Below are 65,987 nucleotides of genomic sequence, written 5' to 3'. Positions count from 1 at the left end.
TAGGTAAGTTAGTGCAGCAAATTTTAAAGGATAGTCAACTTTTGGGGGAGTCACAACATTCACCTCTCTTTAACTAGTGCTTTTGGCATCAAATCAAATGTTAGCTTTAGTTTAGTAAGTTAGACATTCAGGCAGCCTAAAACCTCTCCATGTGGTACTAGCCGAGCAAAGAACTAACATGTACACAATGAGCAGATTGACTTTTATGTGATTATGGGGGAAATCAAGCTCATGACTATATCAGGGCATATTGCAGTTATTGCTGCTATTTTAACCAACCATCCTAAGCTACGTGACTTGCTCCACAGCAGTTGTGATGTTTTACGACACACTTATGCTTATCTGGGCTCTATATATTTTGGTCAAATCAAAAGTGAATCTAGAAACTGAGACCAATTGCCATTTGTTAAAATTAACTATGCCATCAAAAAGATACTGAAATAATCCTGTAGGTGTCATATATAAAATTTGCCAAAAGCATACCTGGAATAGCTTGGCGCTTCTGCCCGCAGTGGAACAAGCAGGAGGTTCGGCATTCAAATGCCGGACTTCCTGTCAGTGGAACGCATGTGCGTTCCACTGACAGGAAATCCGGCATTTGAATTCCGAACTTCTTGCTTTCGGTGGAACGCACATGCGTTCCACTGCGGGCAGAAGCGCCAAGCTATTCCAGGTATTGAGGAATCGATTGTTGCTTGGGTATCGGGCGGCTGCGCCCCCCCTGGGCTTCCGCCCGGGGCGGTCGCACCGCCGTCGTTACGGCTCTGCCTAAGTCAGTGCTTTTCAATTCAAATGCACATGTGTGAATCTGGAAAACCGTCTAGCTCATATAAAATGTGCCCAAGACTGGCCAGACAGCTATCACCCTGCTGCTCCGGTGATATTGTGTCAATTTTTTATTTATTTTTTTTGCTGCTGTGAGCGCAATTGAGAATATCTTATGGTTGCATAAGATAATGTCTTGCTGTTCATCTTAGAATTGCCCCTAATGGTTCTCTTCAACATAGACTATTTCCTTATATCCCAAACACCCCACAGAGCAGAGCAAGTTGGCCGTAGTGTTGACCGAGCTCTGTTTATAAATGATAAATTTCACTAAATGTACAAATACAGTAAAGAAAGTTGTGTGTGTAATGGTGAAGCAAATGTTGACCTTGAAGACTCCACTTTACACCTATCAGGACCAGAATTTTGGACATGCCATCTAAATGCAGGATTTCTGACAATAGTTCTTCAAAAAGGGCTGTTTTGTTTGAAAATTTGCTTTGTGCAAAAGTTTGCCACAATTTTGCTCAACTCTTATTCTCATCTCATTAATGAAGGACCTTGAATTGTAACAAGTAGTGATAGAAACCGTCTGCTTGTCTGACTGAAAATAAATAAATTAGGAGGGGTACCTATGACAGCTTCAGGAAACTGAGGTTCCAACTGTCCAAAATATACATTTATTAATAACTAAATAACTGGGGCACTTATTTTAGCATGTATTCATTGGAAGCACAATGTCTTATTTATTATTGAGTAAACCTTTTAAGAGTATATAAAATTTGCCAAAAGCATACCTGGAATAACTTGGCGCTTATGCCCTCAGTGGAACAAGCAGGAAGTCCGGCATTCAAATGCCGGACTTCCTGTCAGTGGAACGCATGTGCGTTCCACTGACAGGAAGTCCGGCATTTGAATGCCGAACTTCCTGCTTTCGGTTCCACTGCGGGCAGAAGCGCCAAGTTATTCCAAGTATTGAGGAATCGATTGTTGCTTGGGTATCGGGCGGCTGCTCCCCCTTGGGCTTCCGCCCGGGGCGGTCGCACCGGCCGCACCGCCGTCATTACGGCTCTGCCCCCAGCCCACTGTACTTATCTATGCTTCTGATGCTGCTCACATCCATAAGGGTGGGAACTTCCTGCAGAGTGAGCAGGGAAGCTGTTTGTCTCACGAGATTACAAATTCTTGTGAGACTTAGGGGCATATTCAATTAGGGTTCCGGTTCGCCGGATCGCGCCGGAACGGGCTGCGAACTTAATCCACGTTACCGCAATAACGCCGATTTTCGTTCGCAGCCCATAGGGTTGCGTACGAAAATCCGCGTTATTGCGGTACCGTAATAACGGCAATAACGCACACTTTTCGTGGTAACGCGCGTTACCGCGAACCGGAACCCTAATTGAATATGCCCCTTAGAGCTCCTCGGCTTGCTCTACAGTCTGTGTCCTGTCCGGGAACTGGGAGCAGCTATCAGTTCCCTTCCCCTAAACAGAGCTGGATTAAGGCTCAGGGTATTTAAGACATCAAAGCCCCTATTATGTAACATGGTTATCATTTTAGACAAATATACAGGCTCTACTGTTAGAAGCAGACAGATTTGCCTTCACAAGCAGTACTTTGTGAAGCAGAACATACCCTCTCAACTGTCCTTGCAGTCGGACCAAATCCTGACTAAGTGAGACAGTCACCCAAATTCAGGACTGTCCCACCAGATTCAGGACAGTTGGCAGACTGTCCTGCTCTCTCCTACCTGTCTTGGTCACTTTCACCACTTGTAGCAGTTGGTTTCTTTAGCTCAGTTCATTCTTGTCTTGATCCTGGAATATTGGATGCCCTATTTTGAAAACAAAATGGGTACATGAAATTTAGAAAACTCCAACCAGCCCTGGTGTTAAAACAATAACACTCACGTTTTATAATTAGGCCTCCCTCCAGTCCCCACGATAATAAAATTCACATTTAATAAGTAGACCTATTTCCCTCCAACCAGCTCCAACATTAAATTAACAGTATACCCATTTACTCAAAACATATTTCCCTCCCTCCAAACAGTCCCAGCAATAAATTAAATAGCACTACATTTTAATAAATATAGCAATTTTCCACAACCATCCCCGGCAATAAATAATTCATATTGACATTTAATAAATAGCCCTCCTCCCCAAAATCCGCCCCATATTCAACTGATAGCCGAAAACCACCCGAGCATTAAATTAAATTAAAGGTTCCTTCACCTCACCATAAATAATTAGCCCCCACATACACTCCACCATTAAATAGCCTACCTCCCACACTATATTAAGATCCTCCTTTCCCTCACATATTATATTAAAATACTGCTCGCACACACACATGCTACATTTAAAATACGCACACTATAAGCCACATAGACACACTAGTAGCCACACAGGCACACTGTTAGCCACACAGACACACTGTACTATTAGCCACACAGACACACTATACTATTAGCCACACAGACACACTGTTCTATTAGCCACACCGACACACTGTACTATTAGCCACACAGACACACTATACTATTAGCCACACAGACACACTGTTCTATTAGCCACACAGACACACTGCACTATTAGCCACACAGACACACGCTGTACTATTAGCCACACAGACACACTATACTATTAGCCACACAGACACACTGTACTATTAGCCACACAGACACACTATACTATTAGCCACACAGACACACTGTTCTATTAGCCACACCGACACACTGTACTATTAGCCACACAGACACACTATACTATTAGCCACACAGACACACTGTTCTATTAGCCACACAGACACACTGCACTATTAGCCACACAGACACACGCTGTACTATTAGCCACACAGACACACTATACTATTAGCCACACAGACACACTGTACTATTAGCCACACAGACACACACTGTACTATTAGCCACACAGACACTATTACACACAAACAGACACTTGCCTGTTACATCCGAGCAGCAGCTCCTCCTTCCTGCGTGCTGGTCAGCGAACGGAGAGTCAGTGACTGCCGCCTATGCAAATAATCACATGGGGCGGCACCATCGGCCCAATAAATCAGGGTCCCAGTTTTTTACAAGGTTGCCTCAATTTGATGTTCCGTGTAGACTGTCACAACTATATGCGTACCTGCTGTTGTTGGCGCAACTCAGAGGAAGGTGGGGAATCTAAGGTGACCCTGGTATTCACCAGGGACCCCCGCAAGGAAGTATGGACTCCACTGCATGGACATGCAGCGAGATACGAGAGGTGTCAGACAGGCCGGGTCGGTAACGTTCTGATGGTATGAGGTACACAAGGATATCCGAAAGACTGGTGAGACAAGCCGGGTTGATAGCGTACAAGTAGCACAGTACAAGGGAGAATCCAAATAGAGGTGGTCAAAACGGTCCGGGTTAAGAGGTCACAAGCAGCACGGGGATAGTCAGGAACAATGCAGAAAACTGGAATACACACTAACACGCTGGAGACAGGAAGACCTGATACTCTGGCACTGGTAGGAGGGCTAGAGGAAGTTTAAATACAGGAGTGCTCCAATCAACATCAGCGCTGCAGCGCTGTCATATTCAGTGCCGGGAATCCACTATAGTGTCCCGTTGCCTAGCAACGGGGCGCACTGTCTTGCAGAGGTCGGGCAGCCCAGAATCCGGAAGTTATGCGTCTGGTGGCTAAGCAACCAGACGCGCTGGGCGGAAGGACAGGCGGCCGTGCGGGACGGCGCCTGACATAGACAACCAGACTTGATCCCCATCTTTCAATAGACAAGGACCACGATGATGATCAGCGAGAGATTTGGTCTTGCAGGAAGCTTGACGTAATGCGGAGTATACCTTTTTCCTGATGGACCTTAGCTGAGATGTAAAGGTAGGAGTCCCGGAATCACCAGCAGAAATGACAGAGGAAAAAGAGTTTGCTTTCGGATGGAACCCGAGGTTACAGAAGAAAGGAGAAGTACGGGTTGCAGAATGGCAAGAATCATTATGCGCAAACTCCGCCCAAGGTCAAAGAGAGTATAAGTTGTCATGAAACTTGGATACATATATGTGCAAGAATTGCTCCAGAGATTGATTGGTTCTTTCTATCTGATCATTAGATTGTGGGTGGTAAGCAGAAGACAGGCTGAATTTGATCCCGAGTGAATTGCAAAAGGATCTCCAAAACTGGGCTATAAACTGGGACCCTCGGTCCGAGACGATGTCTTCTGGGAGACCATGAAGACGGAAAATGTTTGAAATGAATAATGTAGCCAAGATTCTAGCATCAGCTAGCTTGGGTAATGGTACAAAGTGGTCCATTTTTCTGAAACGATCAACAACCACCCAGATGGTGTTATGACCAGAGGACCATGGAAGATCGACTATAAAGTCCATCAAGAGATGTGTCAAAGGTTTACCTGGAGTAGGTAAAGGTACCAATTGATCAGGGGGACAGTTCCTAGAGGATTTATTTTTAGCACATTCCGAGCAGGCGTAGACATAATTCACAACATCCGAAGATAAAGTGGGCCACCAAATCCAGTGAGATAATGCTTTGATGGTTCTATGGATTCCTGGATGTCCTCCCGATCGATTGTCATGGCATTCAATGAGGACTGATTTTCTGAGATGAACCGGAACTAACAATTTATTGGCAGGAGTCTGAGCTGGAGCAATTTTTTGGAACTGGCGGAGTGTAGCCCCAAGATCTTGAGTTAGAGCGACATGAATGGAGGAAGAGGGAATAATACGTTGCGGGTCAGGAGGCTGAGGATGGTATGCCATGAAACTTCTGGACAAAGAATCAGCTTTGGTGTTTTATGAACCTGGACGAAAAGTAACCAGGGGGACGGTTCCTAGAGGATTTATTTTTAGCACATTCCGGGCAGGCGTAGACATAATTCCCAACATCCGAAGATAAGGTGGGCCACCAAATCCAGTGAGATAATGCTTCAATGGTTCTATGGATTCCTGGATGTCCTCCCGATCGATTGTCATGGCATTCAATGAGGACTGATTTTCTGAGATGAACCGGAACGAACAATTTAGTGGCAGGAGTCTGAGCTGGAGCAATTTTTTGGAACTTGCGGAGTATAGCCCCAAGATCTTGAGTTAGAGCGACATGAATGGAGGAAGAGGGAATAATACATTGCGGGTCAGGAGGCTGACGATGGTATGCCATGAAACTTCTGGACAAAGAATCAGCTTTGGTGTTCTATTAACCTGGCCGAAAAGTAATGATGGAATTAAACCAGGTAAAGAACAAAGTCTAGCGGGCCTGCCTGGGATTCAAGGTTTTTGCAGTTTGGATATACTGAAGGTTTTTGTGCTCAGTGAAGATTGTAATGACTTGGATTGCTCCCTCTAACCAGTGTCGCCACTCTTCAAAGGCCCACCTGATGGCCAACAGCCCTCGATTCCCGATGTTGTAGTTGATTTCAGTGGGCGAGAATTATCTGGAAAGGTATGTGCAAGGATGCAATTTTTTTACTCTGTGGATCCTTTTGAGAAAGGATGGCACCTCCCCCAACATCCGAAGCATCTACTTCAACAATAAACGGGAGTTCTGGGTTTGGGTGCCTAAGAACGGGTGCAGAGGAAAAGGCGGCTTGAGGGCTGAAAAACTCGCTATGGTGTCTAGAGACCAATTAGCTGTGTCAGCACCTTTCCGTGTGAGGGCAGTGATGGGAGCCACTAAGGAGGAGAATGACCGTATAAATCTTCGATAGTAATTGGCGAAGCCAAAGAATCTGTGAATTCCCTGAACCTTACTGGGGTCCATAGAGAAACCATATGAAGAAATAATGTACCCCAGTAAGGCCACACTGGGGACCTCAAACTCACATTTCTCCAATTTTGCATAGAGATGACGTTAGCGTGATTTTTGCAGAACCTCACAAACATGTTGGCGGTGCTGAAACAAGGATTGGGAGTAAATTAAAATGTCATCCAGACAAACCACAACTGTTTTTCCAAGGAATTCTCGTAAAACGTCATTGATGAGGTCTTGGAAGACTGCCGGAGCATTGCACAAACCGAACGGCATAACTAAATACTCATAATGTCCTGAGTGGGTGTTGAAGGCCGTCTTCCACTCGTCTCCCTCTCTTATATGTATAAGATTGTAGGCACCTCGGAGGTCAATCTTCGAGAAAATGGTGGCTGATTTAAGGTGGTCCAATAGGACGGAAATTAAAAGCAGAGGATACGTGTTCTTGACCGTGATTTTAGTAAGGCCACGATAATCTATGCAGGGTCTCAGGCTGCCATTTTTTTTGGCAACGAAACAACAACCAGCTCCTACTGGAGATTTGGAAGGGCGGATGAATCCTTTTTGCAGGTTCTCCTCCACTTATTGCTCCATAGCTTGGGTCTCAGGGATAGATAAAGAATACAGATGCCCCTTGGGCAACTTAGAACTAGGTACAAGATCAATTGCACAGTCATAATCCTGATGACGCAGGAAAGAGTCAACTTTCTTCTTACAGAACACATCACTAAAGTCCTGCTAGGGCACAGGTAACAATTCCGGACTAGGCTGAAGAACTTTGAGAGGTAGGGTCAAGCAAGTAGAAGAACACTCTGGACTCCAACGGGTGATCTCCCCATTTTCCCAATCAATCAGGAGATTATGGTCCTGGAGCCAGAATTAATGGAGCAGAGGGACAGGCGATCAGGAAGAATGAGAACTCCTCCATATGGAGGGCTCCTACAGATAACCAAACCAATGGAGTCTTAGCGAGTATTCTACCCCCAACCAGGGGGTTACCATCCAATCCGCAAACGGTAACACTTGAACCCAATTTGATGTTAGGAATCCGAATATGTATAGGATACGATCTAGGTGACCCGATTGTCCACAATACATGCAGAGAACTATTGAGCGCTGTCTGGAACGTTCTTCAGGAGGCAGACGATAAGCGCCCAACTGCACGGGCACAGAAGTATCCAGAAAGGTAGAACATGACTTCGGTGGTGAGCAAGAAGGTATAGATGACTCTCTCTCGGCTTTCCTCTCCTTGATTCTGCTATCAATATTGATAACGAGTTGCATCAAACTTTCTAGTGAGGATGATGTAGGGTATTGTACTATGGAGTCCTTGATTTGTTCCGTAAGGCCTAAGCGGAACTGACTCCGAAGCGCCGGATCATTCCACTCACTATCGGATGACCATCATTTGAATTCTGCACAATACTCCTCAGCAGTGCGCCGTCCTTGTCTCAAAGAGATGGGACTCCGCTGAGGCCACTCTGTCTGGGTCCACTCTGTCTGGGTCCACTCTGAGGCCACTCTGTCTGGGTCGTCATATAGCAAGCCTAAGACCTGGAAATTCAGTCTAAGGCAGTGGAAATTCATGGCATCTGGTGATAATAGGTTAATAAACCGTATATTTATAAAGATACATCTGTGTCAAAGTTTAATTACATATTCATATTTGTTTTATTAATTATCTTGGTATGTTCTCAATATTCACACAGACTTGTAGGTACCATCAGTTAACTATCACCTTTGCTCAAAAATGCCATGAAGGACTTCCTAATGTTCAGCTTCCCAGTACACCTATATATAAGAAATAGATCCAAGGGATCCAGATTGTATTAATCCCTATATTGGCTATCAGTAGTCTATGTCAGTATGGTTATTAAAACAATATTCACACACATATATATATATATATATCTATGTTTTAATATTTCACTGTTGTAGACCAAGGGTTATATGCTTGGGGCATAAGAATGTTTAATTTAATACAATTAATAAAGGTATGAATCAATGTATTTTAATAAAATTTTTCTAATAGGATAGGAGTGCCTTGTAAATCCATTTCTTTTTTCTCCTTATTTATCAATGATTACAAATGGGAAGAGCACCCCCTCATCCTAAATATTGATGTGATTATAGGAATGAGGAATATCCTAACCCGGTACAGATGATTTTGCTTTTTTTCATGAGTGACAAAAGGAGGTGATCTCCGAGCCTGAAAATTTCTAAAAGGAAACCTTACCATTGATTGCTGAGTTTCATGTGAAAATGGTATTTTAAGGAGTTTGGTTGTAATGGATTAGGACTGAAGGCACAGAGAGTGATTAAAAAGTGGCCTTGGGTACATTTTTAATTGGGAGCAGTCTTCATTTAGAAAGGTGGCATACGCTACAATCTACATTCTGAAATTGGAGTAATTTGCGATAGACATACCTATAGGTTCTGGGTTGAGTTAGGTCTATGTATGATGAATGCTTGACCAAAACCTAGCTCATGTCTCAAACAGACCTGGGAAGTTTGAATTCCAAGGTTAGCTCAGAGTCTAACAGATCAACCAGGTTTCAGCAGGGACTCTCGCAAGGAGGTTTGGATGGACTTAGTTGCTCTGAGTCCCGCAGGTCCTTGCCCTCTGCACTATCCCCTAGCATGGCAATCTAGTAGCTGCTGGATACGGAGTGACGATATAGTGTGGTGAAAACAGAACAGGTAAGCCATTGTCTGGTACACAAGCGCACAATGACAAAACAAAATCAGAAGACGAGTCAGGACTAGCTAGGATCAGGAACCAGGATGTACAACAGAGAATCTTGGAGTAGAATTGGAGCTAAGAAGAGAAAAGTCTAAGGTCCAGCCGAAGTCAGAAACCTGGAGCATGCTGGAGATCAGATAGAGCAGAGCACTACAGGCAGGGAGACCTTATACTCTGGCAATAAATTGTGCTCAGAGTTTAAATAGGCTAGGAAAGTTTCACTTACTCTTCCATGTGACATCAGCCGTGACATCAGCCATCTCCTGACTGCAGGTTATAAATTCCAGGAAGAGCCATGTGCCCAATGCTTAGAAGTGTGTGTGTGCTCACAGGTAAGTATTGCAAGACTAAAATTACCTTTAGTGTGAACGGAGATTTCCCGTTCTCTGGATCTGCAATGAAGTACTCCCATACGGCAGACAGGTCATGTTTCCCTAAGCAAAATAAAAATGTACTGCAGACCAACACACCAAAGTGATAACAGCAATGTATTAATTAACTCACCCAAGAGAGCAGGAGGGTGTTCTGTTTAAATACCCCAGTGTAAGGATACTTTTTTCTACAAGCTTATACAGTAATAATTTCCCCCTCTCCTTACTCAAGGTTACTGTTTCTTAACATCTATGCCAAAACCACCTATTATAAGTTAAATATTACTAGTTATAGACAATTGTCCTAGATTAGTATAAGGTTTTGCTAATGGCATAAATGATATGTTACTAAGTTCAAGATATTTTTAAATATTAAAACAGCTATTAGGTATGTTCATCTAATTCCTAGATCACTTATCTACTAATTTAGCTATTATGGCTGTTTGGGCTTACTTTGCCACACGGTCTGTTGGGAAAAGTGGAAAAGGGATGTTCTTCTTATACAGTTTATTTGGGATTCTTTCTCACTGTCAGTAACCGATTGTTACTGACCACTCCTACTGGTGTCACCTTGCCACCAGACAATCGCCGAGTGCAAATGCAAACTGCTCAATAGTGTAGGAGAATCTCGCTGCCAACAATAGGCTCCTTCACGGTACCTAGAACCGCTTACTTCTGTGTACCTGGTATAGCTGCTACAGCGCCTTTTTGCTGTAGGTTGGATGGTACCTCCTGACTGCTTATCATGGATCAGGACTGCTGGGTAGCAGGCAGAACATTGACACAGAGACACATAGTTCAACACAGGACAGCCGGGGAACGGATTAGAGTGTAAGCTCTTATCTTTTGGTCACAGGATACAGCAGCCAATAGGCATCAGGCATATTTTTCAAGCAGTGAAGTTTTTTCAAGGGCAAGGAATTTTACACATTAGTTAAAGGTACTAGTGATCATACAGAGGTACAAATGGTATAGCACTACACATGGTCAACAGGGCTCTTTTTATACAATTTTATACCTCTAACTTGACGGGAGGTAATCCAGCCTCCTGCCCCTTTAACCAGTCCAGAATGATTCATGCAGCCTGCACATGAATCAGCCTTGTTGCTACTGGCAGGGTGGTGTGTACTCACCCGCCTGTCCACAAGCTGCTAGAGAGGGGGGCTCAGCCTCCTCTTTTTCCCTGGTGCCAGGGAGTATACAACAGGAGATTTATCTTTTAAATCTTCCACCTAAAACCAGTTCCAGGGACCCTGCATCAGGGTCTGGCTCTCCCCCCTGGCCACTGCAAGCTGGCTGCTTGGTTGATCCACTCCAGGGCACATATTTACACTACTGGCGTGGCAGCACCCACACATATTAAATATATACAGTAATTTATAGAAATATTTTCTTGGCACCGTAGTTTAACCCTTTTAATGCTGCGGCGCTGGGTATTACTCTTCTGCTGCCACAGTGCATTTTAAATACACTTTTAATTTATTAACTATATAACATTAATTTTACACATACACCACCCAGCTCAGGTGATTTCATGCTTCCGGCGCCAATTATTAACCCTCCCGGCATCGGAGTCCATTTTAAGATGGCCTCTTCCCCACATGCGATGGTCAAACACTTGGGGGGGTGTCCACCTATTTGGCCTGATCCATCAAGGCACGTATCTGGCGATTTTGAGTGCACTGTACGCAAAATCAATCTGTGCATGCCCTGACCAGAACATATAGCCACGAACGCAGCAACATCTGCACCATTTTCGACCGCAAATGACACCAACAACAGACCACGAATTTGGGGACGGAATGGGGTGGGGAAGGGGCGGATGCACACAGGCAATGTACAGTAAAGGCATTCCCCTGCACATACATCCAATTTCGACAGCAGGAATTCGCTGGGGTTTTTTTCAGACAAAAAGCATGGGCCTGCTATGTCACAGCTGATGCCATGATCAAACACAGCTTCACACCTGCATCATCTATTGCAAGTTTTTTAAATAAGTCCCTGCATACACTCATCTAATTATACACTACTATACAAGATCCATGGAGGGAGATTACTATGGTGCCGTTTTGTGAATATTTTATCTCTGAGATTGATATTGTGCATTAGCTTTATTCATCAAAATATTAACACAACCTTATTCTTCTAAAGAGGAATGTTTTTTGTTTGTATTTTTCATGCACTGGATACACATGCAAATTATTTTGTGAAATGTGTGTTCATAAAATTTATACCATAGTAATGTTCCACATTACCAATGTTTGTCAGTTTTTAAAAGTTATGTGCCAGTTGTATAGTATAGCCACCAGCTTGCATACAATACTATTGTGTGTTTAATTATGTACGTTCTTCAGTTTTGTCTATGTATTCTACTATATAGCGCTATGTTTTAACATACATGATTTTGGTTTTTTTGATGATTGTCATAAAATATATTTTTAGTTTTATATTTTGTGTATTTTAGGCAGAGATATAGTAAGCCTGGCAAGGTTACTTTTTGGTGTAAGTTAATTTACATTCTTTAATGTACAAGAGGACTACAAAGCTTGCAAGACATGAGGTAATTTATTAATTTCCCCTCTTTCTCATATATAGCCTGTCATAGACATGGCACAATTGCCAGAAGAGGAGGGCAACAGGCGTTGACCCCTCTGAAATCCGCAACTGGTCCACTAACGCCGGCCCAGGGACTGTGTCTTAAGGACAGATATTAGCCCCTATGGGTTGTCAGATGCTGAAATTGTCAGTCGCTTTCGGCTTTCACCTCGTCATCATGGTCAAACTGTGAATTGTGCAGAGTGAACTAGAGCCAATGCGCAACATCCCGACAACAATGCCGCCATTGACCAAACTGTTGGACATATTGCATTTTTGGCCCACTGGGTCCTTCCAAACCACAGTGGGGGTAACGGCAAGAATGTCCCAAGCTACCTTCAGTTGTGTGCTGAAGGTTGTGCTGAGGGCGTTCTTGTCGTGGCTCAGGCAATTTATCAATCTGTACTCAATGAGGAGTCCCTTTTCCCCATAAAGCTTCAGCATGGGAATGTCCCATTGCGTGGGAATATTTCAATTTATTTGAATTGTAAGCATTTACACTCGCTAAATGTCCAGACTATATGTGGTGCCTCTCTCCTAATTTGAGACCTGGTTGCTGTATGGCCTGGGAGTATCTTCAGCCTTCAGGCAATCACGTAGCGCAGATTGTAACAGAGGCAAGGGGGTGCATGGTGATGGGTGGCTATTAGGTACTATTTTATATTTCTTCATTATTTAACAATAACCTTTTGTTGTCCTAAAGACCTTGCTATACACTCTAGTCAACAATGGTAGGTCTACCACCTTTGCACAATATTAACTTTCTTTGAAATGTGGTACATGTTATTGTGCTAGGGGTGGGAATTAGTTCATTATTTTGTACATAAAAAAAAATGCTGTCTGCTTTTCATGTAGCACACAAATAGTTGATAGCTCTATTTTTACACTGAAATTTAAAGTTGATTTACAACATGCCTTACGTCAACTTGAAATTTGTCCCCACATTTCAAATTTACCTTCTCTTTCAATGCAACACGGTTTTGCCAAGGGGCAAGTTATCTGAATTTTTCCCTTTGATTGTCTTAATTAGTCAGGCTCTAGAATCAAATGGCAAATATTTTACTATAACAATAGCACCATATCATGTTACAAGACCTCCAGAATTGTTTGTATGTTTTGTTTCTCATTACTAATATTTGTTATTTTGTCTTTCTTGTCACTCTTTAATGGAGTCAATGCATATGTTTTCCGCATCCTCACTCCTCTTTTGAACTAACACATGGAGCAGGAAGTTGCATACAACTCGGCGCATACTGCCACTATATCAATTGTGGAGCTGATATTTGGCCTTTTAATTGCGTCGACTTATCTGCTTGCACTCTTATGTATGAGCTGAGGATCGTAAGCAACATTATTGCTCTGTGTGTGGTGTTTCAAAACATCGCAATTAGGATTGGGGTTTCTTGGGAGGAAGAGGCTGAGGTTGCTGGCCAGTAGGGGGAAGACGTCGACCCAAGCCCTCCTGAAACGATGGATGATGCATTGTTTAAAGAATATGTGCCTTCTACGTACTTTGCATGTAAGAATTTGCAGATATTAGAAAAAATCTAAGAATTAAAGTAAATGTACAAGCACACCAGAGAAATATTAGTGAAACATTGCACATTGAAAAATAAAGTATAATGCCTTTCACAGGGTGGATTGACTCTCCACACATCATAGAGATCAAACTTTGACATAAGTTTACGGAATGCTGTGGAGGGGCCAGTATTATTCGATGTTAAGAGAGCGGGAGTGTGACGATTATGTACTGTTGTTATTTTTCCTTAATATTCAGGTTTGACAATGTATATTGTATGTAACCTTGTAATGTAATCTTAACGTGTGATTTGCTAAATGACATGAGTCTGAACCTATGCAAGTGTCAATAATCTTTTGAAACTAGTCAGGCCCGGGGAGATAAACATCCCGGAGGAGTTTGAAGCCCCAAATTTGTAAACCATCTAGCTACTCAAACGAGCAAAGTTGAGAACTCAGGCCCTGTGAACATTCCAGATCTCAGGACATCCATAACTCACTTCGGAATGCTCTGTGACATTTTGGGAATCAATCTAACCTAATTGAAAATGTAATTCCTAAGGTGGGAGTGAAGAGCCTGTAAGAAGGGTTTAAAATCTGCTTTAGACATTACATTGTGCATTTTCATGAGGGTGTCTATCAAGATTGAAATGTCGAATCTTTCTCAATTGTGTTCCCTCACACAGACCAAGGGCTAGATTTACTAAGCTGCGGGTTTGAAAAAGTGGGGATGTTGCCTATAGCAACCAATCAGATTCTAGCTTTCATCTATTTAGTACATTCTACAAAATTACAGCTAGAATCTGATTGGTTGCTATAGGCAACATCCCCACTTTTTCAAACCCGCAGCTTAGTAAATCTAGCCCCAAGTCTTAACTAGTAAGTAGTAAATCTGATTTTATTTCCTATTTTATTTTCTGAAACTTATTTGTGCAACTTATTGTATGTCTGGTTATTAACTTTTTTGTAACTAAGCCTTGGAAACATTTTTCAGATTAAATAAATTTAATCTAGCATGTCCTCCGTGATTCTTTGTGAATTTACGAAGCTCAGGGAGGCTCACGCTACATGTGTATGTGATTTAAGTGTCAAACATTAATAAGTGGTTTTGGTGAACGTAAGGACACCATAATAAATCCTTTGTGGTGGCAGAAAAGGTATATTCATTGCTAAGTGACTAAGATAATGCCAGTCACGGCCAGCTGTACACATTGCTGTATCTGAGACAGGCTGGGCGTTTGGGCGTTTGTGACAGGGAGAATGGTATTATTTGTCAAGTTTAGGATCAGGTAAAAAAATCAAAGTCTCCCAGTATAATTAGATTATACGCCCACTGCAGTGAAGAGCTGTCTGACTCTCAGCTAGAACAGCTAGCTGACATGCTACGGCCCTATCAGTCCTATTTTACAGGTGAATCTGGAAAACACCCTTGGTCACACACATCATGTAAACACAGGCAAGCAGACCCCCATCAGACAGCCAGCATATCGTTCTTCCCTAGAAGTGCTGGAAGCGAAGAAAATGGAAATAGACAAGATGATGCATTTAGAGGTAATTCAAAAGTTTTACAGTTCTTGGACTGCCCCAGTGGTACTGGTCCCAAAGAAATGTGGGGGCACCCGGTTCTGTGTAGACTATAGGAGGTTGAATGACGCCACAGTGTTTGATGCTTATCCTATGCCTAGGATAGATGAACTACTAGTTCATTTGCCCAGGCACGTTATGTCACCATCATAGATCTCAGTAGTGGGTACTGGCAGATCCCATTGTCACTCGAGACACGTGAGCGGTCCACATTTATCACTCCATTTGGGCTTTTTGAGTTTTTGGTTATACCCTTTGGAATGAAAAATGCCCCTGTGTCCTTCCAGCGCTTGGTCAATGACCTGCTAGAGGGCCAGGAGGGAAATGTAGTTGCCTACCTGGATGACATTGCAGTGATCAGCCAGAACTGGGAGGAGCACCTGATACATCTGAATAGTGTGTTAGGCCGAATTACTGAGGCAGGTCTGACTATCAAGCCAGAGAAGTGCTAGCTTGGTATGAGTGAAGTGCAGTACTTGGGGCACCATGTAGGGGGAGGTACCCTCCGTCCAGAGCCAGGCAAGGTAGAGACTATCACGGCGTGGCCGACCCCGACAATGAAAAAGCAGGTCATGACTTTCTTAGGTATGGCTGGGTATTAGCGAAAATTCATGCCCCATCATACCACCCTAGCCAAATCTCTGACTGACTTAATGTCACACAACCTGCATTATGGTCACAGTTCTCACCTGTTTTCCTCTTTCTGCATTCACTTGCGGAATGAATTGAGCAGGCACACACCTGGTGCCAACGTAAGCAGACTGTACGGGTACTAGTCTGACCCTACTGGTTGTGACACTTAACAAAAAAGAAATTACCACTGGTGGTTAATTGGAAAGAGGATTGTGAAAATGCATTTACAGCTCTGAAATCTGCTCTGGCTCAGTCCCCTGTGCTACAGGCCCCAGACTTCAAACGGAGGTTTATAGTACAGACCAACGTGTCTAACTATGGACTAGGAGCTGTCAGGGAGAGGAGCACCCTGTCATTTTCCCAAGTAGAAAACTACTTCCCCAGGAGGTGGCATATGCTACCATTGAACGAGAGTGCCTAGCCATCGTATGGGCACATGCAAAAGCTCTACCTGTATGGATGGGATTCACCATTATTATAGACCATATTCCTCTAAGCTGGCTAAATAGAATTTCTGGGGATAATGGTAAGCTTTTAAGATGGAGTTTAATTTTGCAGCAATATAACTTCACCATTCAGCATTGGAAGGGCTCAGAACATGGAAACACAGATGGCCTCTCACACCAAGGGGCAGAAGTGGTAAATGGGCTGGACAGACAGTGACAGGTCTCAGTTCTCCGTGCCCTATGTTTAGGGGGAGGTGTGACGTTTATGTACTACTGTTATTTTCCCTTAATATTCAGGTATGACAATGTATATTGTATGTAATCTCAACTGAAATGAGTCTGAACCTATGCATGTGTCAATAATCTTTTGAAACTAGCCAGGCCAGGGGAGATAAGCATCTCAGAGGAGTTTGAAGCCTCAAAGTTGTAAACCATCTAGCCACTCAAACGAGCAGAGGTGAGAATGTAGGCCCTGTGAACATTCCAGATCTCAGAACATCCATAATTCAATTGAGACACTTAACATTCCACAAAAAAATGTGAACCATAGATGCTAAAACAATCTAGGGTAAAGCTGAACCAAAGGCATTAATCTGGTAGGAGTAGCTGAATAGGAGATTTGGCAATTACTCATGATTATGTCCCCTAGGGGTAGGGGACTGGAGGGGAAGGGAAAGGAAGGAGCAGTTAAAAGGGAGGGGGGAAACTAAAGTAGCCCAGAACATTGGGCTAAAGTATTTACCGCAAGGGGTAATAAAAATGCTGCAAAATAGGTATCAAGGGGCAATGGCACTACCATCCATGCAGTGAGATATGAATAATAACATATTACGCATATTACAACACCATTTTACAAAATAAACAACAGTAATAGAAATCCAATCAGAATGAATTAAACATTGGCTCAACTTTGGTCCAAAAAGGGACTACTCGTGCAGGGCTTAAAAGACATTAAAGTGTTGCAGGTAAATGAAACAGACTATAAGATAAAATGCTTCAAGAGACAAGCATCAAGCATTTATAGCAGGAACACATTTTTCCTCCACATTAAAGTCAACAAAGCAGGTCAATCCACCTGTGACCGGTCCTTTTGGAGAGAGCCTCTTGTTGAGGGGCACTGTGGGTGGCAGGAATGTTCCATTCAGTAAGCAATTTGACCCCAGTATCCATTGATCAGATGACACACGTAGAGCCATCATCGTGAACAAGCAACTTGATAGGAAAACCCCAATGGTTTGGAATGTCTTTGGCTTTCAAGTCAGAGCATCACACTCCGGGTGATTGGGCTGGGCACCCGACACCCGGCAGACTTACCTGTCTCCTGAGCTCCGCTCCGTGCTGGGCGCCACCATATTGGATCCTGGTCTGCGCATGCGCAGACCCAACAGCTATGTTAATTCCTCGCCCTCTCATTGGTACATGACTTTGGCGGTCAGTTTAAAAGGCACCTCCTCACTACCTACGGTGCCTGTTCTTTGAGTCACCTCCTGGTGATAGAAGTGGCATCCCTGCGTGTCCTATTTACTCTCGTCTGCAGAGCTGACACTTGCTCCTGCATCTACCCTACACTTGTCTGCAGAGCTGACGCTCCACCTGCTACATTTACCACACCGGGGTCTGCAGAGCTGATGCTCATCTCCTGCATCTACCCTACACTTGTCTGCAGAGCTGACGCTCCACCTGCTACATTTACCACACCGTGGCCTGCAGAGCTGACGCTCACCTGCTGCATCTACTATACTCTTGTGTGCAGAGCTGACGCTCACCTCCTGCATCTAACATACTGTTGTCTGCAGAGCTGACGCTCACCTGCTGCATCTACTATACTCTTGTGTGCAGAGCTGACGCTCACCTCCTGCATCTAACATACTGTTGTCTGCAGAGCTGATGCTCCACCTGCTGTATTTATATCCTGTTGTCCGCTGAGCTGACCCTCTACAGTTGTTCTAGGCTGATTCTCGCCACTCCTGCTTTACGTGGTAACCAGCTAGACTACAGAGCTGACGCTTCATCCTGTGCACCAGTATTCTGTTACTGCAGAGTTCTCGCTCCATCTCCTGTTCCTGGGTGTCTACCTAGTGTTGGGACCGCTGACTACTCCTCCTACAATCCTTTCTCCTGTAGCCTTCCCAAAGGCATCCGTTCAGTACTCCTAGTGGGGGCCACGACCTGCGAGTCAGACGCAGCTAAGACCATACTGCTTTGCGGCGGTTCCTGGTGAACACCGTCTCCTCGTTAGACCCCGCGCCCTGGTAGAGTAGTGCAAAACTGTACGAACCCTAGGATTCGCTTCATTAACTTAATACCTTCGTGTGAACCGTGACACAGAGTTAATAGCTTGGAAAGATCTCCTCTTGGCTAAAGTGATGGCAGAGAAGTCAGGGAAAGTTGTAGTCCTCCCAGTATGTTGGTGGTCTTGACCCTTCTTGACGTTTTGCATAGCTGTTCCTTGATGTGGAAGAAATGGGTCCTGAGGAGGGTATCTCTTAGGAGGTTCCCCATAGCAGTTCAAGGCTAGGAAGGCGGTGTATCCGGTCAGTGAAAAGATCCTTCTCACAGGTAGCAGGGAGGAGTTTACGTACGAGAGCCAAAGCTTATATCTCTGCAGTAGGACACATCAGGAATATCCTGTATTTTAATGTTGTTACGTCTCGGGTGGTCCTCTAGATCCACTAGTTTGTCTTGGAGAAATGAGACCTCCATTTGAAGGATATCGTGAGCTGTGGAAATAGTTCCTCCATTTTGGTCTCAAGATGGTCTGTGTGGTCCCCTATCTCCAAAATATCAGACCTGAGCTCTCTAACCGTCACTCTCATTTCAGAGGAAAAATCAAGTTCTCACTGTGAGATGGGCTTCCGGGTCAGGAATTATGCTAGGTTCTTCGGTGGTGTGGGTTTTGGGACATTGAGCTAGAAGTAGCAGTATCATTATTTGCATTTGTCTTTAGAGGAGAGTGGCAGGTCTTCCCTAGTTACTGGATGTAGTGGTAACCGTACTGTACTTTAAATTTCTTTGGAGGCATGAGAACCGAAAAGATTGAAAACAGTAGTTTAAATTCAATGAATATGTGAGAATGGTGTATTTGATCTATGACATCATTGTATGCTTGAAATTGCAAACAATTAGCTTGAAGAATGCATAGGAGTAGAGATTTAACTGGTCTGCATGTACTGTAGGACTAAGAGCTGCAACTGTGAGTAAATCTAAAGGCAAGGAATTTCAAAGCCAAATGAAAAATTGTGTGAATAGAGCTATGCTGTATGCAAAAGAAAGTACAAGTGACAGAAAAATAGAGTGTTATAACAATGGAGGGCCACTAGATGACAGGGTAATCCCAGTCACAGTCCAATTAAAGCAATAAGCTAAACGAAACAAACATGTACATATAGTATCAGTACCAACCACATAAAGAGAGGGATGCCATTTAAACTGACAATGACTATGATTCATAAAAATTGGTCTGGACAATGTGGAGTGTGAAAGGTAATATTTAATAATTATTACATAAATTACATATATAAATCTAATTAAAAAAAATAAAAGATGATACACAATATAATCAGTAATAATAATAAAATAGAGATGTCAGCAATAATTTATAATGATGTCCAGAAAAATACGAGGTAGAACTAATTGAAAAGCAGGCCTACAGTGAGTGACCAAGCCACTATGTGGGTGTCAATAATTAAGAGTTATTAAATATGGGCTGCTTGGACTCCGAACATATTGAGCTTATAATTCCACTCTCTAATGCACAGTTCAAGATATTAATAAGGGGGGGTAAAAAGTAGAGATGGGCGGGTCCGGTTCTCCGAGAACCGAACCCACCCGAACTTTGGGTATCCGAGTACCGAGCTGAGCAGCTCGGTACTCTCCCGCCCATTCCGAATCCAAATCGAGGCCGAACGTCATTGTGACGTCGTCGGATCTCGGGGCTCGGTTCTCGCGATACTTCAACTTTATAAATACACGCCTCCACAGCAATCCATCGCCATTTGACAGAGGGAGAGAGCAGGGTGTAGTAATAGGCTAATTAGAGCAGGGACAGAGAATACAATATTGTTCTTGCAATTGCTCTAACCAAAATCGCTAGTGCAGAGAGGAGGATAGAGGTTTATTATTTTTTCTTCATATTTGGCACTCCCCAGCGCTTTTAGGGTGTCCCCCATAATTGTGCATAAATATTTCTGGCTGTCAAAAGTCATATCTGTCAGCAGTATCTACTAAATAATTTTTAGCACTCCTCAGTGCTTTTGGGGTGTCCTCCCTAATTGTGCATTAATATTTCTGGCTGTCAAAAGTCATATCTGTCAGCAGTATCTACTAAATAATTTTTAGCACTCCTCAGTGCTTTTGGGGTGTCCTCCCTAATTGTGCATTAATATTTCTGGCTGTCAAAAGTCATATCTGTCAGCAGTATCTACTAAATAATTTTTAGCACTCCTCAGTGCTTTTGGGGTGTCCTCCCTAATTGTGCATTAATATTTCTGGCTGTCAAAAGTCATATCTGTCAGCAGTATCTACTAAATAATTTTAAGCACTCCTCAGTGCTTTTGGGGTGTCCTCCCTAATTGTGCATTAATATTTCTGGCTGTCAAAAGTTATATCTGTCAGCAGTATCTACTAAATAATTTTTAGCACTCCTCAGTGCTTTTGGGGTGTCCTCCCTAATTGTGCATTAATATTTCTGGCTGTCAAAAGTCATATCTGTCAGCAGTATCTACTAAATAATTTTTAGCACTCCTCAGTGCTTTTGGGGTGTCCTCCCTAATTGTGCATTAATATTTCTGGCTGTCAAAAGTCATATCTGTCAGCAGTATCTACTAAATAATTTTTAGCACTCCTCAGTGCTTTTGGGGTGTCCTCCCTAATTGTGCATTAATATTTCTGGCTGTCAAAAGTCATAACTGTCAGCAGTATCTACTAAATAATTTTTAGCACTCCTTAGTGCTTTTGGGGTGTCCTCCTTAATTGTGCATTATTATTTCTGGCTGTCAAAAGTCATATCTGTCAGCAGTATCTACTAAATAATTTTTAGCACTCCTCAGTGCTTTTGGGGTGTCCTCCCTAATTGTGCATTAATATTTCTGGCTGTCAAAAGTCATATCTGTCAGCAGTATCTACTAAATAATTTTTAGCACTCCTCAGTGCTTTTGGGGTGTCCTCCCTAATTGTGCATTAATATTTCTGGCTGTCAAAAGTCATATCTGTCAGCAGTATCTACTAAATAATTTTTAGCACTCCCCAGTGGTTTGCGCTCAGAATGGATTCAAAGCAGTCCACATATGATCTGAATGAGCAACCAGGTTCTGTCACCAGTCCTGATGTTAGTGTTCCCAGTACGTCATCTGGCCAAGGCGATGTCAAACAACAGAGTGTTTTCAAATTAGTGCAAAAAACAAAAACCCAAAAAAAATTTACTGTATTGAAGCGAAAAAGAAGTGTAACTGAGCAAAAGTTAAGTGACGATAAAAAAAAAATTGCAAGCATGCCATTCTACACACGCAGTGGCAAAGAGAGAATGAGGCCTTCACCTTTGGCTATTAGTGGCAGATCCCAAAAAGTTACCCAGCCTACAATTGGTGCACAACTACTGTTACGCGTCAAAGCCGAGCTGCAAGATAACAGTGAGGCATTACAGGAGAATATTTGCTCTGATTCACAAATGACAACAATCCCTGTGGAGAGTCCATCCAACAGTGGGATGTCTAATCGTGAGCATTCTGCTGATGTGTGCCTTAATAGCCCGAGTGTAGCCGGTGATACCCAAATTGAGGATGCCACTTTGGAATTAGAAGAGGATGAGGGGGAGATTTGTGTAGGCGACGAGGGCGCTAATGATGATGTTGATGATTATGATGCAGACAGATACCAAATTGCCTTTCTCAATTTCTATTTATATTCTAGATTATATAACGGCTGAATAGTTTTCTATTTTACTCCTAGTGGAGAGAGGATCTGATGCAGACAGATACCAAACTGCCTTTGTCCATTTCAATTTATATTGTACAGTATATAACGGCTGAATTTATTAGTATTTTATACAAGTGGAGGGGGGCCTAGAGAGACAGAAACCAAACTGGCTTTCTCCATGTCAATTAATATTGTACAGTCTATAACGGCTGGATTTTTTTGTATTTTATACAAGTGGAGGGGGGCCTAGAGAGACAGAAACCAAACTGTCTTTCTCCATGTCAATTAATATTGTACAGTCTATAATGGCTGAATTTTTTAGTATTTTATACAAGTGGAGGGGGGCCTAGAGAGACAGAAACCAAACTGGCTTTCTCCATGTCAATTAATATTGTACAGTCTATAATGGCTGAATTTTTTGGTATTTTATACAAGTGGAGGGGGGCCTTGAGAGACAGAAACCAAACTGGCTTTTTCCATTTCTTTACATATTTAACTATAAGTGTAGGGTGTAATATACATTCAAAGACGATGGCTGCATTGCCAATATGCATAGATGGAGAGGAAGACAATCTGTTTTGTGTGTAGAATAGGCCTACCAACGAAGAATTAAACTGTTTTTTTGGATGATTTATTACCTCAACAATTAGATTACTTGTCTCTAAAACAGTTGGAGCACTAAATTGGGTTAATTTAGGCCCAAAAACATGGATTTTCCAAAAAAATAGCAAAACAAAACCAAACAAAACCAAAACCAAAACCAAAACACGCAATGGCAGTTTTGCAAAACCAAAACCAAAACCAAAACACGACGGTAATCCAGATCCAAAACCGAATCCAAAACCAAAACACGGGGGTCAGTGACCATCTCTAGTAAAAAGCAACTGTCTCACCCAAGCAGAGGTATGAGAGTTTAGAGAGAATTTCCCCGTTTTTTGTGTTCCACTCTGTGTCCATTCATGGATGGTGTGACGAAGTGTATCCTGATTTATAAATTTGTTCATTTGTGAAAAACAATCACAATTAGAGCCTCTCCTGATACCTCCATGCTGTATGCTATGCAGCTTCTGAGTAGTATGTTGCTGTCACGGTACCAATGGAGCAATTGGATCCTGGTAGTTCAACAGGGATTGGCATAACTTCAACTAAGGGCGCGGAGTCTAACAAGCGAAAGGTGTTCACCAGTGCTTCCCGCAAGGGAATATGGACTTTGCGGCTTCCACTTGCAGGTCGCGGCCCCCTAGGGAAGTTCCCAGTGAACCACGAGAGAAAGAGCATAGAGAGAGCTCACGGGAGGTACGATGTCCCTTGGAAGTGGTAGTGGTAATAATGCTGCATAGCGTCTTGAAGGTAATAGGAGAGGTAGACTGCAATGTAGCCACTTAGAAGTGGTTAGGAGGAATAGTCTGCAGCGTAGGGGTCAGGAGGCGTAGGAACGCGGCAACGTGGAGTAGGGAATACTCAGGAGCACGAGAAGACACAGGAGATGTATCCAATGCAGGAGTCAGAGACTGACTGAAAGAACCAGCACAGAGTTTAGGTCAAAGGGTATTATATAGTGTAGTGCCAATTAGGCAGCCAATAGAGGGCACAGAAAAGAGTTTGACCGTTCTACGCATGCGCAGGACCAGTAAGCGCCGAAGAGGAAGGAGAGAGACAGCGCTGGACGGACTGCAGCAGCGTGGAACCAGGTAGGTCAAAACTTAAGGATTTCAGGCGGGGACCCCGCGAGAGGCAGCGGATACACACGCCAGCTCCCGGGAGGACACAGCGGGAGTCCGGCGTGTGACAGTTGCAAGATAAGTATAATTTGAATCTGAGGTAATAAACGCTTGGTTCCAGAACCTGATTTTCCGAACAAATGTAAGGCAACATGAGGCGTTTTGTCATTCAAACTTAGGGGAAGTGACTGATTCTGGAGGCTCCAAAGAGCTGTGTTTGGAGCTTATACTTCCCAGCACTTAAGAGATAAGATGAACACACAATAAGAGTGCCAGTACAGGCGACATTTAGGGCACTGGTCAGCAGAGTGGAACCTCTGTGTAGCACCCTGAAATGAGGGCATCAAATCAAAGAAGAAAATGTTTTCCCATAGTCCGGGTAATTATGGTCTCCTGAATATAACCCCTGGGCTTATGTGTCTTTTTAAGGACGTTAGCTCCTCATGGGCGCAAGCAAACCTGATGGCAATGAAGTCCTTCCCGTGTCTGTAGGGAGGATCAAGCCATGTGGCCACATGTTATTTAAAGAGACTGAGGTGCTGCAGGGAGTACCGGGACCAAAGCTATGTAGGGTGATAGAGATATACTGCTACTGCCGCCCTGGCACTACATGGTGAGGTCCGACAGCGACAGAGGCTCCCTTCTGAATACAGGTCCTGGCTCCCATTGCAGTCTGCCGGAAGTGCAGATTCACAGGATGGTAAGTACGGCCGGATTGATGGGGGAAGCTGGGGGTATTAGGTGGCCCCACTAGAGGTACCAGGCATTGCTAGGTAGAGATTGGTGGTAGCGTTGTAACAATGCACCAGCAGGGCACAGAGCCCAGTGTCGTCCAGTGAAAGGGGAACAGCACTTACAGAGACAGAGGATTAGGGCAATAGTTGGGTCCCTCTCCAACGATGGGCAGTAGGTAGGACTGTATTTCCTCAGTGTAGCCTCCAACTGGAGGGGCCGGGTTCCTTCTCCCAGAAGGCCATAATCCTCTGGATGGAGCGGAGAAAGTCTGAGACCCAAGATATGGGTACCTACTGCAAGATGACACCTTTAGGGAGATGGTGTCGCAAGAAATTATGAACTTTGGGATGAGGAGCCCCTGAGGGAAAGGGATAATGCAGGCTGGATGAGCAGAACTCCCTTGACATACAGCCCTTCAGTATGGCTGTCAAGCCACGTCCATCTGGAAAAATAGGGCGTGTTCTGCCTACCATGTAGGCACCGCAACAACGTCCTCTTGAGATCAGCCCCTTAACATAAATCACCCTCCAATTGCTGAAACCTGGCACGCTGCCCGTATTGGCCCAACAGTTGAAGCTGGAACCAGGCATGCGTTCTTCTATCCAGGGTGATACTACCTGGCATTCTCTCTAGAAAAATATTACCACCTTTTCCAGTTCTATCTGGAAAAATAGAGCGTGTTCTGCCTACCATGTAGGCATCGCAACAACGTCCTCCAGAGACCAGCCCTCTTCGCATAAATCACTCTCCAATTGCTGAAACCTGGCCCAACCTTTGAAGCTGGAACCAGGCATGCGGCCGTCTTCCCGGGGTGATACTGCCCGGCTCTCCTGGCTTCCCCCCCCTTTCTAAGCCTTGCTCACGCTTTCCCGCCAAGCAAGGTCCTCATGACCCTATCCATGGGGAACGAAGCCCCCCACCACTATGACCTCCTGTAACCACAATCTCCTAAGCGCCTCCTGCATATTGTTAAACATATCAAGTGCAACAACTTAAAGATGCACCCCGTCACTGCTCTAAAAATCCTGCAGAATTGAACCACGATTTTTGTTTTTGCTACTGCCACGGGAGGTAATAAACTTGGCAATAACAGGTTTCACTTTATTCTCACCCTATCAATGCCTGCCCCTGACATGTCTGACCCTAAAGCTCCAATACTCAAAATACTTAAGCACATTCTCCAACTCACACAGCCAATTCTTACACTGATCTGACTCCGTTGGCCCTGACACCAAAAAATCATGCACCACTGATTTGCATCCTGTGCTTGATTCAAAAACACCACTGCAAAAATAAGATAAAGGCTTCGAAAAAATTCACATTATACTGAACAGCCCATAGGCAAACCCTTGTCTATGAAATAATACCCATCAGACTGGAAAACCCATAAGCCTAAAGCTGTCACGGTGCAGCGGAAACATTCGAAAGGCAGACTCTATGTGTAATTTTGCCATAAGGGTCCCTTTTCCATGCTCTTTGACCATTTTTACAGCCCTGACAAAGGATTGATATTTGACCGAACACTTCTCCATGTCCAGAGCATCGCTAACCGATGCCCCTGCCGGGTAAGATAAGCAGGGCTGCCAAGAGGAATTCAGGGCCCCGGTACAACAAATTCATTGGGCCCCCCCTCATAGTTTAGTATGGTAAAAAAATTGGCGGGGCAAAATTTTTCGGCGGTGTGGTCATGCATTTGGGGGCGTGGCAAATGCGCCATTGGGGCATGGCTAACACATCAAAATCACTAGGCTCTCAATTCGCCCGAGCGTCACATATGTGCAAGCACTCCTGACTTTCAGGACGTCTAGCACCAAAGTGTAGTATAGAAAAAATGCAGTGTGTACACAAAGAGTTCAGTCTTGGCCTCCACCTTACATTGGGTACAACACTCACCAAAAATTGACATTGTCCCTACTAGAATCACAACATTTCACATACTGTCCTGCTCTCTCCTACCTGTTCTTCTCACTTTCACCACCTGTTGCTGCATGTTTCTTTAGTTGCGGCTGGTCTGGATCCTGGAATCCTGGGGGCCCTATTTGGAAAAAATAGCTACATTTAGATAATTCCAAACAACCCTGGCGTTAAATCAATACCATCCACGATTAATAATTAGGCCTTCCTCCAGCTCCAATATTACAATAATGTGCCCCTTCATCATCGCCATGCCTTATGATCACACTGCGCCCTCCATGCTGCTTTTGCCCCCTTCATCTGGCTCCCCTTCATCACACTATACTATGCTGCTCCCCCCCCCCTTTTTCAATCCCACTGTGCCATGCCTCCACCCCTTTTTAACCCCACTGTGCCATGCTGCCCACCATTTTTTAACCCCACTGTGCCATGCTGACCCCTGTTTTTTAACCCCACTGTGCAATGCTGCCCCGTTTTTTAACCCCTTGTGATTTCAATCTAAAAGCCTCATCATATCTCCACCATACTGACCCCCCGTATTCTCTGTAAACTGAATGAATAAAGTTTGTGTACTTTAACATACACATTGCACTGCCTGGGAATGCCCCCATATAACAACCAGAGTACACAAACATCCTGCTCAGCTAATTATGTATAGTTTTGAACGCATCTCTTTGTGCTGCTCCCTCTCTTTTTCCTTGAGTCCCACTTAAGATAAATAAAGCTCCAGGTCCAGATGGCATACACCCAAGGGTCCTTATGGAACTAAACTCAGAAATAGCTAGACCGCTATTCTTAATTTTCAGCGATTCAATCTCATCAGGCTCAGTACCAAAGGATTGGCGAATAGCAGATGTGGTGCCATTGTTTAAAAAAGGGACGAGATCACAACCATGGAATTATAGACCTGTAAGCCTGACATTAACAGTGTGGAAACTACTGGAAGGTATATTAAGAGATAGTATTCAGGATTACTTGGTGCGCAATAAGATTATTACTGGGAATCAACATGGATTTGTGAGGGATAGGTCATGTCTAACTAATCTAATTAGTTTCTACGAGGAAGTTAGTGGGAACTTAGACCAGGGCAGCACAGTAGATGTGGTCTACTTAGATTTTGCAAATGCCTTTGATACAGTGCCACACAAGTGGTTGGTTTACAAAATAAGGAAACTGGGTCTAGGAAAAAACATTTGTACTTGGATGGAAAACTGGTTAATTAATAGGGAACAGAGAGTTGTGATAAATGGAACATTTTCTAATTGGTCAAAAGTTTTAAGTTGAGTACCTCAAGGTTCCGTGCTGGGGCCACCCCTTTTTAATATATTTATTAATGACCTTGGTGATGGTTTAGAGCAGTGATGGGCAAACTTTTTCAGGAGTGGGCCAAATAAAAAAGAAAAACTTTAGGCGGGCCAATATAATTTATTAAAAAACTCAAATATCGAAATATATAATACTAATTTTTTGAATGGGACGGGAGGGTGTTATATAGCAGTGTTACCTCTATAAGTGCAGCGATTGTACAGACACAGCACTTATTTCAGCAGGTTGTTGCAGATCCGTCTTTCTGGTGAGCCACTAACTGACAACACAGCAGCCAATCGAAATCCGCCTTAGTATATGGCCCAGCCCATCTCTTCTCACATGATTTTCAGCCATTAGGGGGCGGGCAGGTGTTTGAGTGATTGACATACGAAGTGTCCTTTTAGGAAGGAGGATGAAGTGTAATGGAAATAGCTGGGAAGGCATAAAAATGAAGGTTCTGACACACAGGGTCGGCCCTAATAATTTTATGCATATTTTAATGACATTTTTTTAAAATATTGGCGGGCCGGATAGAACCTCTAAGTGGGCCGGATCTGGCCCGCGGACCGTAGTTTGCCCTTCACTGGTTTAGAGAGTAAAGTTTCTATTTTTGCAGATGACACTAAACTCTGAAAGGTAATAAAATCAGAGCAAGATGTAGCTTCTCTACAGAGGGACTTAAATAAATTGGAAGATTGGGCGGCCAAATGGAATATGAGGTTTAACATAGATAAATGTAAGGTTATTTAGGGATCAAAAACAAGAACACAATCTATAAACTAAATGGAATTAATTTAGGAGAATCTATAATGGAAAAGGATTTAGGAGTGCTCGTAGACAGTAGACTTAGCAATAGTGCTCAATGTCAAGCTGCAGCTGCAAGGGCAATTAAATTATTGGCATGCATAAAAAGGGGCATAGATGCAATGGAAGACAGTGTAATTTTGCCACTGTATAAATCATTGGTAAGACCTCATCTTGAATATGCAGTACAGTTCTGGGCACCACTCTATAAAAAAAGATCATTTGGAACTAGAAAGGGTTCAGAGAAGGGCGACAAAATTGATAAAGTGTATAAAGTCATTAAGTTATGAGGAAAGGTTAGCCAGTTTAGGCATGTTTACTTTAGAAAAGAGGCGTCTTAGAGGAGATATGATTACTTTGTACAAATACATTAAGGGTCAATACAGAGAACTTTCATGGGAACTTTTTACCCCAAGGACTATACACAGGACACGCGGTCACCCCCTACGGTTAGAGGAGCGAAAATTTCACAACCAGCAAAGGAAGGGGTTCTTTACAGTAAGGGCAGTCAAGATATGGAATTCATTGTCAGGGAAGGTTGTGATGGCAGATTCAATAGATATGTTTAAGAAAGGGTTGGACAAATTTTTAGTGGAAAAGTGTATCCAGGTATATGACCGTTAATTAAAATGAAGGATAGTAGTGAATATAGAGTAAACATAGGACTGCAATATTGGGTCTGGTGGGATTTTTTACAATTGAAACAGATTGGCGGTTGCTTACTCTGGATCAATTTCAAATATAAGTGCTGGATCGCAGGAGATCAAAAATAGGTTGAACTTGATGGTCTGGTGTCTTTTTTCACCCTCATCAATTATGTTATATGGCAGCATGGTGGCATAGTGGTTAGCACTTCTGCCTTACAGCACTGGGGTCATGAGTTCAATTCCCGACCATGGCCTTATCTGTGAGGAGTTTGTATGTTCTCTCCGTGTTTGCGTGGGTTTTCTCCGGGTGCTCCGGTTTCCTCCCACACGGCAAAAACATACTAGTAGGTTAATTGGCTGCTAACAAATTGACCCTAGTCTGTCTGCCTGTGTGTGTGTGTTAGGGAATTTAGATTGTAAGCCCCAATGGGGCAGGGACTGATGTGAGTAATGTTCTCTGTACAGTGCTGCGGAATTAGTGGAGCTATATAAATAAATGGTGATGATGATGATGTTACCTCTGATGCTATATAGCTTAGTTCCTGCAGAGATTTGTTTTTAAGCAAAAAAGTTAACTCAGGGACACAAGCCATGTTCTCCAAATCCTCAACGAAATAGAGTGGAAAGCTGGATACACACTGGTTATGTGTGATGTTACTTTCCTTTACACAATTTTTGAGCATAAGGTAGGCTGCGCCCACATTCAAAATATACTTTTAAACGTATCCGACATACCTGAGGAGCAAAGTGAATTTATAATAGATGGCATTACCCACATACTATCTTTTGTTAGAGGGCTGCTTCTATAAACAGGGCACGAAATTCATGCCTAGTTACGCAAACCTATTTATGGCAGAATGGGAGAACACAGCCATTTGGGACAACAATCCTCATGCCCAGCATGTACTAAGGTAGCATCGCTATATTGACGATGTCCTATGTATATGGACCGGCCCGGAAGATACCCTTGACCTATTCCTCAAGTATATTTATCAAATTCCTTGAACATACAATTTACAGCCAATGCCAGTACTAAATCAGTACAGTTTCTGGATCTTTACATATACATTGAAAACAACCAAATTGAGACTAAAACCTACTTAAAAGAAGTTGACTGCAATTAATTTATCCCATTCTCCAGTAGTCACCATAGGAACTGGCCACAGAACATCACGAAATGCCAATTTACTAGAATAAGACAAAACTGTTCAAAACCAGAACAATATGATATACAGGCCAATACTCTCACATAGAGTTTTATAGAGAGAAACTATGACCAAGAGAAGATAGAAGACGCATACAGATCATTAAAAAGTATTACTTGACCATGTAATAAACTTCTTGGGGATATTGGAGCAAACACATCTATTGCCTCTTATCACTTCTGTGATTGAACCGTTACAATTGTTCTTAACTTGGATTTTTCTATTCTCGATGTATATTGTAATTTCTATGACATTTGCTGTTATGTAATATCCCTTTATAAACCGTGTCAATGCTCCCCTCTTTCTTTTTTTCTGTATTCCAATATCTAATGTTGTTGCTGAAAATAAACCTTTTAAGAAAAAAAAAAGTATTACTTGAGAAAGTCTTTTTAATAAGAAAGAAAAAGGTGTACAAGAAGATTCCTTTTGTCACCAGGTTTAGTCAAGACTCAAAAAGAATAGAGTACATAATTAGGAAATACTGGAGGGTACTGCTAGGAGATGACCAAATGAGGGATATCCTACCCAACCGAGCCAAATTTATTTATGAAAGGGCCAACAATCTCAATCTCCAGCTTTTCAACAGCACAATTCCCCCTGAAGCAACAGGAACCATAAACACTAGACTCAACAACAATGAGGGTGACTTCTATTACTGCAATAGATGCCAAGCATGTAAGACAGGTCATACTAGAAACACCAAATCTACTGGTACTGGAGGAATATATAACATCCACACAAAACTTACTTGTGATATAGCTGGGGTCATCTACCTCTTAGAATGCCCCTGTGGGATGAAATATATTGGTAAAACAATAAGATGACTACATGTGAGAATATCTGAGCATCACAGAAACATTAAAAAGGGTTTGGAAACGCACAGTGTATCTGAGTATTTTGCATCCCACCATGCACATGACCCTTCATTCATCACCTTTATAGGCATCAGTAAAGTCCCTGCTGAATGAATGCTAACTGTAAGGGAATTGTTATAAACTCCTCTTAAGAAAGAGGAGTTTATAACAATTCCCTTACAGTTAGCATTCATTCAGCAATTATAACGTATTATTGGGGAAACAGCGCGTCTCGATAGTTTGTCTATCGATCTTAACAGTTGTTATTTTCTGGGTCATTTTGTCATATACTTGTTTTTAATATTTCACTACTAACCAATGTCATACAAGTCACATTATTTTAATGCATATCAATAAAGTTTCCATATTATTTTAACAATCCAATTATCCCTTGAGTGCCCCTTAGACACATAAGGTGTTCTATAGTTTGTTTCTCAGATTGTTACATTTGTGTGGGTGCACCTACCTCTAGAGGCGGATTCAATATAAAGACTGTTATACTAAGAGATAGTTTTTTTCCTAATCTAGAGGATTAGGAATTGTCCTGGTGCGATAGAGGTGGTTATTAAGAAAGTGATTGTTATAGGCAACATCTCCACTTTTTCAAACCCGCAGTTTAGTAAATATACCACCAAGCCTGTTTTGATTCACATCTAGTGAGACATTTGGACACATTCTATTTATTTATTTGCTACAAATAATTATATTTCCTATTATTTTTTATTTTTTTTAGGACTACTCTAAGGTTTCCTAACCACTACGTGGATCTGGTTTATTGTTTGTTACTACATATATGTAGAGGTATTGAGATATATATATTAGTATTAATAATATATATATATATATATATATATATATATATATATATATTGTACCATTACCAAACTACAGCTCAGGACAAGCTTTACTATGTTTGTTTTAATTATACTATATTGTTGCAATTGCATTATTACAGTATTACACTATCACTACAAGGTTTACTTGATATTAACGAAAGGTATAACAACATATGAATGTATATTCATTGCCATATTCTTGCGCCAAGGGACACCATTTTCTTATATTTACCTGGAGGGTTGGAACCCCCCCCCTTGCTCTTTGCCCCTTATGGCAGCAGATTTATTACCTATCACATCCACAAGGAGTGCAGATTCCCACTGTCTGTATTATTAGGTGCAGAAAAAATGCTGAAAAGTAAGATTGCTTTAAAAAAAAAGGGGGGGGGGGAGAGGCACAGTGTGTTTGAAAAAAAGGGGGGGGAAGAGGCACAGTGTGATTCGAAAAAAAGGAGGAGGGAAAGAGGCACAGTGTGATTGAAAAAAGGGGGGAGAGAGGCACAGTGTGATTTAAAAAAGGGTCGGAGAGGCACAGTGTGATTGAAAAAAAGGGGGGAGAGGCACGGTGTAATCGAAAAAAAGGGGGGAGGCACGGTGTGATTGAAAAAAGGGGGGGAGAAAAGCACAGTGATTGGAAAAAAGGGGTGAGGAAAGGCACAGTATGATTGACAAAAGGGCGGGAGGCACAATGTGATTGAAAAAAAGGGGGGGAGCAACATGGCACAGTGTGATGAATGGGGGCTAGGTGAAGGGGGGAAAAATAGCATGGAGGGCGCAGTGTGATCATAAGGGGGCACAGCGTGGTGATGTTGAAGGGGCACAGTAATATGTGTGATGGCACAGGGGCCTTTTGGCAATGTAGTGTGTGTGAGGTAGGTGGTGGCTAATTAATGGGTGCTATTTTGTTTGGGGCGATGGTGGGGCAATTTAGTAATGGGGGACTATTAATTTAAGATGGGGTCGTTTGGGGGCTATTGAATGTGGGGGTGAGTTTGGGGAGAATTAGGTTTCTTTATTAAATGTGGCTATGAATTATTTAATGGCAGTGATGGTTGCGGGAAATAGGTATATTTATCAAATGTAAATACTATTAATTTATTGATGGGGCTATTTGCAGGGAGGGAAATAGGTTAACATATTAAATGTGAATACTATTATTTTAATGCTGGGGCTGGAGAAAGGCCTAATTATTACTTGTGGTTGCTATTGATTTAACACCGGGGCTGGTTTGAATTTTCTAAATGTACATATTTTTTTTTCCAAATATGGCCCCCAACATTCCAGGACCCAGACAAACAGCAACTAAAGAAACCAGCAGCCACAGGTGGTGAAAGTGACAAAAACAGGTAGGAGAGAGCAGGACAGTCTGTGAAATGTTGTGATTCTAGTGGGACAATCCCAATTTTTGGTGAATGTTCTGCCCAATGTAAGGGGCAGGCCAAGACTGTTCCTTCTTTATATACACATTGCAATGTTTATATAGTACTCTATGGTGCTAGATGTCCTGAAAGTCAGGAGTGCACAACAATGCAGGTTATATTTCTGTAGGGGGGTGGCCTAGCATTTTTCACCTGCTAGCCACGCCCAAATGATGCATAGCCACGCCCCCAATCGTATGAACACACCCAAATACACCCATAGCTACTTTTGTGGCAGCGCAATTTTTTTTTTTACCATGCTCAACTATAAGGAGGCCCCATGAAGTTGTTGTATCGGGGCCCTGAATTACTCTTGGCAGTCCTGGCTATAGGGTTGTATGAAGCCCAAAAATTATGTTGCTGCAATACAATTAATTCCAGCTAAAAACTTGTGAATTGCTGCTTATTTTGCTCTGATTCTAATACAGACAAATAAAGCAAAATGGCCTGTCTGACTTTAGCGCATGTCTTGCTTACACAGGGCCAGCACAGTTCAAGTGAAAAATAAATATTTTTAAAAATAGCCTGGTTTGATTTCTGCTATGCACTTATAAAGCATTTTACTCTGAAGTATTATATACCTTCTGTAGTGAAACCAGCCCCTGGTCAATACAGTTTGGGTTGGTTTCCACTATAACAGGGAGACCAGAAGCATGGGGGTAATTTTGCCATTGTATGTTTGATTCTTTGTGTCCACATCCCCTTCGCTTCCTCTATCAGTCGGAATACCACAAGGCTCAGGTCTAGACCCTCTACTCATCTCTAACTATACCACTTCTCTTGAAAAAACTAATAGCTTTTTGGGATGACACCCAAATGTACCTATCCTCTCTGGATCTTACACCATTTCCAGTGGCCCACGTTACTAAAAGGTCTTTCTTACATTTGTCCCCTACCCACCTCAAGTTCGTTCTTTAGAAAACTAAGCTAATAATCTTTTGTCAGCCAACGGAAGCTACTTACCTGACACCTCTATTTCTGTTGGCAACATGACAATCAACCAACCCCACAACCTCGATATCTAGGTGTCTTCCTTGACTCAAAACTGTTGTTTGTTCCCCACATCTAATCTGTCTCCAAATCTTATTACATACAGCTAAGAAGCACTTCCAGAATATACACATATCTCATACAACACGATGCAAAAACTTGAATGCATGCATTAATAATCTCCTGCATTGGCTATTGTAATTCCCTTCTTATTGGTCTAACCAGACTTTCACCCTTAGATCCCCCCGAATTAGCGCAGCGTTAAGCTGTTACCGATATTACGGTAATTGTATCCCGGCTTTCTGCTCGCAGCTCAGGAAGCTGCAAGCAAAAAGCCGGCGTTGAAACTACCGTAATAACAGTAATTAAGCGCATTATTATGTTATGTGCGTAATAATGGTAATAATGCGCAGTCCACGTTACTTTTACCAGTTACACGGCTAATTGAATTCCCCCCTTACAATCTATTGTGAATGCAGCGGTTAGAAGTTCTACCAGCAATACTCGTCTCTGCCAGTCCGTACATTAGTTACCTGTACTTTACAGAATCAAATCTAAAATAATTCTATTTACATTGGATTAGAGGTCTGTTGATATTATGAGAGATAAGCAGCTGCTGGAGAAATGTAAATAGTTAAATATTACAACCACCAGAATTGCTAAACTCTTTCATTGCCGATTAGGGTGGAGGGATTAGTGGAATATTAATAATAATAACATCACTGTAATACTTGAACAGTTACTAAAAACCAACACGGTAATATAATTTTGTTAGAAAATAGTATGAATAGACATTACTATGTAATGTTATTTTTTTAAAATAATTAAACAGTAATTACGCGTATAACCTTCTTATTAAAAATACTGTTACGATCCGATACTTAGGAACTATTCTGATCTAATGAATGGGGATAAAAAATATATAGTATCATGAAGAAAAGATGACTAATGTCAATAAAAGGGTTGACATAGATTTTACATCGTGCAATGTTTTAATATAATAAATGTATCAATGAATGAAAATATAATATAAATGTATCAATGAAAATATACACAAACGGATACTAGTTTTAGGTGATAAAGCTGAAAAGGGATTTTAACAGTAATGTAATTACATAACTGTATTATAATAATATTAAAACTTGAGATTTGAGAGACGTATTGTAATAATGAAAATTATTTATATATATTTTTGACAGTAACATTAAAGTCAATGAAACTGAGTGAGAAAACAACGTGCAATGTATCATTCAGCACTCTGTATTCCTAGGCGTTCCTTTTATCCGAAACAAATCCAAACGAATTTGCCAGGATGCAAAATGGCGCCCGGCGGGTTGTGCTTAGCAAGTAGTGACACGTCACTCCAGGACACGTGACCAAATGTCACCTGCGTAAAAAGGCGGAAGTACAAAATCCGGCAGGCGTTGGAGTGGGCTGTAGACTGTGGCTGCGGGACCAGGACGGTGAGGGGCTCATAAAACTTTGAAGTTATAATATGACTAGTTGTGTTTAGGGATCGGGCCACTGCCGGCTTTTTATATATAAAAAAAACTTTAATATCTTAATTAGGGATCGGCTGCAACAGGTCACGTCACAGACTCCAGGGAGCTGTCTGATGTCCTAGTTATTCTGTTTATGTGCGTCCCCTTCTCTTCTCGTATTTCTCGTATTATTCTACCTAATATTAGTGTCCATGTAAATGATCTATCAAGTGGGACCCACAGCAGCTAAAAGTTTTGCGGTTTGTCCAATATCCCCTCAGAAAGGTTATTGGTAACTGGTAGTTTCTCATCTTTCGTTTATTGTATTTTGTGTTCTGAGTTTTTTCCATTTTATTTTTTACATGAACCGGTCCAAAGAAAAGAACTTGTAAACAAGCCAGTGTCTGATCTCTATGATTTTTTTGTATTAAGGTTTATGTAAAGGGGATATTTAACATAATAATGCAGTTGTTTTATTCTATGTTTGTTTTTGATTAGGTTATGCTGCATAGCTTAATGATCCATGTAATCATAGTGTGTGCAAACTCCTCTTTCCAGCAGCAAAGTTTGCTGGAGAACAGTGTTAAGATGTTGCTATGTTTATGTTCCACTTATATTCTTGCTTGACTCCATATATATTGTTGTAAAGCAGAGGTGAGCAACATGTGGGTTGGAACTCCTAATTGGGGTCACTCCCCACAGTATGTGTTTTAGGGTCCCATTGATTGTCAGATATTCAATACATTGTTTTGGGGCCTGCCACATTTAGGGCCCCATGAGAATAGTGCACAAACCCTTGTATCACCAGCTAAAACAAAGGTTGAGCGTGCTGTGTGAGGATATTTTCATTTTTAAATCAGCAATATTGTTTGCAACAGTTGATTTCATAAGACCTTCATGGATCAGCTATAACATTAAAACCACTGGCAAATGAAGTGAATAACATTAATTATCTTGTTACAATGACACCCGTCAAGGGGTGGGATATATTAGGCAGCAAGTGAACAGTCAATTCTTGAAGTAGATGTGTTGGAAGCAAGAAAAATGGGCATATGTAAGGCTCTGAGCGACAAGGGCCAAATTGTGGTGGCTAGACGACTGGGTCAGAGCTTCTCCAAATTGGCAGGCCTTGTGGGGTGTGTCCGATATGCAGTGGTTAGTTGTTCAAGGAAGGACAACCAGCGACCAGTTTATATGCGCCCAAGGCTCATTGATGAGCGTGGGAAACAAAATGCTAGTCTGTCTGGTCCAATCCAACAGAAGAGCTGCTGTAGCACAAATTGCTTAAAAAAAATAATGCTGGCTATAATAGAAAGGTATCAGAACACACATTGCATCGCAGCTTGCTGCGTAGTCACTGACTGTTCATAGCGCCCATGTTAACTCCTGTCCACCATCGATGGTGCCTGCAATGGGCACTAGAGTGGCTGAATTGGAGCCATGGAAGAAGGTGACCTGATCTGATCACTTTTTTTTTTATTTTTTTTTACATTGTGTGGACAGCCAGGTGCGTGTTCTAATAGAAAGGTGTCAGAACATACAGTGTAGCTGCAAGTCGGTCTGAGTCCCATGCTGACCCCTTTCCATCGCCGAAAGCACCTACAATGGGCATGTAAGTGGCAAAAACGTAGAAATAGGAAAAGGTGGCTGTGGCCGGGTCCTGAGTACCAGTCGCCGCACGAGTGCGGCAGCCATCTTTTGAAATTGAACTCCGGTGCCAGGAGGGTTAATACCCGGCACCGGAGGTATTAAAACACCGGCGCTAGGTGCCGCGTGAACTGTATATGTATTGAAATGTTTTAAAATGTAAATAAAAATGGGTTATATGTGTGCGCTGCAGCGATGGCTAGGTAGCACCCAGCAATGCAGCATATAAGGGGCAGTGGCGGATCCAGGGGGGGAGGGGTCGCCCCCCCCCCCCCCATTACCAGGGTCTTGCTGCCGACAGCTGCACACTGTGCAGGTCCGTTCGGCAGTGGCAGTGTGCTGCCCGGCTGCTCTGATTTGTGTTTTAAACACAATCAGAGCAGCGGGGCAGCACACTGCCACTGCCGAACGGACCTGCACATACTGTGTAGCTGCCGGCAGCCGTAGAAATCAGAAAGGGGGCGGGGCCTAAATCACCCCCCCCTAAGATTGCCCCGGGTAGGACAAATGTCTACATCCGCCCCTGATAAGGGGTTAATAGTGTATAAATGTATAGTTGAGGCAGGGTTGTTTTTTTTTTTTTTTTTTATGAAATAAGTTTTTATTGGGTTTAGAAAACATAGACAGGTTATAAATGCAAATCAAACACAATGGCATGGTAGGCTATTGACAATGAAAGACTGACATCATGGCGCCAGGCCACAACATGCTTGAAGACCCTGAAAAGGGATGCGCCAAACCATACATATATAGGTGTTGAGCACCTCCAGACATGAAGCACGCATACAAAGACAAAGGGGGAAAGGGTAATCATTGGGGGGGGGGGGGGGCAGCAAAAATCCTCATTAAAGACCTAAGTTTAAGGTTCCTTTAACCCAGCAGAATGCAAATCAGCCTGACCCAACACATACCTGTTTGTCCCGCCCTACCAGGCAAGTGTTTGGATGTCAAATAGGACCCGCACCAATCAGTTTGTCAAATCTAAGATCGGGGACTCTGGAGAATCTAGGAGATCTAACCATGGGCACCAAATGGCATAATATGTTTTGAAAGAATCTGTGGATGAAAGGTGCATCTCATCCATGATCCTGTAGAGTTCCAATCTATTCGACCAATCCCGAATACTCGGAGGCGTAGTTGCTCTCCATTTCACTGGGATTACTGCCTTAGCCGCTGAGATTAAATATTTTAAGAGAGATTTTTTAAAGCGTGATATAGGCATGTCAACTTTATTTAATAGCCAGAACACTGGAGTGTTGGGTATATTTTGACCTAGCAGCTTCCGCGTGATGTTCACCACCTGAGACCAGAATGTTTGTAGCGTCGGGCAATCCCACCAAATATGCAAAAGAGAACCAGGTCCCTGGTTACATCTCCAACATGTGTCGGGCACCCCGTGAAAAACTCTCGCCAAGTAGGCCGGGCATCTATACCACCTGGTAAGTACCTTATAGTGGGTCTCCAGAATTGAAACACTAGGAGAGCATGCATGAGCTGCTTGGCAGATTTTGGACCAGTCAGTATCTTGTAACTTTACTCCTAGATCTCTCTCCCATTCTATCATGAATTTCGGAGGGGACACAAATAGATGTTCCACCAAAAGCTTATATATAATTGAGAGGGAATGCGGAGGACAAGTTAACCTGCAGCACAGGGATTCAAAAACCGTTAAGTTCCTAGAAGTGTGTTGTCTTGGAAGCCCCAACGATAGGAGATGTTTAATCTGCAGGTATCTCCAGATCTCTATATTAGGCAGATTCCATTTGGATTGAATCTCTGCAAATGGTAGGACGCCCTCAGCACCCACCAACTGGCCGACACGATGTATCCCCGCTTGAGCCCATTGTTTGAAAGCTGTCGGAGCAGTTCCAGGGGGGAACTTTGGATTATTGAATAATGGGGTTAGGGTTGTTTTTTTTTTTTTTAATATATATAAATAAAAATAAATGTAAATGTTTAGTGTGTTGGTGCTGCAGCACCAGAGGGGTTAACTCCCGGTGCTAGGTGCTGAGAGTGTGACTATGTACATTAAATGTAAATGTGTTTTAATGTAGGATGCATGTGTAGGGCATATTTCATTGACTTTAATGTCACTGTCAAAGATATATAGATATAGATATATATATATATAATTTTCATTATTACAATACGTCTCTAAAATCGTTTTATTATTATAATAGTTATTAATTACATTACTGTAACCTGGACCAATTGGTTTCCAGGAGGCTGGTGTGGAAGTCCTTCCGGCAGCCACTGAAGCTGGCTGCCAGGGGGGTGAAGGATTCAGGGCAGCTCCTGCAGCCCCTGCTTGACCGAGGCAAGAGCTTTTTGGTCCAGGAGGTGCAGCGCCTCCTGGGGGTCCCAGGAAGCCAAGTCCCTAGCTGGAGCTTCAACTAGCGACAGGGCAGGGACTGCTGCCCCGGATTCTGGCTGCTTTCCCTTGGTACTATTTTCGGCCAGGGAGCAGAGCCAGACTGTGGAGCAGGGTCCCTGAAAGTAACTTTGGGCGGGAGATTTAAAAGATAAATCTCTCGCCACAGGCACCAGGGAAGGAGACTGGGAGCTTGTGGACAGGGGGAAGTATATGCCCCCCTGCCACTAGCAGCAATGGTAAAGGTGTTAAACTCTCTGGGTTGATTCACGTGCATGAATCAACTCAAATTGGTTAAAGGGACAGGAGGATGGTTTACCTCCTGCTAAGACTAGACCCCAAGGGGCATATTCAATTAGCTTTCCGGTCCGCGGGATCGCGCCGGAACAGCCGCGAAACTTAATCCACGTTACCGCAATAACGTGGATTTTCGTTCGCAGCCCATAGGGTTGCGTACGAAAATCTGCGTTAATGCGGTACCGTAATACCAGCAAGAACGCGCACTTTTCGCGGTAACGCGCGTTACCACAAACCGGAAAGCTAATTGAATATGCCCCCAAATGTGTATAAAAAGGGCTCTGTTTTGTATTGAAAGTTGTTCTTCTTGTTTCATCTGACCTGATCACTGGTACCTTCATCTAGTGTAAGAACAAATAAACCTCACTTGCTTCAAAGACCTGCTTGGAAACTTCTCTATGCTGATTCCTGTGACCTACAGATTAGACCCAACTCTAATCCATTCCCGGCTGTTCTGAGATTTGGACCCAGCTTTCTGGTACCACCGCTCTGCCCGCTACCCAGCAGCTCTGGCCTGTGTGATAGGCCAGGGGGGATCCATCCACAGCAACCCTGATCAATAGGAAGAGGTCAAGGGTACCAAGTACATCCTTTCATGGCAGTGGTGTTCCCTGATGGCAGTGGCCTCTTTCAGCAGGGAAATGCTCCCTCCTGCCACATTGTAAAAAATATTCAGGAATTTCAGGAACATGTCAGTGTTCAAGGTGAAATTCCCCAGATAATCCGTTTGGGCATCTGTGGGATTTGCTGGAAAAACAAGTGTGAGCCATGGAAATCCTACCTTGCAACTTACTGGAAGGACCTGCTGCCAGATACCACAGGCCACCTTCGACTTGTGGAGTCCATACCTCGACGGGTCAGAGTTGTTTTGGCGCCATGAGGGGGACCTACGCAATATTAGGCAGATGGTTTTAATGTTGTGGCTGATCAGTGTATAGTGAAATGCAAGACCATGCTCCAGACAACCTACTCCTTAAAAGTGTGCATATTGTGATGCCCACAGTTGTGTAATATTTCCTAATGGTACATAATTCAAAATCACAGCCAGCATTTACAAGAGCTGTGTATTTGAAGAAAAGCCTGAGTTCTGGTGTTGTGTGTGTGTGTGTGTGTGTATAGGAAACTATGTTTCGGGTTACTGGTTACCAAAAAAAAACCCCAGCACTTCTCTGGAAGTAGACCTGGCCTTCCAAAGGTTTTTTTTTCAACTCCAGATTTATTGATTTCTACATACTTGTCTACAACTTTTTTTCTTAATAGACTAGTTTTTATTCCTATACCTTTTAGCTATGTATCATCATGTGCAATTGTTGTTTACTTTTGTCAGCTATTGTCTGTATCCAAAGCAGAACACACAAGTTCTGGGTCCTTTTCTAGAGCATCAAAAATAAACAGGTGTTCCCTGTATTATAAATATACAGCTGGAAAGGTGACTTGCAGGAGGTGACGCCAAAGTCAATTAATTGGTTGTATGAAGGTAGAAACCTGTCTAACAAATTATGCATTAAAAAGATAACTTGTATTTATGTCTGATGCCTCACAGCAACGTAGGTTTGTGTTCCAAGCTGAAAAATTAACATTGTGCATCAAACAAGGCATATTACAAATGTGTGATTTTGTGTGTTTCTACATACAATTTGGCTTACAAAACAAAAAAGACAGTTGTCAGCGCTTATCCTTTAAACTGCATATCTGTGTGTGTCTAGCAAAATGAAAACATGAGGTATTAGTTCATATTTTGATCAAAAGATTTAAGCCTGCATCCCAACGTCAAGGGTACCTCATTATATGCAGGTCCTACACTGACCTATATGCTTTAAACACCATTAAAATGCAGTTAAAATCAGATGCACTCACCTCCCAGGTATAGGGGTTTACATCTAGCAAGGGCTGGCTTGTGAGCCACACCCAAATGTGCCTTAAATAGGCTTAATGGACAGCTGCTATGACAAAAAGGCAATATTTTGAAACAAAACCAGAGAAAAACAAGCCTGTGCTCGATATATCCCACATTATATATGGTACCAGCTGCTTGGCAATAACTTCATGACTTCATTCCTGTGAACACTTGTCTTTACACACGTGTACTTATTTTTTTTGCTCTCTGTTGCTGCAGAGCACTGTGAAACCTTACAAGTCAAAGACTATCATAGTGGTCAATTGGGTGAATGTCACAGGTGTGAAGACAGGAGCCAACTGTTACGATATTACAGATAAATGTTTTGTTTTGGATTTTTTTTTTTATTTCTTTCATTTTTATTTTGCTAAAGTGTCCCCTTCTGCAGCGCTATTGTAGAATGATTTGCACATTATCAAAGTGGAGAAAAGTTAAGTGCAGGGACCAGAAAGAGTTAAATGGTTGAGACAGCTACACAAACTATAATTCACTTCAGTGACCTGACCTCCTAGGAGTGGGGGACATGTAGTTTTGGTACAGTCTATGGTGATGGTGCCAAAAAGGATAATGCAAACCTTTTGGCAGAAGTCGTGCAATAATATATTGACACATCGTAAGGTGGAAATTTTTCCAGGATATCTGAAGCGTGTAGCTAGAGTAAATGAAGCTGTGTTTGAGACACTGGGTGTGTACACCTGCTGCGAACGTCATCCTTTTTGTGATTTTGTTTGAACTATGAACAGAGGACTAAAAATACTTTTGCCTTCAAATGACAAATTTGTTCTGTTGATAATATAGAATATGCTGCCATTTAGTTTTCATTTTATCAGCAACTTTTACTAATTTTTATTTTTGTATTTTAGGAAAGATGATTTCAGAAGGAGGCTCGTTTATGCGGGGGATATTGATAGGTGGTGCATTTTGCATAGTTGTTACACTCCTAGGGCACATTAAATTGAGTCGTGAATCTGCAACCCCCCATGAACACCATCACATCCAAGCTCCTAATAAAGAAGAGGTTTTAAAACTGTCCGGGGGAAAACGGAGGGAGCTGAGTCAGAGCATAAGGGTGTACTGTGTTATTCTTGTACGACCAAAAGATCTAAGTCTTTGGGATGCTGTCAGGACTACCTGGAGCAAACACTGTGACAAGGCTGACTTCTATAGCTCAGAACATGTTAAAGTATTTGAATCGATTGTTCTTGACAGTAATGACATGTGGGTTATGATTAGGAAAGCTGCTCAAATGGCATATGAAAAATACAAAGAGGAGTATAACTGGTTCTTCATCAGTCAACCCTCCACATTTGCCATCATTGAAAACCTGAAATATTTTCTGTTGCAGAAAAACCCTTTGGAACCTTTCTACATTGGTCACACGATGAAGGATGGAGACTTAGACTATGTTGACTTAGCAGGTGGCATAGTGTTAAGTGTTGGCACGGTAAACCGGTTTATCCAGGTAATGGATGAACCAGATAAGTGTCCAGAGAAAGGTGGCCTCATATGGAAGGTTTCAGAAGATAAGCAGTTGGCAATGTGCCTAAAGTACAAAGGAGTGTTCGCAGAAAACGCAGAAGACGGTGAAGGAAAGAATGTCTTCAATACCAAATCTGTAGGTAGCCTAATTAAAGAAGCCATGGCTAATGATCCCCAAAAAGTAGTTGAAGGTTGCTGCTCAGATATGGCAATCACGTTCAGTGGGCTATCACCGAACCACATGCAAGTTATGATGTATGGTGTTTACAGGCTAAGAGCTTATGGACATAGCTTTAATGATGCTTTGGAATTCTTACCCCCACCAGACTCCAATAATGATTAAAGAGTCAAACATGTCTTCGTTCCAAGTTACACTCAATCATCGAGAACGCTATAAAGATTTTAATATTACAGTAGTATGGACATCTGACAACCTGGGCTGGAAGAAATTATTAGCTGTTAAATATGGCTTTGAAGAAGAAAATGGACAAGAGTAAGAACTTGATCCATGCATATGTGCAACTTTACGATTTCTGTACAGTATAGCCGTGTTAGTCCCATGCTTCAATGTCAGGACTGCAAAATGTCTTATTACACACTTTAACAAGTTTTACATGGTAGTGATTTTTTGCACGCAAAGTCTATTTTTCTAAATCTTAAAAAACTGGGTTGATATTGTTTCAATGGTAAGTAAGCTTTGTATGATTCTTCTGGCATGCTCCCTATGGGAGAAGATAAATGATTTGAACTTGAGTATGTTGCCTATAAATGGACAACCTAAACTCCGTTGCCAAATGATTTTGTGCTGTTACGTTTAGTCTGAGTTTCTCCACTGCTACTAAGCTCTAGCTCCATTACCTCTAACATTGCATGTACTAAGCCCCGTCAACAATGAAATGTACACAAACCATCTTTCTCAAACTTTGAAAGAGCACACCCAGTATTTTTATTTTATTATGTGTGTACATAGCCATAGCCACTGGCTGCAATTATGTTTTGGATGTATGGGGGGGGGTTCAATTGGCCATGTTACTGCTGAAAGTAACGCGTCCTGTGCACTATTACCGGTGTTATGGTAATAGTGCGCATTCTTACCGTTAATACAATAATCTTGAATGATGATTTTTGCTCGCTGCACCCTGAATCTGTGTTAAAATTACCATATTAACGGTAATAGATTTATAGATTTAGTGTGTTACTCGTGGCATAATTGAATTCCCCCCCCCCCCATGGACTCCAAACAAGGTGACGTGTGGGAAACACATGGAAGTGGAACAACTAGTGCTCCAAAAAAAGAAAAAAACACCATAAGAACGAACACAAATGTTTATGGATCTGCTTTGAACATCGATGTTTTGCAACTGATTTGTTTGTAAGCCACATAACTGAAATTCCAGTGGTTATGTCCTGTAGCCGTATTGCTCAAATGTGACAAAACCTGTTTATAACCCATTGTAATGTTGTGAAAGTATTCAACCTTTTACCCATTTGGAACACTGGGAAATATTTAAAGTGGATACTTCTAGCAGTGTACCAGTTCTTAATTGGGACAAGTACCATTGTTCATTAACAGTACATGAATGCTGCTGCTGCTAGGTTTTATCATTTCTAGCTTAAAGGTCCTGTTCAAATGATCACTGTTACTATGATTGTAATGCATCGTGGACATTGCTGCCATCTGAAAAAATCATGTCCTTAGGTTTAGAGAGCAGTAACTCTAGCAATAAAGCATCTGCATTATTTACAGAATGCAACAAATGTAAAAAGCATGGCAATCTTGCTCATCTGAACAAGTCCTTTACAAGCGGAGTACCACTTTCACATCTTTGAAATGTACGTTTATTATTGCACTGTGCTTTAAAGTAGTTCTCCACCTAACAACAAATTCACTATATCACTATATACATGTCGTGGGTAATACATAATATATATGTGGTACACTCTTTGGTGTGAGGATGATGGCTCCTGGCTTAGAGAGCTGTGCTTGTGAAGCTCGATAGCTGTTCAGTTTCTCATTTGCTGCGGAGGGCTTTTTTTTTTTTTTTTATTGTTGTTTGTGGGGGGTTGGACGCATTAAATACTAACGTCAATTATTTTTATATGGAGTATGCACAAAAGTCACTTTACTTTTAAAAGTGATTGTTTTTTTTTTTTTCTTTATGGAAAAGAATATACATTCTAGTCTAGAGATAATGTGACAGACGTGTAGCTTTTTTTATATATATATATATATATATATATATATATATAATAGACTCACTGTATTTTGTTTAGCCTAGTGGGCATATCTACTAAGAGGCACCACTATTTAAAAGACTCCCCTATTTTAGACGTGGGCAACCCATTGCCAGGAGCAGCCATGATGGAAGAGATCTAGGCTCTTTGAGAGCCTTTACGCCATATCAATGGAGTCTTTCCCTCTAGTGCTGGAGGAGCATTGGAAGCTCTGTGATACCATAACACATACTCCTTCTGCCTTGGTAGAAGTGAAATAATTGTCTGGAACTTTTGGGATTATATAATTTCCTTTCTCCCTGGAGCCTCATGCACTGCTTAGGGCAAAACTTAACTCACTTCAGTCATATTTATTTAAAAAAAAAAAAAAAAATGTTTTATTGGGTTCTAATAACAGACAGGTTATAAATGTAGCAAAACAGCATGGTAGACTATTAACAATGAAGAAGAAAGATAGTCAGGACTTTTATCTGCACTCACCCTTACCAGTGAAATGGTAAAGTTTATATTGAATAGATACCCCTCTGAATGTTGCTTGTGCAGTACTATGCCAGCTTTTTTTCAGAGGGGTGAGATGCCAGATGTGACTGCAGTGCTCCCTGTTATACAGCCACATGGAGCCAATACCAATATTGGGATAAATGTATGAAACCTTCTAAAAAGGGAAAGGTGGTTGTGATTCATCCCCAATCAGATTGTAGCTAATATTTATCTAGTACATTCTTGAAATGACAGATTCTGGTTGCTTTTGGCAACGTTTCCACTCTTTTTTGTTTTTGGAAGGTTTGATGCATTTGCCCCATAGTCTTTTTTTACCTGACTGTGAGGGTCGGGGTAGTTGGCAAATCATAGTACTATGTACTGCTCATAGCTTTTTACCTCAAAGTGGAGAACTCCTTTAAATGTCTTTACAGAAATCTTATGGCGTAATCTCTACAAAACTTATTTCCACAGCTGAACTACTTGTTATCTGGTATTAGGAAGTCTGTTTTATAATGACTTGTACATTTTACAACTAGTAAGGGTAGTGCCGTGGGAAATGGCCATAATAAAAACCCATATTATCATATTGACACTCCCGTGTTGTGGGACTAGTTGTTTTTTTTCCAGAATTAGTTATTTTCTAATGTAGAACAATAACCACTGTAAAATATACAAAAACCACTTGAATACATCTATACAATATAACCTCTCTAACTGGGTTCAAATGAATGGAAATATATATATATAATTTTTTTGTATACACCCTTATAAAAAATTGCAGCAGTTTCCATATTTGCTCCTTTATTAGACACAATCCTGAACACTTATGTACTAATGTCATCATTTCAGCTCCAGAAGACAGATGAGCTGTGGCTCTCCTGTTAGAGAACCGCTGGCACTTTGGCTTTCGAATCTCTCCTTATGCCCGAAGGCAGTATGTATTGTACAACTCCTCACATGCACATGGTTGGATTAATAATTTCATACATTCACATACCTACCTCCTGTGAGGCAATATATAAACCATACATTGGTCCTGAATGATCATCTGCGAACTGTTTGACAGAATAATTGCCTACAGAAACAGCTAGTTCGAATCCTTCCATACTTGCCAACTTTTACTTTCTCCCGTGTGGAAGATCCCTGAGGGAAGCTCAGTTGGCAAGTGTGGGAGGGGCTGTGGTTACATTGCCACTGGAGTTTCAACCTTCGTCACCACTCGCTACATTACACTGCATAGGTGGGGCTTAATTTTGTCATTAAGCCCTGCCTCCACCTGGGATCTGGGAGAGTGCCAGAAATTTGGGAGCCTCCCAGACAATCTGGAAGAGTAGGCAAGTATGAAGAATGGCTAAAGCATTACGACCCTAAGGGAGGGGCACAGCTTCCTAGCTAAAGTTTCATAATGATATGTTAATACCTGCTTTGCAATTAAACGTTTACTCAGACTGCTAGTTAATGTTAGATTTTGCTAAACTGGATGATCAGTCCACTTTAAAATTGAGCAGGCTGTATGAGTATAGACATAACTATATTTCCAACTAGTCAACATATTGTCCCCCAGACTTCAAGTAACCAATACTGTGCTCTGGTCATTTGATCTGTTGGGTCATTGGTTACTTGGGCCAAAATATGTTGTAATTTTTTTTTCTTTTTTCTTTTTTTTTTTTTTTTTATAACTTTAATATAGTCATTTTACACTCTAATCAATGTAAAGGTTAATTTTGGTTAACAATCCCACCTTTTGATTTACATTTGAATATAAAAATATGAACACTTGCTTCTTGTCATTTTGTTGAGAAACTGCCTGTGACCTGTAAGGCCAGTGATATGCTTCTGAAGTATAAATCCCTAATATCATAGGTAAATTAAATGAAGAATTGGAAGGTGAGGGGGCTCACTGGAGTATTTATACATTTGGGTCTGGTGTGGGGTAATCTAACAGCATTTATTGTAAAAAATTAAATATTTGTAATTTTTTTTTTTTTTTTATGTTCTGCAAACTTTAAAATACTGAATTTCTGTATGAAGTAAAAACTATTTTATATTAACTGTGTCTTGTCTTTCTTTTTAATGATGTTTTCCATTAGGACAGTGACTATAATTCACCCAACATGAGAATTTATAGGAGGTGAAAATGTCTTTAGATGTAAGGAATAGTTTCGGTTATCGTTCCATCATGTATTATTGAATATAGCCAGAATATTTATCGCTAGAAAGGTGGGGGGGGGGGGGGGGGGTTTATTTATTTTTTTAACTATAAAACCTTTTTCAAATTTATTTATTTATTTTTTGTTTCTCTCCCACCTCAATTAATGTGGATCTACAAATGGATCAGTCCTCCATAGCCATGTTGTTTAACACCAACCCGTAAATGCAGTTACACACAATCATTTGTTGCTGTGTGATGCTTAACAAATGTATCAGTAAATAGAGATGTGCTATGACATGACATCTGACTGATCCAGTTACTCTTGTTCCGCTGATCCATACATTATTAAAACATGTCACTCAACTGAGTCTTATAATGCAATCTCCACATTGATATACACTACAATTGTTCAGGAATGACAATAACAATGATTATTTTTTTTAGTCATCTTTTGCAGACTGCTGTAAACCCCCTGACATGCCCATTATACGATTTCTTTCTTATGGCTTCTTCCAGCTCTGTAAAACAGAAGTTCGTTACATTATCACTAATTGGCTCACAATGCAGATTTGTGCCATACAGATTGACTGGGTTAAGAAATATTACTTAAGCTCTTGTGGATACACTGGCCCTAAATCCAAGCTGCAAGTTAAGATCTGTAGAAATAAAACAAAATTGATTGCATAACCCTACCTACCAGTTTCAAAGAAATAAGTTAATGGAGATGCAAGAAATATGTTTAGGAGTGTGCAGGTATTATTGATCTGTAAGGCCCCATGAAGCTATGTATTGCCTGAGCATACATAAAATGGGGACCTACAATGTACACAAAATAAATGAGCGATGAAACAAAAGTCTGAGAGAGTTGTACTCTTGAGAGAGCTTACAAATTGGGCAGAGCTAAGGCTTTAGCAAGTATTTCAAAGTAGATTCATCATCATATGTTTACATGTAGCACCACTAATGCCGCTGTGCTGTACAGAGAACTCTCTCCCATCAGTCCACACACTGGTCTATTTGATAGTAGCCAATAGATTGAACAGTAGTGGATATACCAGGGTGAGGAGGATGAGTTGTATAAATAAGTTTTTACAGAGCCCACTTTAGATTGGTAGTATCAGAAGGTTACCTTTTTCTTTTTTGACCAAGATGCAGTTTGTACATAGATTCAGCTCTAAATCTAATCCAGTTTTGTGGCATTTTTCACAAAAACTTGCAAGACAATAATTAGTCAACGCTATAGTTAAGAATTCACTTACCTCCATGGATGTTCCCTCTGCAGGAAGCTAGACACTGACCAGGAGCGAGTAGCTTTAAATGTTAAATCTATTTCATAAAGAAGTTTCAGTTTGGCTGCTTTATTCATGTTCCTTAATGTCACGTTTGCACGCAGATGATTAGTCCCCTAGAGGAGAGCTTTCTAAGGCAGTGTTACTCAAACCCAGTCTGTATGTTTTTCAGGTGACAAGGCAAATAATTAGAACACCTGTGGATCTGTTACAATGTGTCAGTCAGTAATGAGTACACCAGTGCTAAAGCAAGGAAATATGGAAAACATGCAGTTAGGAGACCTGAGCAGGGTTACCAACTCTGAAATGAAAAACAAGCCCAAACCAATACAAAAAAGCCCAAATTACAAGGGACCGTCCTTTTCTATAACACTAATTTCTTCACTGAATCTCCATTTAGAAAACCACTATAAACACAAGAGGACACTTTTCTACATTGATATGGCAAAAAAAAAGAAGCAAATGCAGTAAAATACCCTTTTAAAATGGGGGAAACCGACATGACTGTAGGTTCAATAATCATCCCCAAATACACCGTTTCTTATTAGCCATAATTACACCACAGCATCGCCCCGACAAGTAAAAAAGCTAAATCCACAACATATGTGAACTGAGTATAATGTATGCAAGGACACTGTTATGTTTATACCACACAGCCCAATGATATAACAGTATAATATAGGGCTCTGAAAGCAGTCATCTGACATGAGCAGCTTACGGAATGGGAGGGGAGGGTGTTAGGTAGTGGTGTTACTTGCTATAAGTGCAGCGATCGTACAGACACAGAACTTATTTCAGCAGGTTGTTGCAGATCTGTCTTCCTGGTGAGCCACTAACTGACAACACAGCAGCCAATCGAAATCCGCCTTACTAAATGGCCCAGCCTGTCTCTTCTCACATGACTTTCAGCCATTAGGGGGCGGGCGAGTGTTTGCGTGATTGACCCACGAAGTGTCCTTTTTGGAAGGAGGATGAAGTGGAAGTAACGAAATAGCTGGAAAGGAAGTAAAATGAAGGTTCTGACCAGGCACGGGCTGGCAAATCTCAGCCCGAGGGCGCACAGGCGGCCGCATCACATGACACGTGATGCGGCCGCGCCATCAGTAATATTAAGGAAAACGTGCATCCACGGGGAAAAGGGGCGGCCAGCCCGAACAGGGGTCAGACTGCCCCCTTCCCCCCGGCCCAGCCTGCCCCTGGTTCTGACACAAGTGTATTGTAAAGCCCAAAAACCCGCGACCAGAAAAAGAAACCAGCAACTTGGAAAAAAAAACAAGCCCAATTCCGCTTGTTATAAGCGGAATTGGCAACTGTGGTCTCGAGGACCAGGTTTAAGAAACACTGTTCTAAGGCAGAGTAAGGGAGGGAGGGGGGGGGGGGGGGGTGTTGACTGTATGGTGGAAATACCTAGGCTGTAAGTATTGGTAGAAGTTTTTGATGGGAATTTCAGAATTGACTGTAAATCTGAAAAAGGAGAGTAAAGTTTGGGTATGTGCTAAACATTCATAATCTGGCAGCCAGGGTTCAAAGGATTGCTTGTTTCAACCAAGATGAGAATGGGGTTATTCCAAATTGGTATTATTGTGGATGAGGTAGGTGCTAAAGAGAACAATTTGTTGACACAGTCCTATATCAATAGTGATGAGATGACAGGATGATATTTCCTACCTGGGGAGCCTACTCATAGAAGAGAGCAATGAGATACTGATCCTCTCCGCCTCAACCCACATCAATAGACCCCATTTTAAAAGTTGGAGGCGCACTCCGGTGAACACATTGGGCAGGTCCATCCCATAAGAGCAAAGAGCGCTTTTTAGAACTGCGCATGCACAATAGAATAATTTACGTGTCAGACTGAGATGTATCTCCCCCTTCCACGCTCTATGCTGAGAGAGGCAGAATGGGGGAGGAAGTGGGCAGGGCGGTATAGGCATAGTACATTAAGGGCATGTTGATGCTTATGTACTATGCTGAGGTGGATGTAGCCGCAGATAGACTTTTTGGAGGCCTGGAGTAAGATCCATGGTGCTGATGATGATCAGCACAGATCTTATGTATTAAAAAAGTAAACTATTGAAAAAAAACAAAAACAATCAGCCCTAGTAATGACAGCCTAGGCTGGTACTGACAAAAATGTGTCGGTCCCCCCAAATTTACCAGTGCTGGCACTAGACTTTACCAGATAGGGCTGGTGGTAGTATAGCAGCGAAACACATTGGGTCCCCTTGCCATAGTGCCAGACTAGCCCTGGGCCAGTCTGCATGGGCCCCACCCCCCCTAGGTGTAACCAGCCCTGTGCTGAAAAGCACAAGGGCTTTTCCCACACTCCTGAGTTCAGGTTGTGGGAGATCCCCCCGTTCTAAATATGTCTGCCCAACAGCTAAGAGCTCATTAGTGATGGGAGCACTTGGTGAGCTGGTCATGCATTGTTCTATAAGGGTTTTTTTTCTACAGGACTGGGTACTATAACAGAAGTGGATGCCAGTGATAGTCACATGGATCTAGTAGAGCAATAAAAATTGTAAAAGAGGGTATTGTAGGGGTGTCTTTATTTACAATAAATGGGTACCAGGGCATTACAGAGCCCACTTTAGCTTGCCAGTATCTGAAAGTTACCGTTTTAATTTATTTCAAGTATGCCCTGGCAACCATGGGTGTGATGGTGCTTGTAGTACTACAAGAGAAAGCATGCCAAAACACTTAATGGTGTAATAGTGGCCTGTGCATGCTGGGACTTGGAAAAAGGGAAACAATCTGTATTTCTAACTGTGAGATTTTGACGATTCCTTGTAATTCCCAATGTTTTTGTATTGTGGTAGGGGCAAGATTGTGAAAAATATGTAACTAGTGGATTTGATATTCATTATGTTGGTGATTACGGAACACAGATATCAACTATTTTTAATTTTGTATGCCTGCGTGCATATTATCACATCTATTGGATTGGTAGGAGTTTAGATATGATGATGTTGTGCACCCTATGCCATGACAGCTTTGGATATATCAGGAAGAATATATTTAAGCAGTGCCATTAAGTATGACGGGAAGGGACTGTCTCTTTCAATATAAAGATCATATATTCTATTATTATATTATTTATGGTATTGATTATGGGGTATAAGATATATGTGTGTTTGTAACAAGCACCTATATAACTAACTAGGATTTGATTGATCAGTTATTTGGCACGAGGCAGTACAGTGGCTTAGTGGTTAGCACTTCTGCCTCACAGTACTGGAGTCATGAGTTCGATTCCCAACCATGGCCTTATCTGTGTGGAGTTTGTATGTTCTCCGTGTTTGCATTGGTTTCCTCCGGGTACTCCGGTTTCCTCCCACACTACAAAAACATAGTAGTAGGTTAATTGGCTGTTACCAAAATTTACCTATTTCTCTCTCTGTGTCACGCTTCTGGTATCACAAACGAGCCCAATAGCCAGGTATTTCTGAATTCAAAAGGATTTATTTTGGTATACAAATAAATCTCCAGTGTCCAACAAATAAAGTCCAAAGTAACAAGAGGTTAAAGGTCTGGTGGAAGTATCAAGTACTTGTAGTCCAAATCACAAGGAGGCAAGGTTCTGTGGAAGCATCTGGTTCAGAGACAAACACAATACTCGTGCAAAGGCTTCATAACAGGAAGTGCCTTTTCTAGGCCCAAACAGGAAATGGGATCCAAGATGGAATCTTCATGAGACAGTCCCGGCCATCTTGGATAAGGGCTATTGTAAGGGCAAGTTCATAACAGAGATCCAAGATGGAAACTTCATGATGCAAACACGGCCATCTTGAATGAGGGCAAAACTAAGGGCAAGTACATAACAGGATGCCCCCTTCTCAACGACGTCCTCTGGACGACTTAGGACCAGGTTTCCCAGGATGCTGTCTATGAAATGCTTTTACCAAAAGTGGGGCATGAACATCCTTTGCAGATTGCCAAGAGTCATCTTCTGGCCCATAACCCTGCCAACGTAGCAGATACTGTAATTGGTTTCGAAACATACGAGAGTCCAGGATCTTTTCGACAATAAATTCCTCATGCTCATCAACTTGAATTGGCTCAGGAGGAGGCAAAGAGCGACCAGGAAATGGATTCTTAACTGAAGGTTTTAGTAATGATACATGAAAAACAGGATGTACCTTCATGGAATCAGGAAGATCCAATCTAAAAGCCACTGAACTAATCTGTGCAATGATCTTATATGGACCAATAAACTTACTTCCCAACTTAGCAGATGGTACCTTCATTCTTAAATGTCTAGTTGACAACCATACTTCATCACCAATACTAAAAGTTGGAGCAGCCCTTCGTGATCTGTCAGCATCACGTTTATATCTTTCTTGAGCAGTTTTCAAAGTCTCTTTTAATAATTCAAGATTATTTTGCATAATAATCAGTCTATCTTCCACAGCAGGAATTGGAGAGTCACAAGGTAGATTGGGACAAATATTTGGATGATATCCTAGATTAGCATAGAAAGGGCTAAATCTTGTAGACGAATGTTGAGAATTATTGTATGCAAATTCAGCCATGGGGAGGATATCAACCCAATCATCCTGTAGGTGACAAATATAACATCTGAGATATTGCTCAAGTGTTTGGTTTGTTCGCTCCGTTTGTCCATTTGACTGTGGATGAAATGCAGTGGACAAGTTCACCACAATGCCAAGGGATTTGCAAAACTGTTTCCAAAATCGTGATGTGAATTGAACGCCTCGGTCTGACACCACATCATTAGGAACGCCATGCAAACGAAAAACTTCTTTTATAAGTAAGTCGGCTGTTTCTTTTGCTGTAGGAGTACCCTGGCAGGGTATAAAGTGAGCCATCTTTGTCAGTCTGTCAATTACCACAAAGATAGTGGTCATATTCTTAGATCTCGGAAGTTCTACAATAAAATCCATGGAAATGGAATCCCATGGACGTGTAGGTATTGGCAAAGGTTGTAGTAGTCCAAAAGGAGAAGCACGAGGAGTCTTAAATCTGGCACACGTTGTACAAGAGGATACATATTTTGCTATATCTTCCTTATAGTTGGGCCACCAGAATGAACGGCTTAACAGTTCTTGAGTTTTCTGAAGTCCTTTATGGCCTGCTAATTTAGAGTCATGGAATAGTTGCATGACCTTTAACCGTGCTTTTTCTGGAACGTATAGTTGATGTGCCATATGCCAGACTCTGTTGTCATAAGATAATTTAACATTTTTTGGAGGATTCATGAGGGTAGAATCCATATCATATCCATTCTTGATGTCTGTTAATAACTCCGTTGTACAAATAACCCCCAAAAAATTTGAATCAGGAATTATTGTTTGAACAGGCTTTACCTGTTGAGGATTCTCCGCATAAGCTCTTGAGAGGGCATCGGCTTTTCCATTCTTCGATCCAGGTCTATAGGAAATTAGGTAATCAAAACGGCTTAAAAAGAGAGCCCATCGAGCTTGTCGGGGAGATAATCTTTTTACTGATTTAAGGAATTCCAAATTCCGGTGATCGGTGAGGACTATCACTTGATGCTTTGCACCTTCTAAAAGATGTCTCCATTCTGAAAAAGCAGCTATAATGGCAAGAAGTTCTTTATTTCCCACATCATAGTTTCTTTCAGGAGCAGTCATTTGCCTTGAATAAAAAGCACAGGGGTGAAGTAACATTTTTTCTCCTACTCTTTGTGAAATTACTGCTCCTATAGCTGAATCTGATGCATCAGTTTCCAAAACAAATGGGAGTGTAGGATCAGGATGAATTAATATAGGAGCTGACGTGAACTTAGTTTTCAAAATGGAAAAAGCTTTATCAGCTGCTGGTGACCACTGAAAGGAGGAAACCTTTTTTGTGAGCTGAGTAATGGGGGCAGCAATTCCAGAAAAGTCCTTTATAAAACGTCGATAGAAATTAGCAAAGCCCATAAATCGTTGCACATCTTTGATGTTTTTAGGTATGGGCCAATCTACCACAGCATGCACTTTACAGGGATCCATACACAGTCCTTGAGGGGATATAATGTAACCCAAAAATTTTATTTGAGTACGATGGAATTCGCATTTCTCCAACTTGATGTATAATTGGTTTATACGTAGCCGTTGTAAAATAATTCGAACATGTTCTTGATGTTCTGGTAAAGAATTAGAAAAGATAAGGATATCATCAAGATATACAATAATGAACAGATCAAGCAAATCTCGAAAGACATCATTTATAAAATGTTGGAAAGTAGCAGGGGCATTACATAACCCGAACGGCATCACGAGGTACTCATAATGTCCATACTTTGTTCGAAAAGCCGTTTTCCATTCATCACCTGGTCGAATGCGTATTAAGTTGTACGCTCCTCTTAAATCAAGCTTTGTGAAAATACTTGCTGTCTGCAGTCTTTCCAATAATTCTGGGATGAGAGGAAGTGGATGTCTGTTCTTTATAGTAACTTTATTTAATTCTCTATAATCAATGCATGGCCGCAAAGATCCATCTTTATTTTTTACAAAAAAAATAGGAGCCCCTGCTGGAGATTTTGAAGGACGTATAAAACCTTTAGTTTCATTTTCCTCCAGGTAAGTCTTTAGTGTCTTTAATTCAGGATCAGCTAATGAATAAATCCGACCAAAAGGAATAGCAGCCCCGGGTAATAGGTCAATGGGACAATCATATGGTCGATGGGGTGGTAATTTGTCAGCATTTTGTTTGTTACAGATATCTGCAAAATCCTGATATTGAACAGGCAATTGTTCCTCCACAGAAGAGGGGGACACTGAGATCTGATTCTCTTTTTGTACAAGAGGGACCACACTGATAGTATCTTGAAACGATAGGGTTTGAGACTCCCAGTTAATGGCTGGATTATTGTTAGTGAACCAAGGGAGACCCAAAATTATGGGAAAATTTGGAGAAGAGATGAGAAAAAAAGTGAGTTCCTCCTTATGATTGGGTTCTATCATCAAGGATATAAGTTCTGTCTCATGTGTGATGGGACCAGAATTCAGAGGGGACCCATCAACTGTCTCCATCAATACAGGGGTCTTTCTTTCTTGAAATACTATATGGTTTTGTTTAGCAAAATCTATATCCATGAAATTACCATTGGCTCCTGAATCCAGCATTGCCATGGTTGAAATAAGTTGAGAGTTTATCTTAAGTTGTATTGGTATTGAAAAATGATTCTTTATTCTTCTGTTCTCTCTCTCCAATGTAGACAGTGAAGAGATTTGAGGAATAATAGCATTCAGTTGATGTGAGCAGCATGAAATAATAGATTCCTGGTCCGAGTCTTTAGGTTCCATTAATGTAGCAACTGTCTTGCGAGGTCGTTGAGAACAATTAGAAACATAATGTCCAGATTTACCACAATACAAGCAGAGATTTTCTTGTCGTCGTTGATCTCTTCTTTCAATAGAAATCTGTTTGCGAATGGTATCTATTTGCATTGGCTCAGACTCCTCAATTTGTTGTGTTGCAGGAGTTCCAGAGTAATTTGATATTGCTGGTTCTGGATAATTAGGACGAGTCCACATGGAACCCCATCTATCTTGTTTCCTCTCCATTTGACGAGCATCAATACGAATACAATGTTTAACAAAGGCTTCAAATTCAGTGGGTGCATCAGCTCTAGATAATTCATCTTTAATGAACTCAGATAACCCCTTTCGATAAACAGACAGCTTAGCTGCCGAATTCCAATCAGTGTCCAAAATCCATCTTCGGAAATCAGAGGTGTATTCAGCCACTGAACGTCTTCCCTGACGCATTTTTAATAAAACTGACTCAGCAGTAGCACTTCGATTTGGATCATCAAATATCTGGTTCATTGCATCCATAAAATTAGAAAGATTTTGTAATATGGGACTTTTTGCTTCTATCAAAGGAGAAGCCCATGCCAAGGCATCATCTTTCAACAATAAAAGAATACAACGTACTTTCTGTACATCAGTCAAAAAATAAGTAGGATGTAAATCAAAATGCATATTACATTGATTAATAAAACCTCTGTATTTTTTACGATCACCTGAGAATCGGGCCGGAGGTAGTGGGAGTGTGGGCTGATGTACTGCAGCTGAAGGTGCTACAGCATTAACTTCTTGAAGCCGCACCTGTAGTTCTGTAATAACTCCATTTTGTAGCGTTATTTGATCTTTGAGTTCATGAACATTTATTTGCAACTCCGTTACGTGTTGATTTTGCTGTTGAAAATTATTTGTACACTGGGTCTCCAGTTCTTGAAATTTTGCATGAAATTCCTGTAGCTGTCTTGAAGCAGAATGCATGTGGAAACTCAGATCCGCAAGTCGCTGTAAAGCAGATGGTTCTGACCCGGCGGGCTCCGTCATTTTGGGCACGAGTATCCTGTCACGCTTCTGGTATCACAAACGAGCCCAATAGCCAGGTATTTCTGAATTCAAAAGGATTTATTTTGGTATACAAATAAATCTCCAGTGTCCAACAAATAAAGTCCAAAGTAACAAGAGGTTAAAGGTCTGGTGGAAGTATCAAGTACTTGTAGTCCAAATCACAAGGAGGCAAGGTTCTGTGGAAGCATCTGGTTCAGAGACAAACACAATACTCGTGCAAAGGCTTCATAACAGGAAGTGCCTTTTCTAGGCCCAAACAGGAAATGGGATCCAAGATGGAATCTTCATGAGACAGTCCCGGCCATCTTGGATAAGGGCTATTGTAAGGGCAAGTTCATAACAGAGATCCAAGATGGAAACTTCATGATGCAAACACGGCCATCTTGAATGAGGGCAAAACTAAGGGCAAGTACATAACACTCTGTGTGTATGTTAGGGAATTTAGACTGTAGACTGTTTAGACTGGGGCAGGGACTGATGTGAATGAGTTCTTTGTACAGTGCTGCGGAATTAGTGGCGCTATATAAATAACATGATGATGATTAGGTCTGATTAGATTATGGGATGATATTCATTCCAACCTTTAAAAACAGGCTCTGGACTGATTGGAAGCAGCTTTGAAAAAGTCTTGCAGTGTGAAGACGAAACGCGACAGTTGTAGGCTGCCAGGCTGTTAGAAATCCAGCTTTCCGTATCAGTGACACTATTCAGGCTGAGCTAACACTCCTCTCCACGTTCTTTGATCGGACGGATTAAGAAGCTGCACCCACCAGTGGATCACGGAGACGCTATCAACGGGTTGCCCGCATCTCTTCTGCATGCATGCTCAGTCTGATATCCCTCCGGAGGGTTATTACGCAAGGACACTAGTGAGATAGTTATTTGTCTTAAGTAGGGACTGCTATTATATTTGATACTGGAACGGAAGGATTAGATGGTCACAATTGTTCTGGAGTGGTTTATATTGAGGACCTTGGTTTCTCCGCTTCACTTAAATAGTGGGATCCGTTTTTGAGCATATGACATCCATGAATGGGGATATATTTTCTCGCTGATATTAGTGCTACCGGGATCCCTCAGGAGATTGTATACAGACTAGGTTCCATCAAGACCGTGTTGGACTGAATTGGTTATATTGCTGGAAATTTGCCTGGAGCCTTTTTCTCTTTGCGTGTTTGCACATACTTTTTTATGTGTCTAATTTCATAGCATGTGTTTTGTATGTCTTATGTAAATTAAATTACTGTTTTTTTAGAAACCCTTTTTTTCTGTATTATATTTGTCACGAGCCGCGGCGGTACGCCGCATCCTGAAGTGAACTAGCAGCCGGGTTCGTGCTTTAGTTTCTGTGCTCTATTATTATCCTTGTGGCATAGATGTAGGAGGGTGTAGGGACATCCTCCAACACCAGGGGGAGCTCTCATATGATTAAAACTGGTTCATTTATATTTGTATACATGCTACCTGGTTTATGTTATTACCTATGCTAGTTCTAGCTAGTAATTAATTAGCTGCCTCCTGAGGCTGATTGTCAGCCCTGTCCTCCTCTGTCCTGATTGGCTCTTAGTACTATTTAAGGCAGTGAGGTCTGAGCCTCACTGCCGGTTATAGTTTCCTGTCTCCCAGTACTGCTGCTTGCTCCTGTTCAATTGTTTGGTGTAGAACCTGTGATTGATTACCCGTGTATGACCTTTGCCTGTCCCTGGATTCTGAACCTGTGCTAGTAACCCTGACCTATCGCCTGTCCCGGGATTCTGAACCTGTGCCTGTACCTGACATCCTATCTGGTGCGCTGTCCAGTTCGCTGACCTCTGGCCTGCCACTATACCGTGCACTACCTCCTGTACCTGTACCTGTGCGCTGCCGTGTTAGCATAAACTCATACTACTCTGAGCATAAGACCTGGGGGCATCCGAGTACCTGTGAGCATAACCAGTCTCTATGGGAAAGGTGGCTGCTAAAGGTGAAGACCTCTTATATCTGTTCTATGAGTTTATGCCTCACTGGTGGCCATAACAATATTTGCAGAGGATGGATTAATGCCATTTATACTTGAATTAGTGATCAATCTACACAGCGCAGTTCTTTTATTTCTTCTTATGTGTCCAATCTAACGGGTGCAAGAAAGCCAAAAGAGGTATTGGCAGCGCTAAACTAACACCTATATTCTACTATTACATATTATACACCGCTACATAAATAAAAAAAATAGTAAAATCAGAGAAACCAATATAAAACAATTATAAAAGCATCACAGTTATTGTAAGAAAAAAAAAAAAACAATTAAAATGAATATAAAAATAAAAGCACTACTGTTTATACACAATGGCTAGAATGCAGAGTGGTAAATGCAAATGTTAGATCAATAGAAAAATAGAGATATTCAATTCCAATTCATTATTAACTTTAAATATATTAAATCTATAAGAAACACCCCATCCATTTGTGAAACTCGTCAGAGCAACCAGAGAATTATATAAGTTCCGACTCACAAACACTTCTACTGACTTTTTTTATTCACACTTCAAATTCCTGCACTTTTCACTTGGTAAGTGGCGGTATGGTATACCGTTGTATACCGGTCCACTTCGACCACTGCTTTAGATACAGCCAAGAGGGCCTACAGAGGAGAAACAAAGCATACAGCATGTAAATTAATTGTTTTGCATTGGGATGAGGTTTAGCTTCAGGAAAACCTTTAGTTGAAAGGTGAGAAAAATAAATGTGTGCAAAGGACATTTTGGATCTGTAAGAATATAAAAAACAAATAGTGGTTTGCTAGGCTAATTATTTTTATGTTGTTTTGAGGTATCAATTGTACCACGTACAGTTAACACAGATAATAAAAGCAACTCCTACTCAAGGATCTATAGTCAGGAAAATGTTAAATTCAGGCAGCAATGAATTCTATAAGGAACAAGTTCATCAATACCCTCCTGGTAGTGAATATACTATTTTACTGTTGAGAGCCTGTAGAGCAATATGGCTAAGTGTTCAATGCCCATTAAGTCCAACACCACAAGTAATTCATCTTGTGATTGTACTCTAATTCAGTGAAAATTACGCGTCCAACAATTTCAACCTTTCTTTCCTTAAAAACCCTATTTGATACAGATGAAGGCAAAGAAACAAACCTATCAAGCATAATCAATTTTGCCCTAAGACAGTAAATATTCCTTCCTGACCTCATACTGGCAATCTGACACTATTGTCTTAATGCCAGTAGCTCTGTGAGTTGACTTTTGTTAGGAAAAATGTCCAATCCTTGCATACATTCTTATACTGTCTGCAAATGCAAATTCTTATGGGGGTGCATACAGTAAAGAACTTTTAGTAGCTGTAGATCAACTCTATTTCTTCCAACCACAAGATTATTATTATTATTATTTATTTATAAGGCGCCACAAGGCATCCGCAGCGCCGTACAGAGACAAACAAAATTACAATATAATCGGAGACAGCACAGTACAGTAAACACAGCAACTCAGTAAGCTCAATGCACAGCTAGAGAGGGTGGGGAAGGGGGAGGGAGGATCCGCAAACGATGGGGCCCAAGAAGGAGGACGCGGAAGACAGGGAGACCCCCAGGGGGGAGGAGGGAGCGAGAGTGGACGTGGGGTGGAGGACCCTCGAGGAGGAGGGCTAAGTAGCTGGAGTGCAGAGTTAGAAGTGGTGGAAACAGGAGGAGAGATGGCCCTGCTCAGAGGAGCGTACAATCTAAGGGGAGGGGTGGACAGACAGAGAGACGCAGGGGAGAGAGGGAGAGTAGGGGGACAGAGGCAGAAGATAAGGTAGGAAGTTAAGTGGGAGACAGAAAGGCTTTAAGAAAAAGGTGGGTTTTTAGGGCCCGTTTGAAACTGGACAGATTAGGGGAAGTTCTGATGGAGGGAGGGAGCTTGTTCCAGTGGAGGGGGGCAGCGCGGGCGAAGTCTTGAATACGCGCATGGGAGGAGGTTATAAGGGGGGAAGAGAGGCGACGGTCAGAGGCAGAACGGAGAGGGCAGGATGGATCATGAATAGAGAGGAGGGTGGAGATGTAGGGCGCAGTGGAGTTGGCGAGGGCCTTGTAGGTGAGTGTGAGGAGCTTAAAGAGGATTCTGAAGGGGAATGGGAGCCAGTGAAGGGCTAGGTAGAGGGGGGAGACAAAAGAGGAGCTGCGAGAGAGGAAAATAAGCCTAGCTGCAGCGTTAAGGACGGATCGAAGGGGATCGAAATGAGAGTGGGGGAGGCTAGTGAGGAGGAGGTTGCAGTAGTCCAGAGAGTGGATAAGGCATTTGGTGGCATCTTGGGAGAGGAAGAGCCGGATGTTGCCTTTTGTCCTTTGTGGGGTCCTTAAACTGAACTGGATGCTACAATATTTTTGGTATGGGAAACAATGTACATTTAAAATATGCCTCCTTCATTTTCTATTCTCCATTGTAAATACACCTAAATCGGGCAGTATTTGCTCATGACAGTGATGCCCCTTGTCCATTAACTGTCCTTCTCTATGACAAAAAAATGTAACTGTATATTCAAAGTGTGGCCTCACCAGAGCTATATGAAGGGGGCAAAGTAATACTTTTCTCTCGAGTCTATGCTGCTTTCAATACATGATAGTATCCTGCTCCTCTGGATGCAGCAAATTGGAATTGCAAATACATGCTACCTCTAAATCTGGGATCTACAATTATACTTAGATCCTTCTTTATAAATTAACCCAACAGTGTTCCATCTAAAGGATACATTGAATGCCCCCAAATATATAATTTTACATTTATCTACATTAAACTTCATCTATCATGTTGCTGCCTAATCTCCCAATTTATCTAGGTCTCTTCGCAAAGATAAGACATGCTGACTCTACAGTCATGGCCAAAAGTTTTGATAATGACACAAGTATTGGTTTTCACAAAGTTTGCTGCTTCAGTGTTTTTAGACCTTTTTGTCAGATGTTGCTATATGGTATACTGAAGTAAAATTGCAAGCATTTCATACATGGCAAGGGCTTTTATTGGCAATTGCATTAAGTTTATGTAAAGAGTCAATATTTGCAGTCTTGAACCTTCTTTTTGAACATCTCTGCAATTCGCCCTGGCATGCTGTCAATCAACTTCTGAGCCACATACTGACTGATGGCCACTCTTGTCTAATCAATGCTTGGAGTTTGTCAGAATTTTTGGGTTCTTGTTTGCCCACCCACCTAATGAAGATTGACCACAAGTTCTCAACGGGATTAAGGTCTGGGGAGTTTCCTGGCCATGGTCCCAAAATGTTAATGTTTTGATCCCCAAGGCACTTAGTTATCACTTTTGCCTCATGGGAAGGTGCTCCATCATGTTGGAAAAGGCATTGTTCCTCACCAAACTGTTCTTGGATGGTTGGGAGAAGTTGTTCTTTTACCATTCTTTATTCATGGCTGTGTTCTTAGGAAAAATTGTGAGTGAGCCCACTCCCTTGGCTGAGAAGCAACCCCACACATGAATGAGTTTAGGATGCTTTACTGTTGGCATGACACAGGACTGATGATAGCACTCACATTTCCTTCTCCGAACAAGCGTTTTTGCAGATGCCCCAAACAATCTGAAAGGTGATTCATCAGAGAAAATAACTTTACCCCAGTCCTCAACAGTCCAATCCCTGTACCTTTTCCAGAATATCAGTCTATCCTGATAAGAGCCTGCCGGTTATTGCGCTTACTTACCAAGGTTGCTGACCTGCTTCTGTCTTGTCTGTTGGACCCAGTTTCTGTGGATACTTTGCTTTTGGATTTACTGTTGTGACCTTCTGCCTGTACTTTGGATTTTGCCTGTTTGCCCATGGTCCTGACCCTTTGGCCTGCACCTCGGACTCCGCTTCTTTGCCTGTGACCCTGACCCTTGGCTTGTTTACTGACCACTCTGCTTGCTTGTGACCCTTGACCTCGGCTAACGTCTGACTATCCGCTGCCTTCTATTCAGCCTCCTGGCCTGCCGCTATGGGCCTGTATTACCAATTCACACTATGCCTGGAGTTAAGTCCTGGGGGCATCTGAGTACCGGTGAGCATATAAATCTCTAAGGGAAAGGCTGCTGCTATAGCTGAACACCTCCACAATCTTGTTCTGTGAGTTGGTGATCAGACAGTCAGCCTAACATGTCCCTGATGTTTTTCCTGAAGGGAAGTGGCTTCTTTGTTGGCCTTCTTGACAGGCTATCCTCTGAAAGTCTTTGCCTCACTGTTTGTGCAGATGCAATTCCACCTGCCTGCTGCCATTCCTGAGCTAGCTCTGCACTGGTGGTGCCTCGATCTCGCTGCTGAATCTACTTTAGGAGACAGTCCTGGCTCTTGCTGGACATTCTTGGGACCCTCAAGCCTTATTCACAACTAGTGAACCTCTCTCCTTGAAGTCCTTGATGATCCGATAAATGGTTGATTTAGGTGCAATCTTACTAGCAGCAAGCTCCTTGCCTGTGAAGCCTTTTTGAGCAAAGCAATGATGACTGCATGTGTTTCCTTGCAGGTAACCATGGTGAACAGAGGAAGAACAATGACTTCAAGTTCATTATCATGGCAAAGAGGGACTTTGAAATTAATTGCAATTCATCTGATCAATCTTCATGACATTCTGGAGTATATGCAAATAGCCATCATAAAAACTGAGGCAGCAGATTTTGTGAAAAATAATATGTGTCATTCTCAAAACTTTTGGCCATGACTGTATTTACTACCTAATTTAGTGTCTTCTGCAAAGACAGAAAAACTACTAGAGAAACACAATGCAGGAACAGTTATAACCCTGGTGGAGTCAGGGAAATTATAGGAAATGCTGCTATAAAGTTATATCTATGTACATTTTTAAAAATGTTTTCAATACAAATACTGCATTGTCGTGCAACCCTTTTATCTACATAATACATAAACTAATTACAGATAATTGGCCCCAAGACAAAATCCTAGGGTACATAATTTATAAACTCAATCCAATAGAGTATGAACCATTGACAACTACTCTTTGGACACAATCTTTTAGCCAGTTAGATACTGTACTTTCTATACCAATAATCTAGTCTAAATGAAGCGTATGTGACAAATGCATTTAAAAGATCAAAATATATTTAAGAAGTGTGTAGATGTAGTATAAGTAGATTTGTTTGACAAGATCGGTATCTTATAATTCCATGTTGGCTGTTACAGGTATCAATTTCTACAACTTATCCTTAAATGTATCATAAAAAAAAGCACAGGTCTCCAGGCGCTAAGATAATGCAATGTGAATATGAAAAGAACGTACATTCATTGATGAGAACATTCAATACAGATTGCTTCTGGCAAAAACACATTAACATAATCAGCACAAACAGGTTTTCTTAGAAACTACAGGTTACAACCTAAAAATAGTATGCAAATATTGATGTGGTTAGAACTGTATAGACCAAGAATGCAGTCTGACAATATGATTCAGAAGATGAGTGTACGTGAGGCGGTGTCTTTTTAAAAGCAGATTTGTAAATATCACTCATTGTCCCTACAACTACCCATTGTAATCCAAAAATAAGCCCAAAAGAAAAGTTTTTCATATGAATAGTTCATA

The 65,987-nt window shown here is 41.8% G+C and overlaps 1 protein-coding gene across 1 annotated transcript; it reads left to right on the top strand.

Moving 5' to 3' along the window:
- Positions 1-36,148: 36,148 nt before the first annotated feature.
- Positions 36,149-48,706, top strand: C1GALT1C1 (C1GALT1 specific chaperone 1). The gene is made up of 2 exons (XM_075184388.1): positions 36,149-36,228; positions 43,322-48,706. The coding sequence occupies exon 2, from the start codon at positions 43,327-43,329 to the stop codon at positions 44,278-44,280; it is 954 nt and encodes a 317-aa protein (XP_075040489.1). The 5' UTR covers positions 36,149-36,228; positions 43,322-43,326; the 3' UTR covers positions 44,281-48,706.
- Positions 48,707-65,987: the final 17,281 nt, after the last annotated feature.

Source organism: Mixophyes fleayi, chromosome 9 (assembly GCF_038048845.1).
Source record: "Mixophyes fleayi isolate aMixFle1 chromosome 9, aMixFle1.hap1, whole genome shotgun sequence".
Taxonomy (NCBI): Eukaryota; Metazoa; Chordata; class Amphibia; order Anura; family Limnodynastidae; genus Mixophyes; species Mixophyes fleayi.
This window is presented reverse-complemented; position numbering and strand designations above follow the sequence as displayed.

Excerpts from the sequence above, each read along its gene's own strand:
- C1GALT1C1 (XM_075184388.1), top strand. The coding sequence starts at position 43,327 with ATGATTTCAGAAGGAGGCTCGTTTATGCGGGGGATATTGATAGGTGGT.